The following is a 72,089-nucleotide window of genomic DNA, read 5'->3' on the forward strand; positions in this document are numbered from 1 at the left end:
CAAAGAATATATGAATGCAATTTTTGCATAGTCTCCAAGATGTATGCAAAATTTAATCTTTAACATATGTCAGATTCAATAATTTCCAACATTGCAAGTAATAACAATGTATAATAACATGACTAATACGAGGAATCTTTAAAAGTGATTGACTTCAATTCGTATCATTCTCTGCAGGGAATGATGAATAATAAATACTGCCTCATGTATTTAAATAACATTAGTCATGCTCATTGTTATTCTTATACTTTAATGTTTCAATGCAATTTTCTTAACATTCTTTTTGGGTATTCAAAACCCACTATAAAATTGCATCTATAATAATCATTTTTAATGATTCTTTAGTTGTATTCACATAAATACAATCATTTTTTTTTCACAAATATAAAACATTTACTTCAGGAAATGTTTGTCAAAATCTATATCGATATTAGATTACTTTTCATTGTCCTCAAAGAATACAAGAACATATATATATAAATATGTATTCATCTCTTTCATTATATATCCATCAACTATATAATGAATATTACGTTTGCATAATCTTCAGGATATATGCAAGATTTTATTGAGGACGCATAATCATCAGGATATATGCAATATTTTATCGAGGATGCATAATCTTCAGGATATATGCAATATTTTATCGATGATGCATAATCTTCAGGATATATGCAATATTTTATCGATGATGCATAATCTTCAGGATATATGCAATATTTTATCGATGATGCATAATCTTCAGGATATATGCAATATTTTATCGATGATGCATAATCTTCAGGATATATGCAATATTTTATCGATGATGCATAATCTTTAGGATATATGCAATATTTTATTGATGATGCATAATCTTTAGGATATATGCAATATTTTATCGATAATACATAATCTTTTGGATATATGTATAATTTATATAGATTTTCTCTATCATATCATAGGCACACATATATTGTAAATATTATGAATGATAAGACTATTATATATATATATATGAAATCAATAATAAATATATAAAAATATATACATACATATATAATATATAGATATATAGATAAAAAGAAAAAAGAAACCAAATGATTCTTGAAATTGTTTCAGTCAGAGGAGTATATATATAAATATATATTTAGTGTATTTTGACTTTGAAACAATTCAAGAACTTTTACAAGATACTTACATTGGGACTTGGGTAGAGACTCATGCTTGAAGCTTGGGCAGAGACTCGTGCTTGAAGCTTGGGCAGAGACTCGTGCTTGAAGCTTGGGCAGAGACTCGTGCTTGAAGCTTGGGCAGAGACTCGTGCTGACAACGTGTTATGAAATAATATAAAATAATATAAAATAGATGAGAAGAAAGAAGAAGAAGATGAAGAGAGAAAGAGAAAGTGAATGAGAATTTTTGAGTTGTTTATTCCAATGGGGTGAACCCCTATTTATACAAATATAAGAGTGAGATATTAAGAAACTAAGAAAAAGGAAAACTAAGGAGAAGAGGAATGTTGATTACAATTAATGACAATAAATAAAAGATTTGGACATCCACATAATTAATAATATTTAAAACAATTTTTAATATAATTATATTTTAAGGGTAGAAAAAAAAATTTATATAATTTTTGTCTTTTTTTTGAATTCCCCAATATTAAGAGGGATTAAAAATAATGTGTTTGGAGGGAGATCTTCTCCTTCTATCTCTCCTCTCCCTTCTTTTCTCCCTCTTGCCAAACAAGAAATTTTCCAATCGCTCCATCCCTCTCCCTCCACCCCTCCCCCTCCCTCCTTCTCTCCCCTCTACCAAACATAGTGTTAATCTTAAACTCTCTAAACCAAAACTCACAACATAAAATTTTTATGTCAAACCAAACACTAGATACAAAATAATTGGAATGACATTTAAGGTTACAAATTTAAATGCATACGTAGGCTACGAAGAACTACTTTAATATGGTTCTTCTTTATATAAATAATAAACTCTTTCTATTAATAACTCATCTCATATAAACCATTGATTCAATTCCTTACCATTTTTTTTTTCAGACCGGTCACTCACTTAATATAACTCATTTATTTAGTAAATTTAGATTTTTAGGAACTAACTTATATGTGTGTCGAGCAATATATTCACACAGTGAGTAATAATTTATATCCAGAGTAAATATTATATACTCACGTGCTAATATTTTATAGTTAAGTAAGACATCGTCTTTTATATACTATCACTACAATAAATTTTATCAATATCCGTAATATTATTAGCGATGGGCGAAATTCACCCTTAATAGTAGTAGCATTAGCGGTGGAACCAGAATTCGCCGCTAATTCTATTTATTTATTTTTTTAAAAAAAAAAAAATATTAGCGGTAGACTCCGCCGCTAATAGTATTAGCGGCGAGCCCCACCGCTAATAATATTAAAAAAAATAAAAAAAAATCGTTAGAATTATTAGCGGCAGGGGATTAACAGCGGTCCCGCTGCTAATAATTGTATATATACCCAACCCCGACTTTCGGTACCTATTTCAAAATTTATTTTAAAATTATAAAAATAAAAAATAAAATATTTAAAAAATATTATAAAATTTTGAAATAATTTTTTATAATTTCTAAATAATAATATTAGGTGTACCAATATAAATGTGCTACATGTACAAGAGTGTACACATAAGTAGTCTATGTTGGCAGTTAACTGTAATAAATAGATGACACCTTAAATTTACTAAGAGTTCAATTATTTGAAGAGTTTTATTTTACCACCAAAATTTAAGCTTTGAAAATTAAGTACAAATACAAATAGATTAATAACTGAAAATAGTATAAAAAAAAATACCTCTTTTAACTAACTCATCTCTTTCTTTCTTATTTTTTATTTTTTTTTTATGAAAAAATAACTAATTCATCTTAAAGAAAAATGACTATTAAGTTGGGCACAAAAAAATATTATATTTAGCTCAATCTCTCACCACTTAAAAAAAAAATACAGGACCAATCACGCATGTGTGACTACATCCGTGTCCTATATAGTAACACTTTTGTATAGAACGTTATTTTTTTAGTAATTCGTTCGAAGAAATAGTAACACTTTTTCAGAAGTGTTACCGTAAGTTATTTTTAATTTATTACTAAAATAATATTTTCAAAGATAATAGTATTTTAACAACACTTCTTTCTCAAGTGTTTTTTATTAAAAATTTATATAAAATAATAACATTTTTTTATGAAGTGTTATTATATGCGTGTTGCCAAATATTATTTTTGTAGTAGTGTATTACATACTTTTATGTATAACGATTGCTTTAATTGTAATATTATCGTCTTTCTCCTTAGATCCTTAGTTACATAATTAATGTTAGTTGGATTGGAATTGTTTTCATAATTCTGCTATAGACTAACTCAATAAAAAATTATCTAATTAACTCAAGTTTTAATAAAGTGATAATTACATAAGCTACTATTTTTTGTAAAAAAATTACATTTTTACATTTAAAGAATTTTTTTACATTTTTACAGTTTTCCATAGAAACAACAAAAAAACTACATAAAAGTAATATGAAAATAATATTTAAATAACATCAAAATAATAACAAAAAATAACATACAAATAACAAAAAATCAACAACAAATTAACAAGAGTACAACATAAAAAGATTGTATTTTCTGTAAATAAAATTAGAAAAATCGTAAAAAATTAAAATTCTGTGAAACTGTATTTTTGTAATTTTTTTATTATTTTGTGTATGTGTGAAATAATCCCTTTCATAAAACCAACCCAAATAAAAGTCTAATAGAATAAATACGCACACAAAGGTTTATTTTTTTTTTTATAAATCACATCAAATATAACATTTATTCAATTACCAAAAATGAGGACTAATTAGAACTTCCTATTACAACCATCATGACAGGATGTTTTTTTTTCAAAAAAAATTATATTCGTTATAGTTACAATATTAGTAAATTGTAAATTTTTAAAAAAATTCAAACAATTTACAGTACCAAAAACAAAATTTCTGATATTCCAGTTTACCACATGTTTAAAAAACTTTAAACGTATTTTCAACACTGTAAAATATACAAACTTTTTTAAAAAAAAATTACAAGAACAATGTTGTAAGCATAACAAACACTCTCATGAAACAAATTTTGAAAAAAAAAGTATTCAAATATGCATTTTTTAATACAGAATTTTTATAGGAGTTTGACGGTAACACTCCTCATTACTAAAACTAATTAAATTTTAGGGATATTGGCGGCTAAAACACCTAAATTTTACAGTTTGTAACAGTTAACCACAAAAATCGAAATTTTGGCAGCATTACTATCTAAACCCTGTTCTGTTTTTCTCTATACCCCTCTATCTAAAAATCACACATAAGTGCCACGGTGGACTGTCCACATGTACACACTTGTACATGTGGCAAATTTTTAGTGGTCCACGTAATATTAGTTTAAAATAATTATAAATATTTTAAAAAAATTTAAAAATCAGAAAAAAAAATTAATATAATTATTTTTTCCTTTTTTCTTTCTTTTTCTTCTTCTTGCTCTTCTTCTTCGTTTTTATTTCCAGAAATCAAACCCCCCAAAAATTGAACCCCAACCGTCCAGCCCAAGCCGTCCATCCCCGACTGTCCAACCCCAACCGTCCGAACTCTTCTCCGTCTCTCCTCCGCAAACGTCGAAAGGAAGTGTACAAAAAAAAAAAGAAAGCATTTTTCAAATTTTCAGATAGAAAATGAATCCAAGCACCTTAATAAACCATAAAAAATTACATATACAAGATTGAAGGAAAACCCAGTGCAAAGAGAGACCAAAATGCAAACGGTGAAGATTCATCAAGGGAAAACGCCCATTGCAGACCTTAAAAGATGAAAATTGAAAAGAGAAGAGAAAACCCAAAAGAAGTTTACCTGTTAATTTGAAAGAAGAGAAGCTTGAGCGTTGAGGGAGAAAGGCACCATTATAATCATTAATCAATGGCTTTAGAAGAAAGAGAGGACTTTAGTTTGATAAATTGGTGTATACATATTTCTTTCTTTTTAGGGTTTTGGATTTTCCCTTTTTTTTTTATTTGTTGAAAATGAATATTTTTTTAGGTTGAAGTATTAGAGGAGTTCTTGAGTCAACTTAGATGTGATGATACCCAAGTTGATGAAGATTTGGTTCTTTTGTCACCAAATCCCAAAACTTCTTGCAGAACCTCTACAAGAACCCGAAAACCAGTATTGCCAGAACTCGGAACCTTGCAGCCAGGGACTCAAACTCGACGGGGAACTGTTGCTACTCCTGCAGCTAGGAGTATTGTGGTTCGAGTTTCAGATTGGGGTTCGATTTTGCTCGTGAAAGTGAGAATGGTGGTGGTTTGATTTTTGTAAAAAAAAAGGAAGAAGAAGAAGGAAAGAAATATTTTTTTTTTATGTTTTTAAATATTTTAAATTATTTTTTTAATATATAAATTATTAAAAAAAATCTGATTTTTTAATTTTTTTTTTAATATTTATAATTATTTTTAAAAACAAATATTACGTGAACCACTAAAATTTTGTCATGTATACAAGTGTGTATACATGGACAGTCCAACGTGGCACTTAACTGTGATTTTTAGACGAAAGAGTACAAAGCAAAACGAAACTAGGGTTTAGATAGTTATGCAGCCAAAATTTCAATTTTTGTGGTTAACTGTTACAAACCGTAAAGTTCATGTGATTTAGCCGCCAGTATCCTTAAATTTTAAAGTTACTAAGTGTATTATAAACAACAAAAATTACTTCACACATGAGCAAGGCAATGGGCCATGATGCAAAATGGCCTTAAATCTAACAATTAAGTTAATAAATGTCCTTTTTTTAAAAAAATTAACAAAATGTCCTTTTAGTTAAAAATTTGATGATAAAATTACAATTATAACCTTGAATAATTAAGCGTTTGGTAAAGTTATTTTGCACAGTAGTATATCGTTTTTATGTGCAATAATATATTTAAAAAAACTGAAAGGTAGTATATATATATATTTTGAAATAACTAAAAGGTAGTATATTAGTTTAAGATTGTAGTATATTATTTTAATGTGCTATGGTATATAATGAACGAAAGACGGAAATTAAAAAATATGGAATATTAGTTTAAGTTTGAGGTATAGTTATATTTCACTAGGAAATATTGTCTTTATGTTCATTAGTATATCATGAAGGAAAAAAAACATGTGGAATATTAAATTAAGTTTTTAGTATATATATATATTCCACTATATTGGTGGTATATTAATTTTTCACTATAGTATTTATGCTCATGATTGCAAAATATAATTTTTATATGCTATTATATATTGTTGAAAAAAAATCATTTAATAGTATATTAGTTTAAGTTTATGGTATATTTATATTGATGTAAAGTATATCGTTTGTATGTGATATGTATATCGTGAAGGATATAAAGAAAAAAAAATATTAAATATTAATTTAAGTATGAGGTATAGTTATATTTGATTGAGGTATATTGATTTTATGTTCATTGGTATTTCATGAAGGAAAGAACAAGAAAAAAAAACTTGTGGAATATTAAATTAAGTTTTTTGTATAATTTTTTTTTCACTATGCTAATGGTATATTAATTTTTGACTATGGTATATTTGCTTATGATTTTAGTATATAGTTTTTGTATGCTACTGTATATTGTGAAAAACAATTCATTTAATAGTATATTAGTTTAAATTTGTCATATATGTATATTGGCTTAAGGTATATTGTTTGTATATCATACGATATATTAATAAAAAATTAATTATATGGCTAAATAACATATTAGACAACAGCAGCAGCAAAATCTAAAAGAATAAAATATATAATACCTTTTATATAATGAAAAAATAGTTGACAAAAATTCAGTAGAGAGGTTTTGATTTATTGTTTTACATAATTTCTATTAAAGTAATAAAACATATAATACATTTTATATAATGAAGGGTATTTTAGGTATTAAAAAATAAAAAAAAGACATTTACTTTATTATTTTAGAAAAGAGACATTAACTTAGAAATAGGGTCATTTACTTACATTTCTCCAAGACAATATCTGGCAAACACACCAAAAACATAAAATACTTTTTTATGTTAGAAGGAGAAAACATGATCAATTATTAAACAAAGGGAGACCATATCTATTTCCATTAAGGCAAAACAGTAATATCACTCATCATTCTATTCTAACAATATACCAGCTGAACCTAAATTTGTGAACAAAATTCCCCTGAGAAGTCAAAACTTGAGCATTATTGCCTCTTACATAAACAGTATACAAGAATGGCCAGAATGGATTCACAATTCAGATAATTAGATTTGGCAAGTTCTTCAACAATTTACTAAACTATGAATAAAATTAGTGAGTAAAACGCCCCCCAAGATGGTATGAAGTCACGGCTAACTTATCACTCTATTGCAATACAATCATTTACTTACAACATTTCTTTGAATCCAACTCTACCATTCCCTTACTCAATGAAAGAATTTGATATTCATTTGAACTTTATGTCCAGCTCAAAAGAAACCCGGGATTTCTCCAGGCATTGGAGCCAATTCATTCTTGCCAAACCTCTCCTCGTCGTAGAATGAGGCACGGACAGTTCTTCCCCCAAAGTACCGACCATCGAGGTCAATTAATGCTTTTGTAGTTTCCTCAGATCTCTCAAACTGCACGAAGATTCTTACTGCTTCATCAACTGGGAAATTTGGCTCTGTTATTTCGAATATAAGAACCCGAGTAACTGTTCCGTACTTTGCGCACTCTGATCCTACCTCGTCTTCTAGCTCATCGTCTACCTCACCAGGTCCCACCTGCAGAAAGAATGGTTTTTTTGTTAATTACAGTTGCAATAAGAGATAAATAGATACAAGCATGATGACAGCATAAAACACCTTTAAAGTGGTTCAAATATTTATTCTATGGAAATACAAGGAGAGAACGGCTGAGTTACAAGGTCGGACATCATCATTTTCTTTAAATATTTATAAAGAAAATGATGAATGTTCTAAACCCTGTGAATGTTCTAAACCTGGTGTTATGGATTTAACAAGAACATTTATTTTAAAATTAAATTTGACAAAAGGAGAGAACTGATGTAGGTGATATGATCAGTTCGAAAATAGAAGCTCTGAACTATCCACTAATAATTGATATTAGTTATTAGAAGAGCCACTCGGGTATAGATAAAGTGGTTGGGTGTGTGAGTGATCGGGGTGAGGGGAGGGGTTCAAATCCAACACTGTATCAAAAAAAGTTAATAAAAAAAAACTGATATTAGAGAGTGAAAAGAAGAAATGCATGGATAAAGAAATATGAAATTTTGCAGAGAATGCCATAGTCAGACTTAAATTCAAAAAGGATACTTAACAAACAATTATTTTCGTCTCCTTTTTTTTTGGCTTTTGAGAGAGGTGAAAGGGTGAAGGGGGTGATATAAAAGAGAATGAAAATACAACCATCTCTCCTGGTGATCAAATAGCCAATAAATTAGGATTAGAGTTCATTAAAAGAAAAGAAAGCTAGGCTTCTAACAAACCGTCTCTTGAAATTTTTCGTATTAAACTTTTTGTAATTTCGTGAAATGAAAACGTTTTATAAGAAAAGAATTTGACACAAAGAAGTGAGGAAATAGGAAGAAAACCAAAGAATTTAGCCCAACCTACAAGAAAGCAGAACATGAACTTGAACCACATTGTGTTTGTTTCAATTCCAAATATAACTCTTGGGTAAAAGAAATACAATTCAAAAACGGCACCCAAATGCACTGTTCAGATATTAAATAAAGGGGTAAACGGGTAATTGTAAGTGGTAAGGCTAAATGAATTGAGCAGTATATATAAGAGAGGAGATTGAATGAGTGGGGGATGGAAAAATGTATGGGAATTGAGCTTAGGCTCTTGGGAGAGTTGAGGTCTCTCGAATACCTCTGGTTACATTGCTATCTTTACCATTCTATTCAGCTAATACACAATATCAGATCTGCCTATTCCTATCTAGCTATTATTCTTCACTGTCTAGTCTATTTTCTAGTACCAATCTGTTCTAACTTGGCTGGACAGCAGTAAATTCCTATCATGCACTTACCCTAAACTAAAAAAAAAACTTCACCTACACCTTAACTTATTGACTTAAACATGTGAAGGAGGGCCCGGTGACCAGCTGGTCGTTCAGAAGATTGTGTGCTTACTTAACGAAAGGTTACAACTCTAATTTCAGGCATTATCCAATTCCAAATTTCCTAGTAGAAAAGTATCTAACACAATACACATCAACTATTGTTTAGATATGATAAGATGGAACTCAATTCAGTACCAACGCACGCTCAACCAATGAAAGAAAAGACCTTCCTGGGCATATAACCACTATGAAGATTCCCATTTTAACAAGGGTGGTATTCAATCAAAGAGCATGCCAACAAATGAAACAACTGAATGTATAAATAAAGGTCCAGGCAAGCATGAAAAACAGTCATACAATCTATTTCCTACAGTTCTTGTATGGTAATAGCATAGACAGCTTATACAGAATAGACATAACCCAAATCAAGCAATTTGTATGTATAACAAGATCTTTCTTAAAACCAAATATTGTTAACACTTCATACTTTGTATCATTGACACTATACAGATCAAAATTGAAATTTCTCTAACATTAAATGCAAGTAGTGAGAAAACAGAAAATATCCAAGGAAAAAGCATACCATATTTCTAAGCATAAGAACCCGAGTGGGTGGTCCATTAAGACTAGCACTCTTCACCTTCTTCTCCGACTTCTGTTCACTAGCATTTACAATGACCCCAGCTCGACGATCAGTTTTCTTGGCCATCAATGGAGTAGTAATCCCTTGTTCCTGCTTGCCAAGCCCTTGACCCTCCTTCCACCCCATTTTCGCCATCATTCTCTGTGCAGCAGTCATATGACCACCAGCACCCAATCCCAATCCACTGGTTTCCGACTTTCCAATGGCAAACCCATCTACATTATTCGGTGGAGATGGCGACCTAGGCACAGGCACTGCACTACTCATCGCCGCACGCCTTCTCCAAGCTTCCTCACCCGAAATGTTCAACCGCGAATCACCATGATCTCTATCCCTATCCCTATCCCTATCCTTCTCCCTCTCTTCTCTCTCCCTCTTCTCTCTCTTTTCCCTCTCCTCTTCCTCTTGCCGCCTTCTCTCGAGCTCTCTCCTAATCTCGGCATCCATCAATTTCTTCTTCTTCTCCCTCCTATACTCCTCGTAATCATTGGGCCTCGCCGGATCATACTCTTCAATCACCGTGGAAGTAACACCCACAAGAGCAGGCTGCGCAACAACCTCCGGAATTATCGAAGGCAGAGGCGCCACCGCCACCGCCGGCGACGTGATAGGTTTTGGCTGCACCGAAGTTAAAGGCTTGTTCTTGATTTGGGGCTTTAAAATCGTTTGTGGTGGGGCGAAAATTGACGAGGGTTTACGAAGTGTCGGCGGTGCCATTTTTGTGCTGCTTGACCAGACGGAGGAGTTGGTTGATTTCTCTTCATCGGCGGAAGAGGGCGGAGGGAGGTCACCGTACAATCCGCCTAACATCTTGGGCAAATTACTAAACCCCTTTTCTCCTCTTTCTTCTTCTTTTTCTTCTTCAAGTTCTGAAAACCCTAGAAGTTGAAATTGGGTGAAAGACGTTAGGGTTTAGATTTGGGAGTGAAATTTAAGGTGGAAGAAGGAAAGTACTGAATGTTTGGAGGTTGAAGTAGAATTGATTAGAGTTGCAGAAAAACGTAACGAGGTTTTACAACAACTTTTTTTTTTTTTTTTTGAGAAAAATACTTGTTATTATTAAACAATCAAAGTCTATAGGTGAAGGAATAACCTCCAACCAAGAACAAGTCTCATCCACCCCTAAAGCAAACTTAGCAAGGCCATAAGCCGCTTCATTTGCAGAACGTACGTTAGGGAAAAAGAATAAAAGACTAATTACATCAACTATTAAATCTGAAAAAGAGGAATTTGGATTGAAGGGAGCAGTCAAAGCATTTGTCACCATGAGGGCATCAGTCTCGACTTGTGTAACCGGTAACTGTTGTTGAATAGCCCAATTGAGACTGTGGAAGAGTGCTTTGCCTTCCATTTCATGAAATTTAAAATTACCAACAATTGGCATTGACATAGCCGCCACAACGTGTCCATTAGAATCTCGAATAACAGCCCCCACACCTGTTGTATTCATTGAAGGATTGACAGCTACATCAACGTTCAACTTAAAGCCGCCTGGAGTTGGAGGGGACCACGATTGAGACTGAGTTTGTGCACGTTGCTGGTGCGAAGCTGCTGGTGCAGAAGTTGAAGTTGTCGTCGCCTGTGGTTGCTGATGTGGCGCTGCTGATGTAGAAGCAGTTGAAGCATGGTGTTGTTGAGCTGCTCGATAATTCTGAAGCCAAACAGAGGCAAATGTGGCCAAATTCTGGGCTGATCGTGCAGTTGAACCATGCACTACCTTATTTCTCTCTGTCCAGATGGCCCACATAGTACAAAAAATTTGTTCCATCTCAAACTTAGTGTATGTGGTTGAAAGATGCAGCAAGTAATCACCACTTCGCATCGAGGTACAAGCATGCCAATTGAACGAAAAGTTCTGAGATCGCCAAACAGCCTTGGCATATTTACAACTGAAGAGTGCATGCCTCGTTGATTCCCAAGATTGTCTACAGATCGAGCAAGTCGAATCGGTTATGATCTTCCTCCTAACAAGTGAAGTAGCTACTGGTAATGCGTCATGGAGAACTCGCCAAGCAAAAATTTTGACATTTGCAGTATGTGTAGGGACCAAAAGAATTTCCACCATGACTTGAATTTACAACAACTATATGTATATGATTTCCTCAATTTTAAAAAATACTAGTAATGAATTATACTTACAAAATTAAAAAAAATATATGTGAAAAATAATATTTTTATTATATATATTATAAATAATTATATTGTATATTAAGTAATATATGATAAATAACTATATTATTATGATAATTAATACAAAAAAAATAAATTATTTTACTAATGTTCTTTCAGTGTTAATCAAGTTTATACTTAAAATATATGCATGCAAATAGTTTCTATTCCTCAATACAAATAGTTATGAAAATAATTTGCTTGGTGATTATTATTTAATATATAATTATTCATAAAGAGTGATTAAAATAATATATTATTATACTTATATAAGGGATTAGAATATTTTTAAAAAAATTTGTTGTTAATTATAATGTTTATAGATAAACTGTAATGTATGCATAGTGTTTCATAACAATAATTATTTATATTTATTTGTTATATGATTATTAGCTAAGATATGATTAAAAATTAAAAATATCACTCACAAAATTTCTCACTTGTAAAAGTATAATAGTTATTGTTGCCCTTAATTTTTCTCAAAATACGTGGACCTGGATAAGGCTGACATGTGGATCTGTAAAAACCAACACTTATGGAAATCGACTAAGTCTTAGATGAAAGAGGAGTATCTCAGGGAAGGTGTCTCGCGGAGAAGAGCATAAGAGGCATCTTTACTCTTCGGGAGGCCAGAGGCATGCTAAGGAAGTTCCGAGAGGTACAGCGATCCCTTGAACAGTCACTTCGCATTTAATGTCGGATGGGAGAAGACGTATTGAAATCTCCATAAACGATATGACAGATGGTGTAACCCTCATTTTTTTCGGCTATTACACTACAATCAATAAGGCTAGTGACGGCTACTTTATGAAGAATCACATCAGTCAAGAGGGGATAAAAGATTATATCCACCTAACTCCTAAGATACCTACGGTATAGATTCCATATCTATGATTAGCGCTCCCACTTAATTGTACTATCATGTTCCCAAAATGTACGTGTCACCCAGACCAAAAGGTAGGCTTAACTAACAAATCAAAGAACACAAATAACACTCTTGAGATCGAACCTAACCATGAAAGGATTGAGATCCATAGACTTAAGATCAACCATTGATATTGACTTAGAAAGATGTAACGGTAAATTTATGATATCTTATCTAAGATCAATATCGGTCCCTTCCAATGTATACTCCATACATCTGATACTAGTAAACTTTGCCAATGCCCTGGAAATGACATAACACTTATCCAAGGTGTAAGTATACCTATCGCTGATTATCACGCCAGTCTAAATCCAGTGAACTGACAAATCAGGGAATTAAACTTTTGAACATATAATCATGATTATATTCCACTGTGCTGACAACACTATAATCATGAACAACTACATATGTTCTGGACTTAATAAAATTAATACATTAAACATAATCATGAAATAAATCATGTGAACTATGCAACATAAAATGCGATTTCTTATCTTTATTAATTAGTAAATCTGATTATACTCAAATGGGTTTTATTTAGGGTACAAAACCCAACACGATTAAGCTCTCTACTCCCACTTCTAATCTAATTCATTACTCATGTTCTGTAACAGTTGCGTAATCTCTTCGTTCTTCATCTTGAAGACAGAAGAAAACAATGAAAGCACTAATGTTAGTGAAGTACCTCCTTCGAGACAAGGCCAATCTCCCAAAGTAAATCAAATGCCAATTTCATTCATGATGATCTCAATTAATTATAATTATCTATTTATATATTCTAGTAATTTTTGCTCAACTCTAACAGAATTTAGTTACAAGCATCTCACTCTCTCTTAGTGACCAAGCTTCAGCACATACTCCTTTAGCCAGCCAGGTTTCACTCGTCCACGCTTGATTCGAGTTGCTCTTCCCTCTATTTTGTTGAGCAAAGCTTCTTCTCCAATTTTTGGCTTGCACGTTTCTACAAGTAACCCTTCAGTAGCTGCTATGTTCTCTTCCTGCTGGGCTAACTTCTTCTCCAAGCCTTTCCTTTGTCATGGTTGCCTCTGAGTTGAGTTGTATTGGGCCTATCAAATGGGCTTCACTAACATTTTATCATCAAAAGAACATTCATATATTATAATTACTTTAAGAAAATAACATTTACTTTCAAAACGACTTCATTTCTTTTTTTTTTCTTTTTTATTTATCTCATCTCTATTTTATTTCATCAAACTTCTTTTACATTCTTCTCTATCAAAATATTGTGCTAATATATGGTTTCTCTAAATATTTCATATCGTCTACTATAGGATTTCTTGTTCTTAAATCATTAGCTACCAAAGATTGACTTTTTTCAAAAGCCAGGCCCACCAACCCTCCTTGGACTTAGGCATGGCTTGGTCAATTTCTGTAGTTTTGCTACTACGATTGAATTTTGCTACTGTGATTAGGTTTTTACTACTATGATTAGTCTTGTCTTTGTGACATAGTTTTGAGTATCTTTTATTTAGGCTACTATGATTAGTCTTATCTCTGTGAGATAATTTTGTTTTGTTTTGTTGTTGGTTCGTCTTCTTTATTCTTTGATGGCTCACCTCACTATTAGTGGTTAGTCTTCTTTATTCTTTGTGGTTGAAGGAATTTTTAATGGTGTAGTTGTTGGGATTTTATGCTTTAAATAAAACCCATTTCAATCTAATCTGATTTGTTATCAATGAAAGATTAGAAGTCGTTTATGTTTACATGTAGTTTTCATGTTTATGGTTTAATATATACAAAATCTGGTAAGTCCAGAACATATAGTCATTCACAATTACAATGATGTCAATACAGTGGAATGTGATTGTGATAATATGCTTCAAAAGACAAAGTCCCTGATTCATCAGTGCACTGGATTTACACTGGTGTGATAATCAGCGATGAAGTGTACTTACACCTTGGATAAGTGTTATGTTCTTTCCAGCACATTGGCAAAGTATGCTAGTTTCGGATGTATGGAGTATACATTGGACTGGGACCGATATTGATCTTGGTCAAGATATTATACTTATCGTTGTATCTTTCTAAGTCAATATCACTAGTTGATCTTAGATCAAAAGATCTTAATCCTGACATGCTTAGGCTCAATCTCAGGAGTGTTATTCATGTTTTTTGATTTTTTAGTTAAGCCTACTTTTTGGTCAGGGTGATACGTACATTTTGAGAATATAATAGTATAATTGAGTGGGAGCGCTAAACATAGATATGGAATCTATAGCTTCTATCAGGACATAGAAGTGAAACGATGATTTCCTTCGAGCTTGGCCATGGCTTAATATAGATAAATGGAAGAGCTCTTGTTTCAGTGATTATATTAGCTCACTAAAATATCATTTATAGGAAGTTAAGTGTTTTAAGGATAAAATACATTGAGGGGTGAAACGGTAAATTTATCCCTACTCGGTGTAAGTCATCTATAGAGGATCTTTGATTATTGAGATTAGAACGATTGTTAAATGTTTATAGCGTATCTATATCGTGGAACATATAGAGCGTTCTATATAACTGAGAGTACAATTACAAGTTCTATGGTGGATGCAATAAGGAATTAATAAGTTAGGGAATTTACTTGGTAAATTCTAGTTCTGCTTATTGGAAGCTCGGTTGTATAGGCCTATGGTCCCCATACTAGCTGAGACCATACTGCTTGTAAGACTCAGATGATTGATTTTAATTAATCAATTATAATTCTAAAATTAGACTATGTCTAGTTTATGAATTTTCACTAAGCAAGGGCTTAATTGTGAAGAAAAGAGATTCTAGGTCTTATTTATTAATTAAGAGACTTTATTAAGTCTAATTAATAAATATATTAAATGGCAATTTTATTTGATAATTAATTTTAATTATTAAATAAATAGTTTTGGCATTTAAATGGTTAGAATTGGAAAAATAGCATTTTTGAAAAAATAAGGAAATATTGTTGTAAAATGGAAAAACTCCAAGTGAGGCCCAAACATCCTATGGTCGGCCACTAGGGAAAGGAATTTCTATTTAATTTCTTCATTATTTTAATGCCTAATAAATTCTAACCTAAACTTAGGTGGTTGCCTATAAATAGATAGTGATGGCTCACACTTAAATATGATGAAAATTCACCTTCAGTAAAATTATCCTGAGCCTTCTTCTTCTATTGAATTCGAACCATCCCCTCTCTTTCCTTCTTCATATTTTCATACCTTGAGTGATAGAGTGAGTGCCCACACACATCAAGTGGTATCTCAATCATAGTGTGTAAGGCTGTGAAGAATCCAGAATCAAGAGAAGGACATTCTGGCTCAGATCTTGGTGATACTCTACTACAGACAGGATACAAGGGTTAGAGATCTGAGTGGAATGAGCCATTAATATTTCGCTGCACCCAGTATAAGGTTTCCTAAACTTTATATGTGTTTATTTACATTGTTTTAGAAATTCATATTTAGAATGTTAAATAACATACATGGTAGTAAATCTAGATCCTGGTAAAACATATTCCAACAGTAGTTACATATAGTTGAGTGCTCAAGCTAATGGTTTGAATGAACATGTTGCAACAGTTTCTAATGTTGTGTCTTTTGAACGGCAGGGAAAATTGAATGTAGGTTAAGATTAACTGTGACGCTGCAATCTTTATCATCTAATTTTATTATAGTTTCTTTAGTCAAACAATTTGAGAATCAAATGACCTATTGGTTGGCTCATTTTTTTGATTCTAATCTTGGTTGTATTTTCAACAAAGGAGATGTCCCAATCGAGTTGCAGACTATTATTTTAGTTAATTGCTTTTAATAAAATTACATGATTTCTTCAAAATAAAATAAAATATATATAGGACTCTTCTATGGGGATTTTTTAAAAAAAAACCTATAGGTGGGGCATTTAATTTTAGTGGACCCCATGTCATGTAATGATTGGTAAGTCAAATATATATTTGTTATTGTGAATGAGGACGGAGGAGATTAATGGGCTGTTTGGAATGAGTTAAGAGAAATGCTAAAGGGCACTCATGGTGCCTAACTGTTGGGTTTTATGCCCTAAATAAAACTCATTTCAATATAATCAGATTTACTTATTAATATAGATCAGAAATAACATTTAATGTTGCATGGTTCACATGATTTATTTCATGATTATATGTACATAATGTATAAATTCATCTGAAACCCTTTTCACATACTTGATCCTGTTTATTGTGTCGTCAACACATTGGAAAGTAAACATGACTATGTGAATAAAGTTTCCTAGATTTATCAGACATAGGGTTTTACTGATATGATAATCTACAACAGAGTTTACTTGCATTTGGAGAAGTGCTATGTTCTTTCCAGAGCATTGGTTAAAGTAAAGCTCAGGTTGGATGCATGGAGTATGCATCGGAAGGGACCGATATTGAACTTTGACTTAGATTTATTAAACTTACCGTAATATCTATTCAAGTCAATATCGCCTAGTTGATCCTAGATCAAATGTTCTTAATCCTGTTATGATTAGGCTCAATCTTGAAAGGCTATTCGTGTTCCTTGAATTGTTAGTTAAGCCTACCTTTTGGTCAGGGTGATACGTACTTTTTGGGAACACGGTAGTGCAATTGAGTGGGAGCGCTATCATAAACATGGAATCTATAGCTTCTATCTGGCGAATAGTAAGCAAAGGATGATCTCCTTCGAGCTTGACCAAACGAACATAAATGGTGGAGTACTCATTTCACATAAGCTGAAATATCATTTATACGGGGTCAAGTGTTTTAAGGAATAAATAATACATTGTAGGGTGTAACGGTAATTTAATCCCTTTACAGTGTAGATCATTCATATAGAGGATCATTGATCACATTAGGATTATAACAATGGATAACTAATGATGCGTCTATATGGTGGAACATATAGAGCATTCTATATACTGAGAGTGCAATTCTAAGTTCTATGCGTGGATTCAACGAAGAATTAATAAGTTAGTGAATTTTAGTGCTAAATTCTTGATCTACTTATTGGAAGCTCGGTTATATAGACCCATGGTCCCCCCACTAGTTGAGATAATATTGCTTGTAAGACTCATGTAATTGGTTTTGATTAATCAATTATAATTCTCAAATTAGACTATGTCTATTTGTGAATTTTTCACTAAGTAAGGGCGAAATTGTAAAGAAAGAGTTTATAGGGGCATATTTGTTAATTATGATACTTTGTATGGTTCAATTAATAAATATGATAAATGACAATATTATTTAATAATTATTTATAGTTATTAAATAGTTATAATTGGCATTTAAATGGTTGAATTAAGAAATTGGCATTTTTGAGAAAATCAGATACAAAAGGTGTTAAAATTGCAAAATTGCAAAACCCAAGGCCCAATCCACTAGTGTATGGCCGACCACCTTTGTAGCTATTTTAAATTGATTTTTTTCATTATTTTAATGTCATATAATTCAAACCTAGCCCTAGTGGAATGCTATAAATAGATAGTGAAGGCTTCAAAAAAAATGAGACTTTTCTTCTCACACTTTCTGAATCAGAAAAACTGAGCCTTCTCTCTCCCTATCTTTAGCTACCACTTCTTCTTTCTTCTTCCTTTGAATTTCGAAATCCTTAGTGATTAGAGTAGTGCCCACACACATCAAGTGATACCTCAATCATAGTGAGGAAGATCGTGAAGAAAGATCATCAACAAAGGAGTTTCAGCATCAAAGATTCAGAGAAAGAGATCCAGGTTCAGATATTGATAATGCTCTGCTACAGAAAGGAATCAAGGGCTAGATATCTGAACGGAAGGAGTCATTATATTCCGCTGCACCCAATGTAAGGTTTCTTAAACTTTATATGTGTTTAATTTCATCGTTTTAGAAAGTTCATATTTAGGATGTTAATAAACATACTTGTGAGTAGATCTAAGATCCTGGTAAAATAATTTCCAACAACTGGCCTCAGAGCCATGGTAATTGATTTACTTGCAAGAAATTTGGACTTTAAAACGATTGTTTGTATGTTCTTTGGATGGTATCATGTTGTATTGAGTGTTATTTGATGATTGATTGATGTTTGTGAAATTCTCGTGAAAAATAATTGCGATTTTATCTCTGGAATTATTTTTATTGCATAGTATGGAAAAAATTAAGCAAGTTAGCCTTTTACAGAACTTAATTTGGATTTTATTTGAATTAGTTATGATTTTTTGAAGATTTGGAAAAATCGGGAAATTTGTCTTTGAGTTTTTCCTGCGATCGCAAATCTGTCCGTACAGTTTCGAATTTTTTTGTTTTTCTTCGATTTTTCATGCTTTTTCATGGAATTAACTTCCAATTTTTTGTATAGTTTTGTATTTATACTATTACTATTCCTAATTCAATTCTAATTATCATTTTGAATTAATTTAATATTTTTTAAATTTAATTCAAGATATTAGTGAAATTTGAATTTGAATAGAGTTAGTATCTATCTTCTTGCTTAAAAATCTATCTTATTTTTAAATTTGATTATATCTTATTTTTTTTAAATTTAAGGTCAGATTTTATAAGATATTTATAAAATCTTTTAAGATATTTTTAAGATATCTTATCTTTTAAGATATTTTTAATTATATCTTATCTTTTAAGATTTTTTTTTTAAAATTAAATTTTTTTTTAGATATTTTGACCTTATTTAAATTTAAAATAAGATATTTATAATCATGTAATTTTAAATAGATGTAAGATATTTTGCTAACTTTTAAATTTTGTTATTTTATTTATTTAAATTAAATTTAAAATCTGAAAAGATATTTTATTTTTTTCTAATTTTTTATTTAATTTTTATTTATAAAATAACATTTAAAATTTAAAAGTAGTTAGCAAATTTTGAAATGATATTTAGGTTGGTTCAAACCTAATTTTTCAAAATTGTAGGTTTAATTTTAAATTTAAATATTTAATTAATTTTCGAAATTTTTTTTTTAATTTTTTTTTTCGAAAATCTTTTTTAATAATATTTCGAAATTAATTATTTAATTTAAAATTAAATAAATCCTACATCCAACTATCCAGCTAACCCTGTTGCAGGAGTATGTGTTTTAGCTTGTTTGTAAGTTTTCAAAACCTATTATTACTTGATTGCAAATAGCCATGGTTACTTTTTGCCAGATCTAATGATCTGATGGCTCCCTTGGTCAAGATAATAATTTGTAACAGGTATATTTACAATCTTCTTTCATCTGTGTATGACCTAGCAACATGATAGGACCCATCCAAAGTGTGCCTGTGTGAGCCTATGTGTTTAATTTGATTATAGATACATATAGGTTGTTGTTGCTAAAATAAATTATCATAGTTATTGATAGAATTTATTTAGGCCCATTTAGTTTTTGGGCATATTCAATTAATAACAGTTGTTCTTATTAAGGTTAAATTCCTCTCTTTTGGGCCTTGTGTGAGAGTTGGGAGCCATAGAAGTGGGTACGACATACTGAACACAGCACCCCCTCACACAAACCACCCCAATTGTGAAGGCCCATTTGCCTGATTTGAATGACTGTACTAGGTTAATTACACTAGTTTAACCTAATTAAAATTGATTAGCAACATAATTAATTTCATTTATTTTGAAATTAATTTAAGAAAATTATAGTTTAAAGAATTTTTTATTCTAAGCTAAACTATATGTATTTTCTTGTATTTAATTAAATATAGAATTATAACCATCTAGATTCAATCTGGAACTTAATTTAAATTTTTCATTAAATATTCTTATTTAAGTTGATATTTAGTTATCTACAACTAACCAACTTAAATCTGAATATCTTTTGAATTTCAAATTTCAAAATTAAGTTGAGGAATTTTTAGGCATTGGTTATTAAGATTCTTTAGATATTTTTTAAGTTAATATCTTTTCGAATATTAACTTAAAATGGAATATTTTCAAATTAAGTAGTTACAACTTAATTTTTGATATTTAATTAAATTTAAATTTGAAAAATATTTAAGTTCTAGATTTTTTCTAATACAACTTAAATTAGATATTTTTTCAAATTTTGTGGAAAAGATACTTAGTCAAATAAGATATTTTTTAGATAGTTATTTCTAGACTAATTATTATTTCTAATATTAAATAGGAAAATATTATAAATTGTGAAATTAAGCATTTAATTAATTTTGGTACAATTTATTTTAAGTATATTTTTCCTAGTATTAAACTAGAAATTAATAATTAAGCCTTCTCTACACTTAATTATTTATTTCTTGAATTTAATACATTTAATTAATTTGAAAATTAAATATCTAAGTTGATTTTTATCATCATACTTAAATATTTCTTTTTCATGACATTTAATTAAATAGAAAATTATTTTTAGTTGAAATTTAATTTTTCAACTAAATTTAAATAATTTTCAAAATATATTTTTTTTTCTTTATTTTATTAATCAATTTTCGAAATTGCATTTCTTAAATGCTAGAATTTCGAATTTTATCTTGAAAAATAGATTAAGTTGTAAATTAATTATTTTAATTAATTCTTGGATCAACTTAAATCAATGATTTTTTCATTTATTGATTAATTTAAAATAAATTGAATTAAAGTATATTATTAGAAATTGAATTAATTAGTCAAAGGAAAATCTAGATAGGTGATATTTTTGCTTGAAGTATTTTTCTAGTGTATTTAATTAAATAGAAAATTAATATTTAAGTTGATTTTCATCATCATACTTAAATATTTGTAATTTTTCTTATATATTTAATTAAATAGGAAAATTATATTTTTTGTTGTAAATTAATTTTATTAATTAATTTTGGGCCAACATTAAATTAGAATAATTTTTCCAGGATTTATTCTTTATTTTAATATGCATTTTTTTCGAAAATTGTATTCTTAAATACTTTAATTTTTTGAAATGCAATTTATATATTTATAGAAAATAAAATTTGAGTTGTAAATTAATTTAAATTAATTTTGTAACAACTTAAATTGGTATTTTTCTAAATATTTATTGGAAATTATTGCTAAGATGGAAATAATTCATGTTATTTTCATAACCATCTAAGTAAAATTTATAAATATTAAATTAAAATTTATATTTAGAATTTTTCATTCTAAATTGGAAATTTTAATTAAATAAATATATATATTCAAAATAAATAGAATAAATAAAGAGAATCAAAGAAAATACAACTCTCTTTAAATAATGAGCTCGATTATTATTAAGATATTCGATCTCCATTGTGGGTTTTACACCGCGTTTGTTTTAGTGAGTAATCCTCCCTAATGGAGGAACTTTCATTAGCAATTTCGCACCGTTTAACCTCGCATGATAAGTAGTTTGTAAGTGTTTTGTATGGTATGGATCACCCTAATGGTGGCGACCATACTTGACTTGCAAATTATGAAACAATGGTGGAAGCTCATAAGATAGAATTGCCTTGACTCTCGCCTAAACGGGACAACGCTGAATTCCAATCTTGATCGAATAAAAGGTTGCTAGAATGTTTAACATTTTAGACGAGCTGACAACTCTATTCAATGAATGGTAGCTTTGACTCTCGCCTAAACGGGACACTGGTATCAGTTTGTTGAAAAACCTTGGAAATTATTTAGGATTGTATGTTTTAGTATTTTCACTTATCATTCCTACTTGCTATATGCTTATAATTTCTGAATTGTGTATGAATTTATATTGAACCATGTTATTTTCTGTTATTAAGTTGTAGTTTAATTTCGAATCTTCATTGTTGGTCTAACTTGGCTTGTTTATCTAATGAGATAAATCCCTAGTGGATTTTCACCATTAGACATACATAATAGTGTTAGATCTCGAAAGATAAATATTGTATATGCGACATCTAGCTGTTCATCAATTGATGACACCTTAGACTAGTATTTTTACGATATGAAACAAGAAGATTGTATAAATAAGATTACTTTGTCTTTCGCTAATCGAAGCATCGTTGGATTCTTATTTATAAACGAAATTATCCTAATTCCTCTTAGCTTATTCATTTCGAATTAGCTTTAAAAATATATCATGGGATGAATGGTCTATAAATCATTTCATGTCATTATATTTTCTCTTAAGAAATTAAATGATGCATATGATTATAATCCCGAAATTCTATTCCCAATTGATATAAATCCTCAATCTTAGAAATCTCCTACTTGTATGGGCAAATCTGACTTAGAGTTTGTATTAGTAGTGGTGGTCCAAGAAAGAATTACTCATTATATTTGGTTGAATTTAAGTCTTTGACTTTAATTTTAGAATCCAAACAGAAATTTTCTTATATTTCTAATTCCAGATACAATACAGTTACACTTTCTCAAGTGTTTAATATCCATCCTTTATTAATGGATTCAAACTGTATGGAATATGAGTTAGGTATTCTGTGACCAGGATCCACTTGCACTATTCTAAGAATTCTTTTATAAACCTATGTCATCAAAAGACTCTACCACATTTTTTTTAATCTATGACATTTGTATCTTGTTCATAGTGGATTTGACAAGATCAATCTCTGCAAAGAGTTAATATGCCTATATCCACTGAAAGTAGTTCATCTCATTCGCAGATGGATGTACATTCAGGGGTGGATATGAGTTTTTCGTTGCATTCTTAAAACGATAACTCTAGATTATACCTTATGCAAAGAAATTTGAAATGTTTGAAAATTTTCATTAATTTCTAGCAATGGTTAAAACCATTAAGGTAAGTGGTTAAAGATCTTGCGAACTGATAGGGGTGGAGAAATAGTTAGTAGATATGCAGTTCAAAGATCATTAAATTAATTTTTGAATTATATCCAAACTTACCTCCCCAGAAATTTCGAGTTGCATGTTGATGATTAGTTACTAGTCGTTGCCTAATTCCTTCTATGGTAATGCAATTTCAGAATGATGTAATGGTTGTATACTTAATGTAAATCATTACTAGATTCATGGATGACCTAATCAAAATCTTAAGAAAAGCTAGAACTGTTAACCATGGTTTGTTAGCTGTTCTAAGTGATTAGGGGTGGACCATCCCATTGTCAATAGATAAGAAAGTGTTTGTTCAAACAAATACTACTTTTCTAAGATAATGACTAAGTCTGAAAACAAGTAGAAAATAAAGGAGATATTTAATTCTTGATTCCAAAAGTGTTCTATCATCTTATTTGACATATGATGATCCCACTGCCTCTGTTGTCTTGTCACAACCAAAGAGGTTAATACCATTTAGTTTTCTTCGACATAATTCACGGTACCTTGTCGTAGTGGGAGAGTTTCTAGGAACTCACCTTCTTATGACTTGGGAGACACTAGTGATTAAAATCCATTGTGAGTTTAAACAAGTAATGGATTGTCAAGATAAGAAACTAAGAAGAAAGCCAATAGAACTATGGTTTAATCCATTCACATGGGGTAACCTTAAGTTTTCTATTACAAGGACATAAAAGGAAATTTACGTTTATAAGTCTATTCAATGGACTTAACAAAACTTCCTGTTCCCAGTATTATAGGTTTGAGTTTATCTAAACCTATGGCTTGTGGTATACCTGGTAATTACTTACTCTAATGCAAGCAACTTACTTTAGTAAGATGCTGAAGCATTTTCTTTCTAATGGCAATCTATAGAAGCTTCACAACTTCTTAGGTATAGATTTTATCTAAGGAAAAGTCTTAACTATTCCAGAAAAGATAAAGCCATGAAAGAATTTCTTAAATCAACAGTGAGAGGTCTTAGATATGCTTTTGTATGCCTTAGACCAGACACCTGCTGTTGAGTGGGAGTAATGAGTAGGTATCAGATTAATCTAGGAAAAGAACATTGGAAGACAATCAAGTAAATCTTAAGATAAAGAAGAGGAACTATATGTTAGTCTATAAGGGTGTGTTTAAAACTCTTAGACTACACCATATCAGATTTCGAAATTTGCCTTTGTGCTAGTAAATCTTTCTGATAAGATGGTGATTACTCTGGGGGTGGAATAGTGATTTTGGAGAAGTGTAAAAACCTATCTGAAGTCTCTAGGTCTACCAGAGAGGGAATGAATGTTAAAGTTGCAGGAAAGGTACTTATTCAGTCTAAGGAAAGTTCTATACATCTTTGGCGCCATTCCAAATTGCCTTAAACTACTAGTGTTACTTTCCTGATTAACCAAAAGTAGTTGCCAAAGGTATAGAATCCAGTATCCCAAGAGAGTAGACATATAGAGAGGAATTTCACATTATCAATAATTTTGTGATTAAGGAAGAGTAATGGTGGAGAAAAGGTTGTGGTTAATTCAACCTTTCAGATCCTATTACGAGGAGTTTACTACTACTACACTTGATTTGTATATCAATGTGTTGAGATTATTTGAAACGCACTTTTTGTTTTATATTAGTGCAAGTGGGAGTTTGTTGGGTTTTATGCCCTAAATAAAACTCATTTCAATATAATCAGATTTACTTATTAATATAGATCAGAAATAACATTTAATGTTGCATGGTTCACATGATTTATTTCATGATTATATGTACATAATGTATAAATTCATCTGAAACCCTTTTCACATACTTGATCCTGTTTATTGTGCCGTCAACACATTGGAAAGTAAACATGACTATGTGAATAAAGTTTCCTAGATTTATCAGACATAGGGTTTTACTGATATGATAATCTACAACAGAGTTTACTTGCATTTGGAGAAGTGCTATGTTCTTTCCAGAGCATTGTTTAAAGTAAAGCTCAGGTTGGATGCATGGAGTATGCATCGGAAGGGACCGATATTGAACTTTGACTTAGATTTATTAAACTTACCGTAATATCTATTCAAGTCAATATCGCCTAGTTGATCCTAGATCAAATGTTCTTAATCCTGTTATGATTAGGCTCAATCTTGAAAGGCTATTCGTGTTCCTTGAATTGTTAGTTAAGCCTACCTTTTGGTCAGGGTGATACGTACTTTTTGGGAACACGGTAGTGCAATTGAGTGGGAGCGCTATCATAAACATGGAATCTATAGCTTCATACGGCGAATAGTAAGCAAAGGATGATCTCCTTCGAGCTTGACCAAACGAACATAAATGGTGGAGTACTCATTTCACATAAGCTGAAATATCATTTATACGGGGTCAAGTGTTTTAAGGAATAAATACATTGTAGGGTGTAACGGTAATTTAATCCCTTTACAGTGTAGATCATTCATATAGAGGATCATTGATCACATTAGGATTATAACAATGGATAACTAATGATGCGTCTATATGGTGGAACATATAGAGCATTCTATATACTGAGAGTGCAATTCTAAGTTCTATGCGTGGATTCAACGAAGAATTAATAAGTTAGTGAATTTTAGTGCTAAATTCTTGATCTACTTATTGGAAGCTCGGTTATATAGACCCATGGTCCCCCCACTAGTTGAGATAATATTGCTTGTAAGACTCATGTAATTGGTTTTGATTAATCAATTATAATTCTCAAATTAGACTATGTCTATTTGTGAATTTTTCACTAAGTAAGGGCGAAATTGTAAAGAAAGAGTTTATAGGGGCATATTTGTTAATTATGATACTTTGTATGGTTCAATTAATAAATATGATAAATGACAATATTATTTAATAATTATTTATAGTTATTAAATAGTTAGAATTGGCATTTAAATGGTTGAATTAAGAAATTGGCATTTTTGAGAAAATCAGATACAAAAGGTGTTAAAATTGCAAAATTGCAAAACCCAAGGCCCAATCCACTAGTGTATGGCCGACCACCTTTGTAGCTATTTTAAATTGATTTTTTTCATTATTTTAATGTCATATAATTCAAACCTAGCCCTAGTGGAATGCTATAAATAGATAGTGAAGGCTTCAAAAAAAATGAGACTTTTCTTCTCACACTTTCTGAATCAGAAAAACTGAGCCTTCTCTCTCCCTATCTTTAGCTACCACTTCTTCTTTCTTCTTCCTTTGAATTTCGAAATCCTTAGTGATTAGAGTAGTGCCCACACACATCAAGTGATACCTCAATCATAGTGAGGAAGATCGTGAAGAAAGATCATCAACAAAGGAGTTTCAGCATCAAAGATTCAGAGAAAGAGATCCAGGTTCAGATATTGATAATGCTCTGCTACAGAAAGGAATCAAGGGCTAGATATCTGAACGGAAGGAGTCATTATATTCCGCTGCACCCAATGTAAGGTTTCTTAAACTTTATATGTGTTTAATTTCATCGTTTTAGAAAGTTCATATTTAGGATGTTAATAAACATACTTGTGAGTAGATCTAAGATCCTGGTAAAATAATTTCCAACACTAACACCCTTATGAGGTGTAATATCGCTATTAGTGCAACTTAATATTAGATCTCACTTTTTTTGCTTTAATAAATATTATAAAAAATCACTAACCAATTATAGAGCAACATTTTATCGTGGTGCTAGGCACTATGAGTGCCTCATAGCAATGCTCATGGATTAATGTAAGCAAGAGAATAGTAATGTAAAATATTAACTTGTTTGTTTTGAGGGTTTAATCTTGAAATATTATTCCCTTAGTAATACAACTATACTTAAGGGGGTGATGTTGGCACCTTAAAATAGGTGGGTTTGAATGATTCCCTTTTATTATATTAATTTGAATATTATTTTTAAATTAATAAATAAATTTAAATAACATTAATTATGATTTATTATAAAAAAAATGGATAAATATTTGTACCCAAAATTTTAAATTTGTAAGTGGTATAAACTCAACGTTTATTTTTAGTGGTATAAGTACCAAATATTTGTAAACCAATTTCCTCTAGTTTTGTCAGTACAAACTCTGATTTGAATTTGTTAAAAGAACATTTGGAAGTAACTGATACTATATAACCTAATGATATAGAATTAGGGTCTTATATGTGCCATGTTAAAGATAATCGCAGAGTCTATATTGACGAAATTAGAGAAAAATTATAGTTTTATAAACGTTGGGTATTTATACAGTTAAAAATAAACATTGGGTTTATGCCACTTACAAACTTAAAACTTTGGGTACATATATTCATATATTCATTGGATGGTTTGAATTTTCATTGTATTTTTTGTCGATTTATTCGGTTTGGTTTAGGCGATTTTTTCAGGTTGAGCGGTTTGTAAATTTTGTTGAACACCTCTATCTGGTGGTAGGGATGCACACTGGGCAGAAAATTGGCGGAGAGTGCTCCTCCCATTCCCATTCCTGTTAAGGATTTTAATCCCCATTCTTACTTATTCCGCATCGGGGATGGGGCGGGAAATCCCCTAATGGGAGCGGGGACGGGGCGAGAAATTCCTTAATAAAAATATATAAAGTTTATAATAAAAATTTAAATATATAAAAATATTAAATTACTTAAAAATTAAAATATTATACATTAATTATTATTCAATAAATTAGTTATTATCCAGAACACAACTTAAAATTCATAAGAAATGATACAAATATACTAAAAAATGCAGACATAAATTATAAAATCTAAAATATTACTAAAAATATAAAATAAAATACTAAACGGGTCGCCATCGGGTCTGGGAGTGTGATCCTCGCCCCACTTAACATTTGATGACCAAAAGTAATCCTCGCCCCCGCCTTGTTTCCCATCTAGACGGAGAATTCCTGCCCTATTAAAAGCGGGTCCCCGACGGGTCCCATCCTATGAGAAAATATGCATCCCTATCTAGTGGTGTCGAAATGAAATCTAGTGGAACCAAAAAGTATAATTGAAAATTTATAAGTATGATGCCTAAAATAATACAAATGATAGATAGAGAGAATGCTTTCAAAATTAATCATAAATACAAGCAGCCCTTTAATAAGATAATGTTGCATATTATAGCATCTCCAAGGAAACACCAAATTTGGTGTAACACTATCACCAAATTTAGCGTCAAAAAGTATTTCTACTCCAACCACAACACTACAAATTACACTAAAAAAATATTCCTTATTATTATATTAATTTTTCAATAAAATAAAAAAATAATATCATATTAATTAACAAAAATTACCACAATTGTTATATTTAATTAATAATTTAAATAAACTTACTAATTAGATTAAAGATAATAATATTGTAAAATCGACAAAATTCGATAAATTAACATATCATATTGCAATAACATAAATATTATAAGGTACTTTTATAATGTATCCCTCTAAATAAAAGAGTCACGCGATAGAAAGTTTGAATTTTATTTTCGGCATGTTAAATTTTTTTAAAATTTTTCAAAATTTTGCAAGATGTATTAAACAACTATAATGTACACGACCATTAAAAAAAAAAACTAAACAAGTCTCCTGAATGTCGAAAAAGGTAGGAGTATATCAATAGGGGTGAGCAAAAAATCTAAAAAACCAACCAAACCGAATACACCGACCGTTGGAACACCGAAAAAATCGACACCGAAAAACCGAAAACTGAATTAACCGCCTTAACATGGTCGGTTTTAGTGTCAGTGACTAACCAACCGATTAAACCGAGAACCGACCGAACATATATATTATATATTATTTTTCTACATATTTAATATGCAATTTTATTAAACTAGTTTGACTTATATCTTTTTTATTTAAAGTCTTAATTATTCATTGCTTTATTTTATTATAGTTTGATGCATTTACATATTATATATACACATTCATAAAATAATACAAGTTTTTTAATATAACTCATTACCATATTAGTAGCACAAATAATTTGAACAAATTTAAAAAAGTTTATTTTACATTATTTATTTAACTAAGAAAGTTTTATTCTCAAATTATATGATATTTGATACAATACTCTAATTTTTTTAGTTTTCAAATAATTATAAAAACTTAAAAACTTATTTTTTATAAAATTAAAACGGTCGGTTTTTTTACATTTGTATAATGGTCGGTCGGTTTTCGGATTATAACTATGGAAACCGAAAACCAAATTTCGATTTTTTTTTTGTGTAAAAAACGACCAAACCGACCGTTGCTCACCCCTATATATCAGTGCGCCACTTTTAAAGAAGTGTATAATTTTTTCTAAGTTTTATAGGATGTCTTAAATAATTATAATATACACTATTATATAAAAAAATAGACTAAAAAAATATGTCGGGTGCCGAAACAAATATAAGTAATTCGTACATCACTTTTATAAATGTGCATTGTAAAATTTCTCAAAGAATAATTCTTAATTTTACAAATACAATAATATAAATATATATAAAATTAACTATATTATATATATAAAAATATTATCAGGACTACCGTGCACTGTAAATAAAACTACAAAATGCTATAAGAAATGCAACTTTCTTGGAAGATATATACATGGCATATATTGTTTTTGCAGTCTCATAACTCTCATTCGAGCTGCTCTTAGGATGTAATTGGAGAGATTAGCAATATACTGATTTAATTCACCAAAAAAAGAAATTTTAGGTGGCGTTTGATAAGTTTTCTATTTTTAAAATTGAAAAAGTGAAAATATTTTTTAAAAACATGTTTTATAAAACTGTTTTTTTTTTTAATTTTTTAATTAAGAATCAAAATTTTAAAAACAAAAAATGTCTTTCAATATTTTTTTAAACAACTTTTTTTCTTAATCAATATTTTAGACTCCGACGAGACCCGAACTCAAATCCTCCCCCCACGGCCCTGGCGCTGAACCCGGCCTCTGACCCGAACCCGAATATGACCTCAAACCTAGACCCGACTTAAATAAAATCAAAAAATAAAAATAAAAATGAACTTTACAAAACACACTTTTGTTTTTTGTTTTTAAAATTGAAAAACAAAAGTGGTTACAGAATGCATTTTTGTTTTTCAAAAACAAAATTTTTAAAAACAAAAATTTACATTCATTTGATTAAAAAATTAAAAAACAAAAGTGTTACCAAACGCCATTTTAATTAAAAAACATGCATTGCATTATTACCTAGTATTATTAAGTATTTAAGAATAGTTCATTTTTTTTTTTCTTTTGGTGGGACCAAGTTGAAAAATATAAGTTGGAATTTTCTTTTTAAATTTATAGTTTATTGTCTAGTTTTTTTTTTTTTTGAGGGGAATCACTTTTCACATAAGTCACTATTTTAATGTTAATATACTTTTAAAATAGACAATAAACTTCTTACAGACAAGAAATTCATCCTCACTTTTGTTATTTTAACCGTTAGATTTTTATATTTCCAGCCAATTATTCAATTTATTTTTTTTTGGCCAAACATAACTTTTAGAAAGGAAAAAAATGTTTTTGCAGGAAGAGAATAACAAAAAGGGCCAAACATATCATTCTTACAACAAATTAATTTTTTTTTTTTAACAATAAATTATTTGAATAAATTATTATTATTATTTGAATAAATTAGAAAGGAAATATATCTAAAAGAAATGGGAATGAAATTATATTTTGATATCAACCGTACACTCATCTCCATAGGCACTCTCTCATATCTCTCCCGCGATTGCAGCTCTTCTTCTTCTTCTTCTCTCTCTCTTTCTCTGAACCCCTTTTACTCGATCCCAATTCAATCTAGGGTTTTCGCTTTTCTCCTTGGATCTTTCTTTTGTGGCGGAACTGTACGGTGATTTTGTGGAATCGAGGAATTGGTGAGCGTGTGCTAGGGTTTCACGGAGTGGTGTTTCTGTAGATCTGACTACTGTTAGCCTCTCGGAGCCCATTTCTATTGCCTAATTCAACATGTTTTGGCGTATGGCGGGCTTGTCCACTGCGTCTCCTGTGCGTTACCCGCTTTCTTTTTCTTTTTCTTACCTTTCTTTATTTGCTTATATGTAACAGTGATCGATGTTCGCTGTGGATTGTTTTCTACGCTGGTTGAATTTCTGGGTTTTTTGTTGATTCGATTTGATTTTCTGTTTTGTTGCTGTGGAAAATGAGGGATCGGATTAGAATTTCGTGAGTTTTGATTCAACATTGCTTTTTGGGGAATTTTGTAAATCGTATGTTATTAGGATTTTCATTGGTGCTCATGTTGAGTATTTTATAGGCATTTAGTTTTTCCATTTTGGCTAAATAGGAATTAATTGCTAACATGTTGGTGGTATGCTGGATTCTTATCTGAGAAAAAGAAGACCACCACATGTTCTCAATCTGGACGAGTTTATAGAGAAATAGAGTGAAGTAAGGTATAGATAGAGAAATTACTTTTCTTGTTTTGTAGACAGAGCAAATTGGAGATACGTGGTATGAAAATGTTAGACGCTGCAGTGTTGCTGCACATTAAAATTTCGCCTAGGAATTGTAGAAACAACCGTTTCCTGATGCTTGTTATAATATTTACCATTTTGTTGTGTCACATTTGGTGCCATTTATTTGTTTATTTTGAAATATTATGTACAGCGACTTAGTTGATCTCCTTCTTGAATTGAAATAGACTCTGCTGTTCTGAATTTTAGGCTTTTCCAAGTATCCAAATGTGAGTAGAGACTAGAAAGTAGTCTTCTGTGTACTATAATATTTTAAGCACATTCTAGAACTGGTACTTAAAATTATGTAAATTACTTCTTTCATTCAAGCAGTTTTATGATTTAGAAATTTCTTGGTCTGTAGTCTTTTTAAATTATGAATGGTTGCAAAGTTCAGCTAAATTTCTTTTTTATAAAGAAACATGCCTGGACATGAGTAAAATATGTAATAGTAATTAAGTGGTTTAAACTTTGGCAAGGTTCAGTTGAGTTGAGCAATCAAGCCTCTGCTTACCTTTCGTGTTGTAGATGTGTCCTATCTGTAAATTGTAGATCTAGATTGTCACTTATGAGGTATTTAAGTTTGAGAGATAAGTGTTCGATTGTGAATTGGTAGATTGTTCAAGATTATTTGACCATTATAGGCAACACCCTTGCAATGCCACCTTAGCTTATTAAGGAATTGAAACACAAATGAGGCAGTACTAAAATCAAATGTGTTTGCCAGAAGAATTAATAGTTAGGCTATAGAAAAAAAAAAGGCTTGACGATGCTTAAATCTTGGTTGCGGCAAGATATATAATTGTTCTGTGTTAAGAATTTAGGATTGTATTCCAACTATCATGGACACATTTGGAAATAAGGACTGTTCAGGAATTAAATGGAGGGTGTGTATTCCAACTATTATGGACACATCAGGAAATGAGGACTGTTAGGTTTTAAATGGAGGATGTGTACTCCAACTATTATGGACACATCTAGAAATAAGGACTGTTGTGGAATTAGGATTTTAGTTCAATTTTTTCTTGAGGTTAGATGTTTTGTGTTCCTTTTAAGGCCATAAACAATTTTCTGTTTTGATTATTTCCACTATTTCTTATTTCCTTCACATTTACCCACTCAAGTGGAATAATTTTTCTTCTTTTGGGATGTTTTGTTATTTAATCAAGTCAAATGATTTTCTCTTGTTTCTTGTCACATTGTAGGTGGAGACAATTTTGGACAAGGATAATTTCACATTAGAGGAACTTCTAGATGAAGACGAAATCATTCAAGAGTGCAAAGCTCTTAATGGACGACTGATTAACTTGTAAAGCTTTTTGTTGTTGTTGTTGTTTTAAATTTATAAATAAATGTATATACACTTTTATTTTAACTTGCTTCATCTTTTCCTCATTTAAGCTTTGTCTCTGTGTACTATGATGTATCTATTTAATTCTTAGTGCAATTGGAGGATGGTCCTTCAAGAATTTTTATAGAAAAGGAAGTTCTTAGTTAATGCATGTGGATGGAATGCATAAACTGCAATATTCTACAATTATTTTTAAGTTCTGACCTTGGAAGCTTCTTTCTACTCCTTCGTTGATATTTAAGAAATCATAATTTAATTTTCAAGGCACACCTATTATATTATGAAATGTGTGTACATTTTTAAGCTGTAGTCTCCTATTTTCTAAAGTCCAAATAACTGTATAGTTTTTATTTTATTTTTATTTCTGCAGAAGTTAAGCACAAATTGGATAATCCTACTGGTTGTTTAGTGTTATTTCAGTCACTTTCATGTGTCATTTTTTCTTAAGAACACTATGTCTTTATGAATACATCTATTCAGTTTGTCTCCCCACTATTTTGTTTTGTAGTTTGAGAGAAAGAACCCAGGTTGAACAACTTATCAGATACATTGTTGAAGAAGCTCCTGAAGATGCTGATAGAAGTCGAAGTGTGAAGTAGGTTTTTCTTTTTTTTTTTTGAAAGTGATTACAAGTTTTACATGTGAAGATTGCTTTAATGCATTTTCTGATCTTGCAAATATATTTTTCCTCAGGTTTCCTTTCATTGCCTGTGAGATTTTTACTTGTGAAGTTGATATTATCCTCAAGACATTGGTAGAGGATGAAGAGGTCAGAAGTTTTACTGTTTAGTCCCATTTTTTCTTCACTTAATGGAAAATGTCTAGTGTTTGACGAAGTTATCTTTTGGCAGTTGATGGGTTTGTTATTTTCCTTTTTGGAACCAAAACATACTCACAGTCCGTTTCTGGCTGGGTATTTCAGCAAGGTACCTTTTTTGTAAAATTTCAGACTTAGTTATTTCTGGATTTTGGTACGAAACATTTTATGTACATAATTTGAAAATACCATTTCATATTTGCCATTTTTAGTTCCATTCCCATGATTCTTGTGTGTTTTCAGGTTGTCATATGCTTGTTGTTGCGGAAGACAGCTCCCTTTTTGAGCTATATTCAAGTTAGTACCTTGATTCTTATCTTTTTCTTTTTTTTTTTGAGCAATTGATTCTTGTCTTTTCATTTCATGTAAATTTGTACAAATATCTTTCTTTTCCTCTTTTCTTATTTTTTCTTGTCCCAGTGATGTTTTTTGAGTGAATCGCACCAAAATGAGTTGGAGAATATGCTCACCAAAATCAGTATCTTTATGCTTTTTGGTGTGATTCACTCACACCTTTCTTGTATTAGTTTCTCATTAATACAAATTGATTTTTCTTTTAAAATATATGCTGTACAATGATACGTGCTTGTGGACATGCAATCAATGTTGTGGGAACTGTAACTAATTAGAGAATAAGTTAATGATTTTTTCTCTTCTTTTGAATATAAAATTTATTGGAACCAATTAAGGAAGTTTTGGCCTTCAGACCCTTCTTTTCCTACATCCTAGTGAAATCAATACTACCATCAAATGTTAAAAGAAAAAAAGTTTGTTACGACTGAACTGAAAAATCCCCTGGTAATTTCTGCATGCAGGGTGAGAACTGAGATGTTTAAATTAAATCTATGTCTGTACCAGCTGTGTGTTTTAATTTGTAAATATGAAATAGAAGATGTCGGCTATTTGTCATTATATTTCACATTGAGCTTTTTTTTTTAAAAAAAAACTAGGCTTCACACCTAACCCTTGTGATTTTGGAACCAAGAAATTATAGCAATTGCAATATAGGTACCCGGGAGGTTTTCTTGATGTCACTTTGACTTATTTTTGGTTTGAACTCATGTCATTGTCCAGGCTCATCGGGAAATTATGCAGAAGCTTGTTGACCTGATTGGAATCACATCCATTATGGAGGTATAACTTCATTTTTTGTCCTCTGTTTTCAATTTACCCAACTGTAGAGAACCTTTGGGACTTCTTATTGCCACTACTCTCTATTGAAGGAAAATTATTGTTTTCCTGACCCCATGCACTTGGTGTGCTAGAATACACATTTGTTATAATGAAAAATAATATTTCTTGTTGAATAGGTCTTAATAAGGTTGATCGGGGCTGATGAACATATGTACGCAAATTATACTGACGCAGTGCAGTGGATACAAGATACAAATGTGCTGGAGATGATTGTGGACAAGTTCAGCTCTTCAGTAAGTACTTTGAAGTGTACACGAGGGCTATGTTTAGTGAGCTTGCATATTTTTCGTCATTCAGCTCTTCTCAGTTTTTCTTCTTTCTGTAGTTGTGCTTCATAGCTGATTCTCATGTCAGTTGAGCTATATCATTTTATATTTAACTATATTAGATAAATAGAAGATCCAGTTCTCTCTTATGATGCTTGGTTTTATGTTGAAGTCTGTGAAGAAAATGACAATGTAAATATAACACCTAGAGAGTGATAAGGTCTTCCAATGCTCAACATTACATGATGAATCTTTTTAAAATGAATTTTACAGGATTCTCCTGAAGTTCATGCTAACGCAGCCGAAACACTTTGTGCAATTACGCGTTTTGCACCTGCTGGACTTTCGGCCAAAATTTCAAGCCCAAGGTAGTATTTATACATCATGTTTTATACTGTTATAGTGTTATGCTCTAGCTTTCATATTAGAATTAATTTAATTTTTCTATTGCCAGTTTTGTTGGAAGATTGTTTCGTCATGCCTTGGAGGAATCACGTCCAAAATCTGTTCTAAATAACTCGCTGACAATATGCATAACTTTGTTAGACCCTAAGAGGTTAAATATGGGAGCATATCATATGTTTGGCCGTCAAATGACTCTTGGGTCCACTGTAACTGCTAATCCGGAGACAGTTGAGGGCATGCTAGAGAGCTTAGGTGAAAATTTGTTTCTTTCATTGCCGATCTATTTTAGCTCATGTTTCCATGTCTCGGTGTAAATTGGTAGCTGTGTTTTAATACAATTAGAGGTTTGTATAAACTATTTTGTTCTCAAAACTTGTTTTGTCCATTGGCACTGCCTCAAGCATTCAAACAAACGGTAATTCAAGTAAGGCATTGCATCCAAGCTTGCTTAATGGATTGCCTTAGTATTGCATTTTATGTGAGCTATATTATATAATTTTATTACCTAAGAGGGGTGTTCAAAGAGTCAAGCTTGTGGTATATTCCAAGTTCTTTATACGTGTCACATTGGTTTCCCTTTAATCTTTATGTCTCTTATGCTTGATCAATGTGTGCTCTTGTTTCTTATCCTCAAACATGATCAGCTAATGAAGCTTTTTTGCTAGTTTTAAAATTATGGCTTGACTATTTATCTCTTTTTGTCGCGCCAGGTGATTTGCTCAAGCTTTTAGATGTTTCATCTTCTGACAACATCTTGTTAACTACATATGGAAAGTTACAGCCCCCGCTAGGAAAGCATCGTTTAAAGGTATATTCATGGGCCATATTATCTGGTCTAGATCAGTTTTTGCCTTCTTTTTTTGGTTTGTTTCTATTTGCCCCTTGTAGGGACTTTTTATGTTTCTTACGTAAATGTTTTTGTTTTTTTTTTGTTTGATGTCTGCTTGAATTGTGTAATAATATCATCAATGTAAGCTTATGAGCTAACATGGTGTCTGAACTCTGTGCTGGATTGTGCTGAATTGGGAAATTTTTCAGATTGTAGAGTTTATTTCAGTGTTACTGGCAGTTGGTAGTGAAGCTGCTGAGAAGGAATTGATCCGTCTTGGAGCTCTACAAAGGATTTCAGACTTGTTCTTTGAGTAAGTCTTTAAGATCTTTTCCAAGCTGAAAAAAAAAAGAAAAAGAGAAGGCTGTAACACATGTTTTGTGATGGATTGTTTATTCTCTTATTTCTTGGTTTGTTGATTCTTTAGGTACCCTTATAATAACTTTCTGCATCACCACGTAGAGAACATTATAAATTCATGCTTGGAGAGCAAGAATGCTCCACTTGTTGAACATATTCTCCGTGACTGTAATCTTGTTGGGAAAATTCTTGAAGCTGAAAAGAATACCACATTGACAGCTGATTCAAACAAGGTGGTCCACTTCTTCATAATTGGTGATTATACATTAAATTTATCAGGATTTGTGTATTCTGTGTGAGCTTGTGTTGCATTTTGTTATAGTTTCTCCTTTTAGTGCAGATGTTAGATGTGTGATGTAACATGTTCATTCTTGTTGTGCAGCCAACAGTCCCTGCTGAGGGCAGATCGCTACCCAGGATAGGGAATATTGGACATATCACTCGTTTATCCAACAAAATTAATCAACTTGGGAATACAAATAGTGACGTTCAGGCTCTTCTGCAGGTTTTCTTTTCTTTATTTTCTTAGAAGTGTTTGCAGGCATAATTCATTTAGCTGAAAATTTTGTTCACTGTTTTATCAAGTTTTAGGTTGCGAGCAGTTTTTTCCTTATTAAGTTACTTCTATATCTTTTACCTCTGCATGTAAAATGCGTGTATTAATAGAAGCTAATTCCAGAAATTAGAGTATTCTATACTATTTTCATTAATATTGTTCTATATTTACTTATCTTCTTATAGGCAAACAGTGAATGGTCTGATCATACAAATGTCCTAGCAAAGCGTAATGCTCTGGAGAATGTTTATCAGTGGGCTTGTGGGTATGTTCTTTTGCTTAAAATTGTTTCTTCAAGTATGTATCTATAGTTTTGTTGTTTCAAGTGCTTCTTTTCAAAAATTTCCTACCATGGCCACAAATATATTTAATCTGGGTTAAAATTATTGCTTTTTTGCATGTATTTATGTAACACCTCTCTCTTCCCCCTATAACAGGCGACCGACCGCATTACAGGATCGGACAAGGGACAGTGACGATGATGATTATCAAGATAGAGATTATGATGTTGCTGCTCTAGCAAACAACTTGAGTCAGGCTTTCCGCTACGGCATGTATAGCAATGATATGGATGAGGTGCATAATAAAAAATATGATATGATGAAAATTTTCACAGTAAAATTTGTATAGAATGCAATCTGATTATCTAATTCTTGTCTTGTGAGTCTGATTGTTATAAGATCTATTGATAATTTTTCTTGTATATATCTATTGCTACAGCTTGAATTCATAACATTGATAGTGTTCCTAAATGCTATTTCAACTGTGTTCCGATTATCTCTTTATAACTGGAAAATCTTTATGCATTCAGGGCCACGGATCGCTTGAACGCGGAGATGACGAGGTATGAGACTTTTTTTATTTGCTTTTTATTGGGAATCTACTCTTGTGTAATATATAAGGTATTTTTTGGCGCTGATAAATACTCGATTGAGCCATGTATTTTATACAAGTTAAAGTTGCTATACAGAAGTCAATGCTGATCTAAATAGTTGTTCTATGTACTGATTGAGGTTACTATATGTATGTCTTCTCAAACATGCACCACTTTGCTTCACCTCGCAACTATAAATCTTGGACCCTATAAGCTGCATTGCTTTATCTTCCTGTATTACTAGCAGGATCTGTAGCCTGTTATTTTATTTTCTGTTGCTAATATTCAATCTCATCTTTTTTTTTTTTGCTGCATGGATGGTTTGCCATAAAATCTGTAGAACTTGTATTAGGGTGCTTGACAATATATAGAAATGTAGCAGTTGATCATTCTTTTCTCTAAATAGTAATTATAATAAGCAAAAAACTTTTTGTGATTGTGAGCCATAGACAGAATATAAAGAGTCTTAGAGGCGTGTTTACTAACTTTAGCTTGAGCATCAGTTTTTTCTTGCGCGTGTATATTGAAGTAGAGAATTTGTGGTAATGAGAAGTTTTTTGCATGACACTTGGACAGGATGTCTATTTCGATGACGAATCTGCTGAAGTTGTCATATCTTCGCTGCGGTTGGGAGATGACCAGGATAGGTAGGTCGATTTTATTTTGCCTCCATCCTGTCTATTGAGCCTGTCTCAAAGGTTTCTTAATGTGATACTTTTGTTCTTGCAGTGGTTCTCTCTTTACAAATTCCAACTGGTTTGCTTTCGAAGAAGACAACAGTGATCCCAATGAGCGTTCAACTGGGCCACTTGCTTCCCCATCACCTAATGCTGAAGGAACCAGTGCTCTCAGTGGTGGTGAGGATGTCGTAAATGTTGGTAAAGACATTACAGTTGAAGTCGAAACTGTTTCAGAACACGATAAAGCTAATGAGGATGATGAATTGATCGACACTGCAACACCTTCTGTTGAACCAGAAGCAAAATCAGAAGATAATGTGTTGCAGGAATCTAACACTTTAAGAGAAGCGGAATCAAAGGAAACCGATAAACCTCCTGAGTGGGTTGAATGGAGGGAGACTTCGGACTCTGGTGACCCATCTAGTATCCTGCCAAATGGTGAGCTTCCTTTGGAATCCCCAGATGCTGCAAAACCTTTGGAATCTTCTGATGCTGCTGAACCTTCTCCATCGTCTCCTGATAAAGTAGTAGACAAAGAAGCTGCCAGTGGACCTCCAGCAGCATCAGAGGACAAGAACCCACCATCAAAATCGGATGATGAGATTGCAGTCTCAGACCCTGCCACTACTGGCATTGCTGAGACAGCAGTTGACAAAGATGCCAGCGCTTCCATAGCCACTACTGAAGATAAAAAAGAAAACGAAGTAGAAGGGAACTGATGTAAATTCTCAAATTCAGTTTTAACTGGGGCTAACTCGGAATTTAAGCAACACATTGATGATGATGATGATCATCATCAGGTGGGAAAGTTGGATTTTAGACATTTCGGATGGTTGGCTAGGCAACTGTATTATATAGAAGCCTTGTGTGTGCATTGGTGCAGTGTATTAAAAAGCAAGGCTGCTGATTTTTTGTCCTATACCTGAGAATTTGCTCTCCCCTTCTTCGCCTCAACTTCAAGAAAAAGCAAATTTTAAGGAAAAGAAAAAACAAAAACCAATTGTGGGGAGGTTCTGATTTGCGAACAACTCTCTAGCCATTAGTTGTAGTAGTATTTAGTAGTACAATGTTTTTTATCAACTATTTTGGTATTTTCTCTCACGTGTTGCATACATTTTTTTTTTATCAAGGATCTGTCAATACATAATTTCCTTTCTCTTCATTATTCTTAAGTACATCCATGTATGTCCAAATGATTTCAGAAGATAATCTGAATATATATTGATTGCTATTATTGTTATTCTTTCTTGAAACGATATTGTTGACATTTTCCTTTTCTATTTATTTGTAAATCTATCTTTATTTATGATTTCAACACATTAATTTATTACAGTAGTAATGTAATAATTTATTTATTATTTTTGCTGGAAAACTATTAAGTAATGTAATTATTCAAGTTTAACAGCTCTGTCTGGGGATATAATATGCTTGCTCATTTTGAGCTCACTCAGTTAAAAAGGAAGAGGAAGAAGATAACTGATAATGAGCAGAATCATATATATTAAGGTTAACCAGGAAAAGAAAAATGTTTTCATTTATATTATCAACTCACTGTATAATAAAAATTGGGAAGCTACAAAATTGTTTTTTGTTTTTGCCATCTTAAGAAAGCAACTTGAGTGGATGAATTGCTACTCCATTTTGAGCTGCCGGGACGCGTCCCCACCTTCCCAATCGAGGTTCCTGTAAAATCAAGGATCTCGTAAGAAACCAGAAATCAGGACGGACCAAGAATCATTCGGTATGACGGAGAATCATTTGGGACTTTTTAAACATATTCTCAAACATGACCCCCTAAGAGTAGCATCTCAAGTCAATTCTTTCTTCACATCTTATCTACCCCACCCTTTTCAAATGTTGTCAAATGATGAAATAACTAAACATGCTTAATGCTAGCGGCTAGCCTCTACTAATTCACTATGCCAAAGTTGTGTACTATATGCTTCCACTGACTATTTTTATGATTCAACTTCACTAAAACCAAATATAAGTTAAATTTTCCTTCGACACGTGCAAATACAAGAAAAAGAACACATAAAGGAAAACATAAATCATAAAGAGGGATGTTAACAAGGGAAAGAAAATTGCCTGCCCCACTCCAGCAACAATGAACTTTCCAGATTTTGCAAAAGCCAAGGAATTCACAAACCCAACCTGCAATTTGCACAAAAGATAAAAAGAATGATTCAAAATTTGGTGATGAAAGGTAATATCATTCCTCTTTCATCTCCCACCTCTCCTCATTCATATCTTTTTCCATCCTTTTGGAGTAATAAAAGAAATTTTTTACTTCTTTTTCACTTACCACAGGTAGATTGTATAAGGGTTTAATGTCTTTGGTTTCACTCCCAATACTCCACAAACGAACAGAACCATTACCGGCTCCTGATGCAGCAAGGTCACTACTTCTACAGACGGCCACAGAACTGACCCAGGAATATACAGATGAAGAATCATATTTTTCAGAAGTGTGGTGACCATTTTCTGCATTTTAGGATCCAACGAAAATAGAGGTAAACAAGCCAGCACAAGAAATTGTAAATAAATTGCAAGAACATCCAAAGTTGGTATCTTTCATCTTTCATGGTAAGTAGAATGAAAATAAACATACAAAAGCAATGTGGTGAAAGAAGCTTCAGGTTTCAACAAAGGCAAGAAAAAAGAGGGGCAAAAAGGGAAATAAATCACTATCCTTACCTATATGGCCATTAGGAATCATTGGGCAATCCTTCTGTTCTATGTTCTTGTTTGCAGCCAACAAAGAGTGTGCATTCTTGACAATGTAAGCCGGCTTCTTTCGCAGTAGGCTCCACAGCTCAACACTTCCATCATCGGTTCCAGATAAGAATTCATCATTACTAATAAAGCAACAACATTCTAGAGAGGAAGCAGGGGCACGGAACACTAATCGAGACTCCTCAGGTACCTAATTAGGCAAGAGACTGATATCAGAACCAAATGTGCTAGAGTGGATAATAGACAACTCTCTCACTCGTGTGAAAAAAAATTCTGTTGAAAGAAGTCATTTTACCCTACCTTAAATAACTGCATACTCCTATCACGCCCAACCGTCAAAACCCTCTCTTTTCGTAGGCAATCAATGGTCAACACTTCACTTTGATGACCAAATAAAGAGCTTATGTAGGCTCTGTCCTCTGCATTCCATATCTTGACAGTTCGATCATAAGAACCAGAAAAAAGTTCAGAAGTCCCTTGCCTAAATGTTAAGCATGAAACAGGTCCTCTGTGTCCTGGAAAAGCCTGTCAAACACATACATTGACTTCACATGAGCGAAATACGACCCGCATTCTCAATTAGGAATTTCTCTCAGATTATAATTTACAATAATATATATCAGCATATTCGCCCAAATAAGAGTTATCTAGACAGAAAATATTGTCAGGCAATCATGAAAACATATATCTAACCCTCATCTCTTAACCCATTTAAAGGAAGTTTCATAATTTTAGAGTTCAGCAGGACTTTGTTAATAGATCCCTCTAGAAAGTTTAAATTGCTCAAAGGAATCCTCCATGTTTAGGAATGGTGATTTCATTCCAACTCCATTCAAGTCTAAGAAACATGTTGTTAATTATATTCAATGACAATCTTAGTAGCTGAAAAACGAAAAAATATTTACCTGAATATGTTCTCTTGTACGAGTATCCCACAAATGAACATGACGGTCAGAACCTCCACTTGCCAAATACCGTCCATCTGAGCTAACAGCCAACGAGAAAACAAGTTTACTGTGCTTACTAGCCCGGCCTTGTGGATCCTTGGCACCATGGGACTTTAGTACTGCATCACTAGGCCATCTATATTTTTCACCCCTCCCACTTTCTACATCCCAATGCAAAATAGTACCGTCTTTAGCCGCGGAAAAGCCCTTCGAATCATCCTCTGATAGAACCACAGCTGTAACAGGTTGCCGATGCTTCACTAATAACTGAAATTGATCAGAAGCTTCTGGCTTTTGCACCCTAAATATTGAGAAAAAATGTCAAAAAAAAAAAACATATTCATTAACATAAGTTAAAACTATAGTTATACACTCCTACGCATGATTATCACGATTTAGATTACCCTTTACAAAGTTCAAATCAGCTAAGAACTGTCTTCAACATTGTTACAAATAAAACCTCCTAATGAATTTCGATTTGATAATAAGTTGGGTCACTAAATTTGAAGAGATTCACTCAGAAAACTTCGCCTTTTATTGGGATTAGTCTTTAATAGCAAATCTCACAATGCTAATAGGTGATTCAACTTGAACCATGAACGAAAAACACTTCAATGAGTGGATGAAAAATCAACATTGGCATTTTTGTGAAGAGATTACCTCGATGCAACTAATCTCCGAAGCCTGCCACTCTCCTCGAGCTGCTTCTGCTGCAAAAGCTGAGCAACCAAAGAGTCTCTCTCACCTTCCTCAATTTCCTTATCACTATCACCTCCCTCATCATCGTCATCACCTTCTTCCTTAGCCGACTTCCTCATTTTTTCCAAAAGCTCAGTCGCCAACCTCTTCCTAGTTTCGTCCACAGTCTCTTCCACCAAATCCCCATTAGCTCCGTCATCTCCATCGGAACCGCCGAAAAAATCGTCATCGGAATCGCTGCTCTCAATAAAGTCGTCATTTTTGGTCTTCTTCCGCCGCTTCTTGGGATCGTTGCCGAAGAATGCTTCATCGGAGATGGAAGAAGCCTTGCCCTTCTTTGATCCCTTAGGGCCGGAGCCTCTCTTGTTGTTCATGGTGGAGAGCTCAGCAGAGCAGAGCAATGAGAGGAAGAAGAAGATTGGGTGTCAGAAATGGCGTTGAAGGTTTTGTTGCAGAAAGAGAAAAGGTTAGGGTTTAAGGTTTTAGGGTTTCTCAGAAGAAAGAGAAAGAGAAGAGAGACAACAAAGGTTTAGGTGTCACTTCACTTGTTAGAACATTCGGTCATGGGTCTCGGATTCGGATCCGGATATCGGGTCGACAACAACACATTATTTATTATTTTCTTAAGAAAATTATTAAGGATTTACAATTAGCATTTTTACCCATAAATTTTAATATGTATCAAATTATACTCTTTAAATTTTTCTGGCCGTTTAAATTTCTCCTAAAATATTAAAGTGTTAAATTTAAGAACTTTTGTCTAATTTTATTCAATTTTACTATTTGATTATTTATGTACTAAATCATACTCCCTAGACTTTGATATCTATCAAGTCATGCCCCTCGAACTTTGACATGTACTAAATCATGCCCCTGAACTTTCATCCATGTTAGATTTTTTTACTAAAATTAGACAAAAATCCTTAAATCCAATAATTTCAATAGTTCAGGGAGCATTTTTAACGACATTAAAAGTTCAAGGGACATGATTTAGTAGATATCAAAATTCGAAGGGTAAAAATTTTAATTAGCCTAAAAAAATTATTAAGGAAACTTTTATAGTAAATATCATTTTATACTTTGTGTTTTCAAAAAATTATTAATTTGATATTTTTTTTTTGTTAAATGATGAATTAGAACCTAGTAAAAAATAATACCTAAACTCAACTATCATTATTTTTTTTAAGAAAATATAATCAATCTAAAGTGAGTTTCCAACACAAACAGATATATATATATATATAACATGTAATTAATTTGGTCTTTACACATCTAAATATGATTATTATTAAGTTTTGTTTTGACTCAATATTAATTTAGGCCACTAATGCTAGCTTAGTAGTGAGAGAGGTGTGGGAAAAAGGGAGAGGTCATGGGTTCGAACTTAGAACCTTAAAGCTATTAAGCTATTAACGGATGGGTCCCTGTGTTTTATTAAAATGTCAGTTTGATACCTTCTATTATTAATAATACTCAGTTTGTATCCTCTATTATTAAAAACAGTAAGAAATGGTACCTTTTGTTAAAATTTAATGAATAATTTTTATATTAGGACTAGATTGCCCTTTTATGAATCATTGTTTTCTTTTTCTTTTTATTAAATGTCATTTATCAAAAGAAAAATATAAAATTAATAAATTAAATTTATTAAAATATAAGACTATATATAAAGGAAGTGGTATCGTTTTCTACAAGCCAAGAGAATATGAAAGATTGTCTTCAACATAGAAGAGAAAACATGAGAAGATGATAGGGAAAATTTCATTAGTATACGTAATAGATATTTTAATAACATAATTGACGTCCATTAATTTAATATCCTTTTATTAACGTGACACATCAGTATCCTTACCGTAAATCAAAATAAGCTTATATCATTATCAGTATCCTAAACACAAAACATGCACCACATTCTTCCTCTAATTAAGGGACTAATTAATGGGTCCTTTGATAAACACATTAACTGTTGACCGAGATTTTCGGCAACTATTAAAATATGATTATAATAAAGAGCTGTAAGAAAGTGAGATGAAGATTTTTACGTGGTTGGGGTGTTAATGAGCCTTAGTCCACGAGTCTTTGTTATTAATGGATGTATTTAATACAGATTCCACACTTGAGAGAATGTCTTTCTCATAAATACAGAGAATGTTCTTGGTGAGTATTTTCTCTTCTTGCTCTTTTGCAAACCAAGATTCTCTACCCCATTAAATGAGCTTTGAGGGGGTATTTATAGTGTTTTGGTGGGGTAATCCCTAGAATTGTTCTTACACATGTATCTGTAAGTATCCATAAAGTTGGGCATTTCCAATGAACATACCATGGGTGATGCATGGTCAAATCCCTAGGTGCCGTAGGGTTTTTATGAAGAATATCCTTTTTGCCTTGTGATTGACGTGACTCTTCGCAGAGTAGCAGTCGCTAGACTTAAATGATCATTACTGTAGCGCTGCTGTTTGGGGGTTGTGCCGTCAGACTTTATTGCGTGTTACAGTCCCAACACGCTTCCTCCCATGCGGCATTAAATGCGACTTGATTGCTCGAGAGAGATCCGACACATCCCGGAGAGGCTTCACGTCATGCGAGCTTCCCGGAGTACCTTGTACTCCGGGTGCCTCCTCCGGGACCCACGCTAACTGCGCTTCCTTGTGGCGCACAAAGACTTATCAAATGTTTACAGGTTATCTGATCCACGTGTCCTAATTCGACTAGTCCACGTATTTTGGGCGAATTCAGGGGCAACATTTACCCCCCAAGCCTTGTTTACTTAGTAAAAATAAACCAAGGCTTGCTTAAGTGCCTCCGGTCGACTCCTCGTTTTCCTGGCTCCAGCCTTGAGCGCGTGGGGGCACATTTAATGATGACATTTAATGCAGCGATTCGCCTTTTGCAGGAATGTCTCTAGCCGCCTCCTCGGTCTTCTGACACGAGCTTGGGGCGCGTGAAGGCGTGTCTAATGATGGCATTAAATGCAGCGATCCGCTTTTGCAGAGGTCGATTTGTTTCACGCCCTTTGATTGATGCGGCGCATTAATGGTGTCAGACGGATACTCAAACGTTTCCACCGCCTTTATGGCAGATTGATCTGATCCGTTGATTTCCGAGAATTCAAATCGTGCATCTCCCCCACCGTGCGATTGGTAGGTGATGATGCCTGTTCCTCATGCGTTTTTGCCTATAAAAGCCACCACCTTTCCTTCATTTCGGTTACTTTCCATTCCTTGCCATTTCTGCTCGAATTTCCCAGAGAGAAAATTCCTCAAAGTAGCACGAACTGTCTTAACACTTAGACACTTCTTTCAGTTTTCCAGTGTTTGACTTCGCCAGTTCTTCTCAACTTTCACTTTACCACATCCAGTACCCCCAGTTCAACGATCTACTGTAAGTTTCTTGCATCCTTAGATAACATGCTTATATTTACTTCGTTCGTTTTCTGGGTTCGTACTTAGAGATTTCTGGGTGTGTGAGTGTTTAAGTTCTTCGAGTTCTGTTTTATGTTTACTGCGTTAGTTGTAGAATCGCCATTATCATGCCTCTGTTGTAATCATACAGCTTTGTTGAAGAGAGCCATGCGTTCTTCGTTCAACGGTTGCTTAGGGCATAGAATGGTTTTTCTTCTGTTTTTTTGTTTTTGTTTTTTTTTTGTTACTCCGTAAAACCTCTTTCTCGCGATTTCACCGCACCCGACACTTGTTCAGGGACTCTCTCTAGGGTTTCCCATGTGACACGTGTCCGGAGGGGGCCTCTTTCCGGCGGTTAGGGGACCCCCACTCCCTTTCTTGACTTAGGGTTTGGTATGGGACCTAACTGCTGGAATTTTCTTTTCCCTTTTTGTTTTTCTCAGAACACAAAATGTCTGCTTCTGGCTCAAAATCTTCGAAGAAGAAGGGAAAAGACATGGCCACGCTGGAGGAGGTTTCCGTGGGACCTGTTGCCCAGGAGGGGTATAAATCCCGCGCGACTGGGTGGGAAGCGGCTGAGCTTCGATCCACCTTGACTTGTCCTCACCAGCTGGAGAATATTATAGAAGTCGCTGGGATCAAACCCTCCACCTCAGGGACCTATCACCGGCCTCCTCGTGACTCGAAGACGCCTAATCATAACTATGATGGCTTCGGGGCTTGGAGTCAGACTCATTTGATGGCCGGTGCCATGCTCCCGCTCCAAGATTACTTTGTTAATTTCCTTGTATTTGTCGGCCTTGCGCCATACCAACTCATTCCTCAAGCTTACCGCCTGCTCTCAGGCTTATTCATTTTTTACACCGCCCGCGGCTGGGGGTCTCCCAGCCCGGCGGAAATTTTATATTTTTATGAACTTGTATCCGTCCCCAAGAAAGGGGACAAACTTAAGGATGGTTTTTATGGGTTCCGGATCCACCCTGCTAACGAGGGGGTGGTTCCGTATAATAGGCAGACTCACGTTAAGGAGTACCGCCACCGCTTTTTCTTCTCTTCCGGGTTCAGGGCCGTGGACCATGTGGAGCTTCTCACGGAGTGGGTGCGGATCCCACCTTACCAGCGGACGCTTCCCACTCAGGCTTTCCTTCGAAGGGCCCAAGCCTTTGCCTCCTATGACCGCGCCGATCTTGATGTCGGGGGCCTAGTCACCACGGAAAATTGTAGGAAGGCCAAACTTATCCTTTCTCACCAATCCGTGGATGACTCCAACCTCTCACGGGTCATCTGCCCCAATGTGAGGGCGCCAGTTGCGGAGAAGGCCTTCCGGGACGAGCTTATTGCCACGGCAGAGAAGAAGTACCAAGATTATCTCTACTAGAAGGCCCAGGAGAAAGCATACTCTCAGGCTCAGGCTGCCTCTGGGAGAGGACTCCGCGTGGGGAGTCCGGTGGTGCGAAGGAGCCAAGCCATTGCCAGGAAGTCCGAGGCAAAATTTTTTGACAAGATTCTTCAAGAAGAGATTGGGGATCGTCCTGCCAGGAGGCCCCTTCGTATTGAAGATTCTTCCGAGAAACAAACTTCCCGGCCACAGCCTCCGGTCCCCGAACCAAACTCGGGGGCTCCCGGTGCTAGCACCTCCGGTGCCGGCGGTAAGTCTCCCTTGGTAGTTCGTTATGTTCCTTCCGTTGATGAGTACACCAGTCGTAGGCCCGTAGGGTTCGACGAGCGTCTTCGTAGATTTAGGATGCCGTCGACCCGGTGGGGGGATCGCTTGAAGGAGTTTTATTTTTCGAACTTAGGAGATTACCTAGGTCGGTCCCGGATGGGCTCCGGCCCTCCGGAACCTATTCCCTTAGGTCCCTCTGCTTACATAATGTCCAGCTGGTTCCGGCCCTCGGACAGTTATCTTGGAGATGACGCTGCCAGCATTAAAGTTTAGGACTTTGCTAGGGCCGAATTAGGGAGTTCGGGTAGGAGTAGTTTATTTGCTGTATCTTGTATAAGCGGTTCCTCCCGGACTTCTAACACTTGCTTATTTTTTGAAACAGATATCTCCATGGATGCCATCCTGGAACAGCTTGCCGGGGTTCATACTCCCGTGGCTCCTCCGGCCTTCACCTCTTCTCCCCCGGCCCCTTCCTTGAAGGTTTCTTCCAGCGCTCCCCCCGACACTATTGACTTAGTGGATGACGAGGAGGTGCTTCCGGGAGAAGGCCAAGGGAAGGGATGGGACTTCTCGGAGGAAGCCGCCGAGGGTGCGGGAGAGCCTCGAGCCCTTCCGGAGGAAGCAGAGGAGGGCGAGGAGGAGCCTGAGGTGGCTCTGATTCGTAAGCGCAAGGGCAAGATGATTGCCCAGGATGAGCCAAAGAGGCCTCGGAGAGCCGACACTCCTGCTCATGGTTTGGACGGCGGGGTCTCCCCGATGGAGGAAAATCCTGCTCCTCCCAACATCGTTCTTACCCCGATTCCGGGGGACGAGGTGAGGCAGGAGCTTCGCATAGCCAAACACAACTATGCTATGGACGAGTACTCCCGGGGGTATGCCGAAGTGGAGGCCCTTAGGAGGATTCTGCGAGCCGAGGTTGAGGCGAGCATCAACCACCCGGAATACCAGGATCCGTGGGACCTTAATTTGGACCCCTTATCGGACTGGTTCCGTCGCTTCCTAGGGCCTACCTTGGCTCCTTTTGCCGCGGAGATGACCGGCGAGTTCGCTTCTCAGCTCACCCGTTGTGCGCCTAAGCGGTTTTCCACTTGCGCTTCCCTGAACTCCATCTTCCAGGTCCAGGACCTTAGCCATTCTCTCACGGTGGTAAGTACTTTGCAATTTTTGCGTTTCCTTTTATTGTTTGTATTTTGCTTTCTCCTTTGAGAAATTCCTCCTTCTTATCCTTTCATTATGGTTCAGCTTGCTGCTGAGGCTGGCCGCCTCTCCAAGAACATCATAAACCATGGCTTCACTCTGTCCGACTTTGGGGACATGAATGATGTCAGGAAGGTCCTCCAAGACCTCACAGCGGAGAGGCAGATCTACCAGGAGGCTGCCGAGCGCCAGGAGGCCGCGGCCAAGGCCAAGGAAGAGGAGGCCAAACGGAGGGAGGCTCAGGCGGAGGCCATGATCCGGGACGAGGCTCAGCGGAGGAACAGGATGGAGGCCCATCATCAGGAGGAACTAAGGGCTCAAACCGAGGCTGCTGACAAGGCCAGGCGGGATCTCCGGGAGGCCAGGGAGGCTTTGGATGAAATGGTCGCCAAGGTGAGATCTTTAGAGGAAACTCACCAGTCGGACATTGAGTCCAAGGCCGCTCTAGGCCGCGGAGTTGAAGGAGCTTAGGGATTTCAAAGAACAATCCACTGTGAAGGCCAAAAGGGCCGAGCTCCTTTCTCCCGTTTCTGCGCCGTGCCCGAAGCGCTTCGATGATGGTGTCTACATGGCTTGGGCCACCAATGATCAAAATATCAAGCTTACTTTTTATCCCAAACCCGAGGAAATGATTGCCAGATTCCGAGAAAAGAAGAAGAAGCTTGATGCCGCGCTAGAGGCGCGTATTGGACCTCGCCTTCCTCCGCGGGCTGATTGAGCTGCCGTACTATTGACCCAAATTCCACCCATTTCTTTTATAACTCTCTTTTTTTGTTTGTACATATTTGCTGCTGCCTTAGAACAATTTACATATAGGTAGCAGCTTTCATTTGAAGGGGAGACAATTATATTTTAAGGCCTGTCCCCGGGCCGTTTATATGTATATGACACCGCCCTTTGGGCTAGGATATTTTTTTATGCGATCTTTATTTGTCACACTTATATTTTTTAACCTGTCCTTTGGCTCAGGGTTTTTATACTTATGCTTTTTATTTTTGTGCATACTTTTTGACCTGCCCTTTGGGTCAGGATATTTTACTTAGTTTGTTTTTTTTTTGTCCGTGCGGTATACCCTAGTACCCCCCTGAGTGGCATAGAAACTTTGTTTTTAAGGCACTCAGTTTTATTTAATATAGAGGAGGTATACATTTGGACGGTACAAACCCTTTGAACAAAATCTAAGTTTTAATTCGCTACTGGTAATATTTTCTGAGGTGATCGGCATTCCAGGCTCTTGGGACGGTGGTTCCGTCCATTCTTTTTAGTTTGTAAGTGCCAGAACCGATCTCGTCCTCGATCTCATATGGTCCCTCCCAATTTGGTCCAAGTATCCCCACTCCGGGTTCTTGGGTGGCTGGGAAAACCCTTCTTAGGACCATATCCCCAATAGCGAATTTTCTGTTTTTAACCTTGGAGTTAAAATACTTGGTCACCTTCTTTTGATAAGCAGCCATCCGTATTTGAGACTCATCCCGGAGTTCTTCGACTTGATCCAAAGCCTCTTGGAGCAAAGGCTCGATTGGTGGCGGATCATAAGTCGTCCTCCTGTGGGATGGGAATAATGTTTCCACCGGGACCATTGCTTCACAACCGTACGCCATTGAGAACGGCGAGTGACCGGTTGTGGTTCTGGGGGTCGTCCGGTAGGCCCACAATACCCTTGGCAATTCTTCAGGCCAGTTATTTTTACAGGCCGGCATCTTCTTTTTCAAAGTGACCTTTAGGATTTTATTGACTGCTTCCGCCTGGCCGTTTGTTTGAGGCCGGGCTACCGCGGAGAAGCTTTTTACCACTCCGTGTTGGTTGCAAAAGTCAGTAAATTCCTCGCAATCGAATTGCTTTCCATTGTCTGAGACTATCTTGTGAGGCAAGCCGTATCGACACACTATGTTTTTGATAACAAAGTCCAATGCCTTCTTAGCAGTTATTGTCTTCATAGGCTCAGCCTCTGTCCACTTGGTGAAGTAGTCCACTGCTACTATTGCATACTTTACCCCTCCTTTTCCCGTAGGTAGAGACCCGATAAGATCTATTCCCCAGACCGCGAAGGGCCAGGGGCTGGTCATCAAAGTGATCTCATTTGGAGGAGCTCTCGGTATGTTCGCGTACCTTTGGCACGAGTCACACTTTTGGACATAGTCTATACAATCTTTTTTCATTGTTGGCCAGAAATACCCTTGCCTCAGTATTTTCTTTGAGAGGCTAGGTCCTCCCGTATGATCTCCACAGAACCCTTCATGGACCTCCAGCATGATTTGTCTAGCTTCAGGGTCCGATACACACCTTAAATAAGGCATGCTGAGTCCTCTCCGGTAGAGAATTTGGTCCATCATTACATAACGATGAGCCTGATATTGAATCTTTCGAGACAGTGCCCTCTCTTGGGGCAACTCACCTGTGGTTATGTATTTTATGATGGGGACCATCCAGCTGGGTTCTTGCCCAACCGTTAGTGTGGTCTCTTTTATTTTGATGCTTGGCTCTGCCAAGCGTTCCACTGGTACTACCCCCAGCTCTTCGATTTCACTGTCCGAGGCTAACTTAGCCAGACAGTCCGCATGAGCGTTCTTCTCTCGGGGGATTCTTTCTATTTTATAGTCCGTGAACTCGTGGAGCAGTTCTCGGACTATTGCTACGTATGCGACTGATAACTCTAAGATTTAGAGTTATTATCATATCTTTAAGCTTGAATTTAATGTGAATTGTGGATCAATTAATGTTTATATTGTGTAATTGTGTCTAGTTTGTTGTGTCTTTGTAATAAATGAAAGTGTGTGTGTTAGTAAGTGTTAAATAGACTTATGTTATTGTTTTTATGTGTTTTAAGCAGAAAAAATACAAGAATAGGTATTTGAAAATTTTTGGGACAAGGGGAAAAAGGAGCAGGAAAATGATTATTGCTGACTGGCATTGCTGTATCAACTGGGACATACAAGTGGAAATTAATCACCCAAGTCTATTTTCCTAATCTGAAATTACCACCACTTTATTCACTTTTAGTTTCTTATTTTTAGTTTATTTAGTTTAAAAAGTTAGTTCTCAAGTTTAGAATCAAGGCTATAAATTTTTCTCGTGAATTAATGTGTGACTTTATTTTATTTTTATTTGAAATTCTTGGAATTACTTTTAGTTGATTTGACATTATTTAGTAAAAAGTCCCTGTGGAGACGAACTTTGATTACTTATCATTGTATTACTTGTTTGTGATTGTGTACACTTGCGCAATTATAAAGCAATATAATTTTCACAACAAGTTTTTGGCGCCGTTGCCGGGGACTTTAAGTTCTAAATTTTGTTTTATCAACTAATTGACATTCTAAGAATTTTTGTGCTTTTAATCTTGCTGGTTTTTCTTTGAAATCTCAGGTATCTATAGTGTATGAACCAACAAGAAGACTTTGAACTTGCTCCTATTGATCCCGAGATTGAACGTACATTCCGAAGAAGAAGAAGGGTTCAAAAGGCTAAGGGTCGAGACATCATGGCTGAAAATTTTGATGATGATGGGGTTGCTCCACAAATTGCTAATCCCGTCATGTTGGCAGATGATCGAGCAAGGGCTATAAGGGAGTATGCAGCCCCCATGTTTAATGAGCTCAATCCGGGCATTGTGAGGCCTGAAATACAAGCACCGCACTTTGAGCTCAAGCCAGTGATGTTTCAAATGCTCCAAACCGTGGGGCAATTCAGCGGGGTGCCAACTGAGGATCCTCACCTCCATCTCCGTTCATTTTTGGAGGTGAGTGATTCTTTCAAGATCCAAGGAGTAAGTGAAGAGGTGTTAAGGTTGAAGCTATTCCCATTCTCACTACGAGACCGAGCTAGATCATGGCTCAACACTTTGCCGCCTGATTCTGTGACCAATTGGAATGACCTTGCTGAGAAGTTTCTGAGGAAATACTTTCCTCCTACTAGAAATGCAAAATTCAGAAGTGAGATCATGTCTTTTCAGCAAATTGAAGATGAGTCCACAAGTGATGCGTGGGAGAGGTTTAAGGAACTTTTGCGAAAGTGTCCACATCATGGCATTCCACATTGTATTCAGATGGAGACTTTTTATAATGGGTTGAATGCAGCTTCTCGAATGGTGTTAGATGCATCGGCCAATGGTGCTATTTTGTCGAAATCTTACAATGAAGCATTTGAGATTTTGGAGACCATTGCAAGTAACAACTACCAATGGTCCAACACAAGAGCTCCAACAAGTAGAAAAGTGGCGGGAGTCCTTGAGGTAGATGCAATAACAGCTTTGACAGCTCAAATGGCTTCCATGACGAATGTTTTGAAGAATTTGAGTATTGGGAATGCTAAAAATATTCAACCAGCTGCTGCCATTCAAAGTGAAGATGTCTCATGTGTGTTTTGTGGAGAAGGGCATGTGTTTGAGAAATGTCCATCTAATCCGGAGTCCGTTTGTTACATGGGAAATCAGAATTTTAGCAGAAACAATGGGGCATTCTCAAACTCTTACAATCAATCTTGGAAGAATCATCCTAATTTTTCTTGGGGGGGTCAAGGAGCAAGCTCAAGTACCGCACCAGCCCAAGGAAGACAAGCATATCCACCGGGTTTTTCACAACAACCCCGACATTCACAACATGCTCAAAATGCCCAACCAAGTTCTTTGGAAAGTCTAATGCGGGATTATATGGCCAAAAATGATGCGGTGATACAAAGTCAAGCTGCCTCTCTTCGAAACTTAGAGTTGCAACTTGGACATTTGGCCAATGAATTGAAAGCTAGGCCGCAAGGTTCTTTGCCTAGTGATACGGAGAATCCAAGGAGGGATGGGAAGGAGCAATGCAAATCCATTCACTTGAGGAGTGGCAAGCATCTGAAAAATTCCGAGGAGGAAATAAAGGGTAGTGGGGAGCCCACTTCAATCCAAAATGACGAAAAGTTGAGTAAAAAATCGCCCGGAAAATTGCCGATACTGCGGACCGGTTGATACGGCATCGGGTCGGCAATGCGACGATCGGCAATCCGCACCGGTATGTACTAAACCACCCCTTCCATTTCCTCAAAGATTTCGGAAACAGGCTAGAAGATGGGCAATTCAAGAAGTTTTTAGATGTGTTGAAACAGCTCCATATCAATATTCCCTTGGTGGAAGCATTGGAGCAAATGCCGAACTATGTCAAGTTCTTAAAAGACATTTTGACGAAGAAAAGGAGGTTGGGGGAGTTTGAAACTGTAGCTTTTACCGAAGGATGCAGCGCCATGTTGAAAAGTAAGATTCCACCGAAGTTGAAGGATCCGGGTAGTTTTACAATCCCTTGTTCTATTGGGGGGCGGGATGTTGGAAGAGCCTTATGTGATTTGGGTGCAAGCATCAACCTCATGCCTATGTCGATCTTTAAGAAGTTGGGTATTGGTGAAGCACGTCCTACAACTGTTACATTGCAACTTGCTGATAGGTCCATGGCCCATCCGGAAGGAAAAATAGAAGATGTTCTAGTACAGGTTGACAAGTTCATTTTTCCAGCTGATTTCATCATCCTAGACTATGAAGCTGATCGAGATGTGCCTATTATCTTGGGTCGACCATTCCTTGCTACCGGGAGAACTCTGATTGATGTGCAAAATGGGGAGCTCACAATGAGGGTGAATGATCAAAAAGTCACCTTTAATGTGTTCAATGCTATGAGATTTCCGGATGAGATAGAAGAGTGTTCCCGCATAAGTGTAATTGACTCGCTGTTGGCTGAAAAATTTCACAAGGAAGCTTGGAGGGATGAGAAATTTATAAGTTCTTTTGATGAGCTTGAAGACTTGAGTGAAGATGAAGACAACCAAGTTGCTTGGGTGGAGCCATTGCAACCTATTCCTAACTTCAAGAAGCCCTTTGAATCTTTGGAGTTGAAGGAAAGTAATTTTAAGCCTCCAAAACCCTCCATCCAAGAACCACCGAAGTTGGAGTTGAAACCCTTGCCAAGCCATTTGAAGTATGCCTATTTGGGGGAGAATGACACGCTGCCCGTTATTATAGCATCAAACTTGGTAGTTAAAAATGAAGGTGCTTTGCTAGAGGTGTTGAAAAAGCATAAGAGAGCAATCGGGTGGACTATGGCAGACATAAAGGGTATTAGTCCAACGATTTGCACACACAAGATACTTTTAGAAGCTGGTTGTAGTAATTCTGTTGAGCATCAGCGAAGATTGAATCCCGTCATGAAAGAAGTGGTGCGAAAAGAAGTGATCAAGTGGCTAGATTATGGTATTGTGTACCCAATTTCGGATAGCTCATGGGTTAGTCCTGTTCAATGTGTGCCCAAGAAAGGAGGAGTCACGGTGGTGGCCAATGCAAACAATGAGTTGATTCCTACTCGAACCGTGACCGGTTGGAGGGTGTGTATGGACTACCGGAAGTTAAACAATGCTACTCGGAAGGATCATTTCCCGCTGCCATTTATTGACCAAATGTTGGATCGTTTGGCGGGAAAAGAGTTTTATTGCTTTCTTGACGGATATTCGGGTTACAATCAGATTTCTATAGCACCGGAAGATCAAGAGAAAACCACCTTCACTTGTCCATATGGTACCTTTGCCTTTAGGAGGATGCCATTTGGATTGTGCAATGCTCCCGCAACTTTCCAAAGGTGTATGATGGCTATTTTCTCGGATATGGCTGAAAGTATTTTGGAGATATTCATGGATGACTTCTCTATCTATGGGGATTCATTTGGGGTGTGTTTGGAGAATTTGGAAAGAGTGTTAGCAAGATGTGAAGAAACCAACTTGGTGCTTAATTGGGAGAAATGTCACTTCATGGTTCAAGAGGGTATTGTGTTGGGTCACAAAGTGTCTAGCAAGGGGATAGAAGTTGACAAGGCAAAGCTAGAAGTGATTGAGAAGCTACCAGCCCCTACCACGGCGAAAGGCATTAGAAGCTTCCTTGGACACGCGGGTTTCTATAGGCGCTTCATTAAAGACTTTTCTAAGGTGTCCAAACCCTTGTGTAACTTGCTAGAACAAAATAGACCATTTGAGTTTACCGCTGAATGTAATGAAGCATTTTTGAAGTTGAAGACAGCTCTTGTTACGGCTCCCGTGATTGTAGCACCCGATTGGTCATTGCCCTTTGAACTCATGTGTGATGCAAGTGATTTTGCCGTTGGGGCTGTTCTTGGGCAGCGGAAGAATAAGATCTTTCATTCTATTTATTATGCAAGCAAAACTCTTGTTGATGCCCAAATTAACTACACCACTACTGAGAAAGAGTTGCTAGCGGTGGTTTTTGCCTTTGAGAAATTCAGATCGTATCTTGTGGGAACCAAGGTGGTTGTGTATACTGATCATTCGGCAATCAAGTATTTGATAACCAAGAAAGATTCTAAACCGAGGCTTATTCGTTGGGTTTTGTTGCTACAAGAGTTTGACTTGGAAATTCGAGACGAAAGGGACAGAAAACAAAGTGGCGGATCATCTCTCTAGGTTGGAAACTAACAATCACAGCAGCCACTTAGAGGGAGAATTCCAAATTCAAGACTCATTCCCAGATGAGCAACTGCTATTGGTAGAGCAAACACGGGTGCCATGGTATGCAGACATTGTCAATTACTTAGTTGGAGGTGCCCATCCACCTGATTTCACCAAGCGACGGCTCAAAAGTTCCTTCATGATAGCAAGTTTTATTTTTGGGATGAGCCATACTTGTACAAGCAAAGGCTCCCGATCGTATTATGCGGAGATGTGTGCCAATGGGTGAAGTTAGAAGCATCTTGGAGCATTGTCATTCAGCTCCTTATGGTGGCCATTTTGGTGGACAACGCACGGCGGCCAAGGTTTTTCAATCCGGGTATTATTGGCCTTCTATTTTTAAAGATGCTCATGCTTTTGTTCAACAATGTGATCGCTGCCAGAGAGTTGGAAATATCTCCGCCAGGAATGAAATGCCTCTTAATTGTATCTTGGAGGTGGAGTTGTTTGACGTGTGGGGTATCGACTTCATGGGACCTTTCCCACAATCCTTTGGGAATCTCTACATTCTAGTGGCGGTGGATTATGTGTCAAAGTGGGTGGAGGCAATTGCTAGTCCCAAGAATGATGCTCGAGTGGTTATGAAGTTCCTTCATAAGCATGTTTTTACAAGGTTTGGGACTCCTAGAGCTTTGATAAGTGATGAGGGAACACACTTTGTGAACAAAGTGTTGGCTGCCCTCTTGGCAAAATATAGTGTAAAACACAAAATTGCTACTGCATACCACCCACAGACCAACGGGCAAGCTGAAATATCTAATCGGGAAATTAAAGGCATATTGGAGAAGGTTGTAAATCCCAACAGAAAAGATTGGTCCCAACGCCTCGATGATGCACTTTGGGCGTATAGGACAGCATATAAAACTCCTCTAGGCATGTCTCCATATCGCCTAGTTTATGGGAAAGCATGCCATCTTCCCGTGGAGTTAGAACACAAGGCGTTTTGGGCACTAAAACATCTCAATATGGATATTTCAGCAGCTGGAGAAGCAAGAAAGTTACAGCTGAACGAGTTGGATGAATTGCGTTTGTTTTCCTATGAGAATGCTAAATTGTACAAGGAGAAGACAAAGAGATGGCATGATGAGAGAATCAAGGAAAGAGTTTTTGCAAAAGGACAAGAAGTGTTACTTTTTAATTCAAGACTCAAACTCTTTCCGGGAAAATTAAAGTCCCGTTGGTCTGGCCCGTTTACTGTGCAAGAAGTGACTCCTTTTGGTGCGATTACAGTGAAAGATCAACAATCCGGAAGGGAATTTAAAGTGAACGGGCAGCGGTTGAAACACTATTGGAGAGGCGAGGTCAACCGAGAGAAGACCTCAATTTCTTTGAAAGATGCTTGATCATTGTAAATTGGGGTGCCTAAAGAAAAAAAAAAAAAAAAATTTGAAAGAGAATGAAAAGAAAAAAAAAAAAAAAAAATTCGGTGAAAGGCACCCCTTGAAAAAAAAAAAAAAAAAAAAGAAAAGCTCAAGAAAAAAAAAAAAAAGAAATTTTATCTTTATATATTATAATTAGTTTAAATAATTGTCATGGTGAAATTGAAAATTTTCTTTTCTTTGTGCAGAGACTCAAGTGACAAAGGTTGTGGAAGTGAAGAAATTTTACATTGGGCACAAACACTAAGTTTGGGGTGTCAGGTTGCTGTTCAGTTGCTATAGCAACAGCTTAGCAAGAAGTGTTTTGGGTTTTAGGCAGATCAAACGAATTGGGGTTTGCAAAAATAAAGTGAATGGGCTGTCAGAAAAAAAAAACATGGGATTGTCCTATTGTTCATGATTCAATCATTGGATAGCTCTATTATTGTTCAGACCAATTATTTGACACTGTACTTTAGTGTTGAATTAAGTGAGCCCAAGTCATTTTTAGTTGATACAAGGACCCCATTTCACATTATTTAACTCAGTTTGGGCCTATTTCCTTGGTCAACTGGGCCCCAGCTCGTTTGACCAGCCCAATACTTTCCTAGCCCTACCACACTCTTCATCATCATCAATTTCATTTCCAATTCAAACTCAGCCGCTTCCTCCATTTGACCAGCAGCTCGACAAAACTTCACACTTCACTCCACCTTCGAACCACGCAGCCACTCAACCCGCTCCATTGAACCTGAGTTTCCACCCCATCACCTTCGAACCACCTGAACCAGCACCATCCATCAAATCACCAACCACGCCATCTCCTTCGAACCACACCATCACACCACCAAATCGCATCCCAGCTCCAAGCCCGTAACCTCCACCGTGACCACCTGAACCAGCACCATCATCGATAATCACCCAGTAGCCACCCACGACTTCACCAGAACACACCTCCGAGCATCACGGTCCCTACACATCCACGGATTCAGCAACTTGCACGAACCAGCTCCAATTGCTACTTTCAAGTTCATCTTTGTTCAAGCACTCAACGGATCCACCTGAAGTCAAAGCACCCAGAAACTGCGACTCCACCTCCATTCACTCCTCTCAGAACCACGACCCAGCCGTCCCTTCAGCTACTTCACCGTGAACCAACCTTCGAACTACACCGCTCACAACCAGGCGCAGTCACCTCATATCAGAACCACCAAGTGCAACAACCCAGCAGACTCAACTCTGTCAAGCCAAATTTTTCAGCCAATCCAAGCTAAGTTCTGATTTGGTGATTTCATTTGAAATTTATTTTGGATTACAGTGCTTAATTAGTGGCTGTGGTTGACCTGCTAGTGTTATAGTCAATGGTGCTTGAGTTTGTCATTATGATTTAAATGTGGTAGCAGTAGTGTGATACAGTTGGTTTGGACGATTTGAATTGGAATTTGGTGGGATTTTTGCACATTGGGCTGAGAAAGATTGGTAAATCTGAGAACAATATTGATTGTGAACTTGGGGTTGTCATTTGGAATTGTTGTTTTTTCAGTGTGGTTTTGAATTCGTTACTGTTCCCTACCGTGTTTGTCTGAGGTTGAATTGGCAGTGGTTTTGAATTCTTTACTGTTCTCTACCGTGTTAGACATAGTGCAAGTGTGAACTTTGTTGTAGTGTTGGACAGATTGGGTGCTAAGGATTGATTGTTGGAAATATTGCAAATTGAACAGAGTAGTGGTGTTGGCTAAAAAAAAAAAAAGTGGCTGCACTTGAATAGGGTACGAAATATACAGCAGAGAAAAGAAAGTTTCTAAGTACTAAGAAGGAAGAAGAGTACAAAGAAGAAGAAGATTGAGAAGAAGGAGAAGAAGGCAACATTCAAAGAAGGATTTGAGCTCAACACTCATCTCTCTTGCTCTCCACTTCGTTTTGTATCATTTTCTTCACTTTAAGCTTTTCTTTAACTTCATGAACAACATACTTTCTGGTTTTGAGTTTCAAATTTCAGCTATGAACTAAACTTGTTTGAGATTTGGGTGGTTACAAACCCTTGTATGGACTAGTGTTTTGATTTTGCAATGATGAAGTAATCTTGGCTTAGTTCAATTAGTTGTGATGAAATGTTGAATGAATGTTAATTTTTGGCCATCTTTAACATTTAGCAAGCTAGATCTTACTTGGAAAAGTAAGACCTAGTTGAACCCTTCTAATTGATGCATGATTTTTACCTTTATTTTTAGGTATTAATTAGTAGTGAAATAGGAATATTTTGCTACCATGTATAACTAAGGATTTGATGCTTTATTGGGCTATTTGTGATCTAAACCGATGTAGGAATGCATTGTGAGATTATGAATGGTTATTTGCAAGTTTTGGAAAAAGCTTGCTGGTTTTTTTTGAAATTTGTTAACTCTGCCAGGATTGCTGAGTCATTGCTGGGTCATTGCTGTATCAACTGGGACATACAAGTGGAAATTAATCACCCAAGTCTATTTTCCTAATCTGAAATTACCACCACTTTATTCACTTTTAGTTTCTTATTTTTAGTTTATTTAGTTTAAAAAGTTAGTTCTCAAGTTTAGAATCAAGGCTATAAATTTTTCTCGTGAATTAATGTGTGACTTTATTTTATTTTTATTTGAAATTCTTGGAATTACTTTTAGTTGATTTGACATTATTTAGTAAAAAGTCCCTGTGGAGACGAACTTTGATTACTTATCATTGTATTACTTGTTTGTGATTGTGTACACTTGCGCAATTATAATGCCATCCGTTCGCCGCGAGTTTGGTATTCTCCGGAGACCTGGTTTACGACCAGCTGAGAGTCACTGTAGACTTCCACTCTCTTGGCTCCTACAGCTTTAGCCAATTTTAGTCCTGCTATCAGGGCCTCATATTCGGCTTCATTGTTTGAAGCTGTGAAGTTGAATCGGAGTGCTGCCTGGAGCTGCAATCCAGTAGGTGATATCATAGCCACTCCGGCTCCCGAACCGTCCTCATTAGAAGCTCCGTCTACAAATACCCTCCAAGTGGGGATTGGTGGTACCGGTGTATTGGCTGTTGCCTCGGCTTCATTACATTCGGTGATGAAGTCTGCCAAGGCTTGGCCTTTTATGGAAATCCGGGGCACGTAATGTAAGTCGAATTGACTCAGCTCCATCGCCCACTTGAGGAGTCTTCCGGATGCTTCAGGCTTCTGGAGAACTTGCCGGAGCGGATGATTGGTCAAGATTTTGATCGGATGGGCTTGGAAGTACGGCCTCAGCTTCCTTGATGCCATCAGGAGGCAGAATACTAATTTTTCAATGACCGGGTACCTTGTCTCGGCCCCTATCATGCGCTTACTGACATAGTACACGGGGTGCTGAGTTTTTTCTTCCTCCCGGACCAGGGCAGCGCTGACCGCGTGCTCGGAGACGGCCAAATAAAGGAACAAGTCTTCTCCAAGGACGGGTTTCGATAGGATAGGGGGTTTGGCCATGTGGTCTTTCAACCTCTTGAATGCCTCCTCGCATTCATCCGACCATTCGAACTTTTGGCATTTCTTCAGTATGTTGAAGAAGGGTATGCACTTGTCCGTGGAGCGTGAGATAAAGCGGCTCAGTGCAGCTACCTTTCCGGTCAAGCTCTGCACGTCCTTATGCTTCTTGGGGGATGGCATGTCCAGGAGAGCTTGGACTTTCTCCGGGTTTGCTTCGATTCCCCTTTGGCTGACTATGAAGCCCAGGAATTTTCCTGACTTGACCCCAAAAGTGCACTTTTTCGGGTTGAGCTTCATACCGTATCTCCGGACGACTTCGAAACATTCTTCTAGGTCACTTGCATGGCTGTTGCATGCTTTGGATTTGACGAGCATGTCGTCTACATATACCTCCATGTTTCGTCCCAGGAGGCTTTTAAACATCCGGTTAACCATTCTTTGATAGGTTGCTCCGGCGTTTTTCAGTCCGAAAGGCATGACTAGGTAGCAGTATACCCCCTTATCGGTCCTGAAGCTAGTACACTCCTGGTCTGCCGTATGCATTTTTATTTGGTTGTACCCAGCATAGGCATCCATGAAAGACAGCAGCTTAAATCCGGACGTGGCGTCTACCATCTGGTCGATCCTAGGTAGCGGGAAGCAGTCCTTTGGGCAGGCTTTGTTTAGATCTGTGAAATCTATACAAACTCGCCAAGTCCCGTTCGGCTTGGGTACCAGGACTGGATTGGCCAGCCATTCCGGATAGTATACGTCGCGGATCATGCCATTGGACAAAAGTTTGTCCACCTCTTTCTCTAAGGCCTCGGCTTTCACCGATTCGAGCGGGCGTCTCTTTTGCTGTACAGGGGGCATGTCCGGGTTGACATTGAGTACATGGGTGATGACATGAGGGCTTATGCCGGTCATGTCTTCTTGGCGCCATGCAAAGATGTCTATGGCACCCTTCAGTGTTTTTATTATTTTTTCTTTTTCCTCCGGATCCAGGCTCTTCCCTATTCGGAGTACTTTAGTGGAGTCGTCGTCGCACACTGGTATTTCTTCGACGTCCTCCATTGGTTCCACGACCCTTTCGGATGCTATGCGAGGATCCAACTCATCCTCTTCAGCCTTCTCTATTCCAGGGGATTCCCAGAGCGTGAATACAGGTAGGTGAGTGGCAACATTGTAACATTGCCTAGGATTGAAGTACCAGGTAGGGAATTTCAGGCACAGGTGTCGGATTGAAGTAATCGCACCAAAGTCCACTAGGGTCGGTCGGCCTAGGATCGCGTTGTAGGCTGTTGGACAGTCTACCACCACGAAGGTGCAATACTTAAATGTGCTATGGGGGGTATCCGGGCACAGGGTAACCGGGAGCCTTACTTTTCCCATCGGGATTAGCGTCGTCCCGTTAAATCCCGTTAGCTATGACCCACTAGGCGAGAGGTCTCGGTCGGTCAACCCTATCGCAGTGAAGGCTTCTTTGAAGAGCAAGTTCACGGAACTCCCATTGTCAATCAAGACCCTAGCCACCACTTTATTTGCGATGGGGGTCTCTATGACCAGCAGGTCGTGGTGAGGAAAACGCACCGTCTTGGCGTCTTCTTCTGTGAACGTTATGGGTTGGTCCATTAGCCGAGGCCTTTGGGCTGGGAGTTGAGTAACCTCCCACACCTCACTGTGTTTCGCGGCCTCGGCATATCTTTTTCGCTCCTTGCGAGTGTTTCCTCCGATATGGGGACCTCCGGAGATCATGGCTACCCGTCCATTAGGCCGGGGCGGTAGTCCGGGAATATGCTAGGTGTCACCTGCGGGAGCAGCTGGAGGCAATGCTCCTGCTGTACCCCCTGGCGTTCCCGGAGGCATACCCCCGGCCACCTGCCCTGGATTAAGGTGGGGCAACCTATTTTTGATCCACTCATAGAGGTGGCCCAAGCGGATCAGATTCTCAATCTCGTCTTTGAGATTCTTACACTCATTGGTGCTATGACCAATGTCGTTGTGATACTCGCATCTTTTACTCGGATCTCTCCGGGAGCTATCTTTGTACAACGACTGGGGTCTCCGGTAGTGCGTATTTTGCCTAGTGGCGAAGTACACACGTTCCTGAGAGTCCGTGAGCTCTGTGTACTGAGTGTATTGGGGTGTGTACCCCTTTTTCTGGCGCTTCTCTCCCGTTCGGGTGCTGCCCTTGGAGGACCTTTTGCTCCTCGACCCCTGGGTAGGGCCTGTCAAGCTAACAGTCGGGGCCGCTTGTGAAGGAGCTCGTCCCTTCACCCCGGACGGGTTGCCGTAATGGGAAGATGCCGGTGCCAAAGCTTGGCCTTGGCTGTATCCGGGAGTAGCAGAGAATTGTATGCCACTTACTTGTGGAGTCGCGGTCGGGACAGTGCCCGAGGACGACACTCCGGGCATGTACCCTGCTATCCCGGCGGGATAGTAGCCTCCGTAAGCCACGATCTGGGCTTCTTCGAGGTTAATATATTTTTGGACTCTCTTCTGGAAGTCCTGAAGGCTGGCAGCGCCTTCTTGCTGCAACTCGTTCCAGAAGGGAGTCCCAGTGCGGATTCCTGCTTGGAGAAGCGCAAGCTGTTGTCCGTCATCGACCTTCTTGGTCTTCGAGGCTTCCTCTCGGAACCTCTTGATGTAATTCTTCAAGGTCTCGGTGGGCAGTTGCTTGATGTTGGTCAAGGCACTAACCTCCAAGTTAACCTTCCTGGCGGCGACAAACTGTCTCCGGAAGTTGGTTTGGAGTTTGTTCCAACAACCCACGGATCCTGGTTCCAGCTTTTTGAACCATTCCTCCGCTGATCCGCTCAGAGTGAGGGGGAAACACAAGCATTTGGCGTCATTGCTGACCCGCATGACTGTCATGACACGGTTGAACCGTGACAAGTGATCACTGGGGTCGGAGTTCCCAGTATATGCTGCCATTTCGGGCATCTTGAAGTTTTTAGGGAGCTCCGCCTCCAGGATATGCTTGGCACATGGCTCCCGATCCTCACTGTCCGAGTCGGAGTCGTCTCCCTTCTGCCTCCGAGAGACTCGAGCAATATCTTTTCGAAGTATGGCAAGTTCCGCCATAATCCCTTCGTTTACGATGCCGAAGAGACCACGGGCTCGTATCTTTTTTGGTCAAGGTGATCCGGAGGTCGCCTTGATTCCCATTGATTTGATTTCTCAGATCTATGGGAGGACATCTCTGTCCTCTTCTTCCTCTACCCCACAGTTCTGGTGCACGAAACGCTTTTCGGTCCCTCGATCCTGAGGGCCAAGACTCCCTCTTTGGGGCTTGCCCCTCTGCGGACCTTTCCCTTTAGGGAAATGCGAGCGGACCCTTCGCGGATCTGCACCTTTTTCTTTCGCCCGGGGGTAGAAGTAGGGTTTTTTGTTTGATTTTCCTCGGCGGGGTGCCTTATAGGGCTAGGTTCCCTAGGTCTTTCTTTGTTGGGAATTAGGCGAGGACGTCGCCGGTTTCCCGTCGAGCCCGGCGGCCATTGCCTTGGGATGCACGTGAATACCGGCAGGCCTCCATGGCTTTCTGCATGGCTAGCATCACTTCCTGCATTTTTTGATTTTGCGCTTTCTGAGCTTCGATCTCAGCTTCATGATCGATAGCTTTTTGTCTAAGGAGCACCAACTCTGAGTAACTTCCTCCATCGTAGGCATACTCGTCGAGGTTTTCCTCGTAGTTCTCGTCGGGAACTATTTCTTCTTCTTCTTCCTCGGACTCCTCTGCTGCTCTTGAGGCTACATCTTCCTCATTTGGATCTTGAGCATCTTCCAGAGGGCGAGGGTGACGTGTACTTCTTGTCTCCACCATTGTTGTGAAGTCAAATGCTTGTTATGTAGTAGCTTTCCTCAGCTCTCAATGAAAGCACCAAAATGTTGACCGAGATTTTCGGCAACTATTAAAATATGATTATAATAAAGAGCTGTAAGAAAGTGAGATGAAGATTTTTACGTGGTTGGGGCGTTAATGAGCCTTAGTCCACGAGTCTTTGTTATTAATGGATGTATTTAATACAGATTCCACACTTGAGAGAATGTCTTTCTCATAAATACAGAGAATGTTCTTGGTGAGTATTTTCTCTTCTTGCTCTTTTGCAAACCAAGATTCTCTACCCCATTAAATGAGCTTTGAGGGGGTATTTATAGTGTTTTGGTGGGGTAATCCCTAGAATTGTTCTTACACATGTATCTGTAAGTATCCATAAAGTTGGGCATTTCCAATGAACATACCATGGGTGATGCATGGTCAAATCCCTAGGTGCCGTAGGGTTTTTATGAAGAATGTCCTTTTTGCCTTGTGATTGACGTGACTCTTCGCAGAGTAGCAGTCGCTAGACTTAAATGATCATTACTGTAGCGCTGTTGTTTGGGGGTTGTGCCGTCAGACTTTATTGCGTGTTACAGTCCCAACACGCTTCCTCCCATGCGACATTAAATGCGACTTGATTGCTCGAGAGAGATCTGACACATCCCGGAGAGGCTTCATGTCATGCGAGCTTCCCGGAGTACCTTGTACTCCGGGTGCCTCCTCCGGGACCCACGCTAACTGCGCTTCCTTGTGGCACACAAAGACTTATAAAATGTTTACAGGTTATCTAATCCACGTGTCCTAATTCGACTAGTCCACGTATTTTGGGCGAATTCAGGGGCAACATTAACCATAATACTGAGAACAAAATCTTTAAATTTATAACAAAAAAAGAATATCAAAATCTCAACTTGAATCATTCTTACAAAAAAAAAAAAAAAAAACTCCATTAACGAACAAAAAAGCTTTGTTCACAAATAACACAACATCAATCAATCCTTTATAACCAAAATCATTTTTCAGACTACCGACAAGATCTACAAAATCGTCTTACTGCGATCATATATAAGATCAAAGTCACAATTTGAAACCATTCTCACCAACAAAAACTCCATTAACGAACAAAAAAAGCTTCGATTATGGTCGCCACAAGATCGATCATGAGTTCAATACCGAAACTGTTCCTCAAACTACCAAAAATACCTAAAAATTGGAGACGGAATCATTGTTGGACATAGGAACAACTCAATCGATACTTTTAAAAAAATTGATCCAAAACTTGCTCTCTTTTGTTCTGGTTTTTCTAAAAATAATTCATGCATTTCAAAAGTAACTTTTTAGTTACTTATACTGCATAAGAAACCAATTAGTTACTTTTGAGTAAAAAAAATTGTTGTTATTATTGTTTCATCTTTTCATGATATCTTTTTTAATATACTATAAATAACATCAATCAACTAACGTGCATCTATAATATAATGAACTTTTTCATTCTGAATTCTATTTTTTATTTAATTTTTCTGCATCTTCAAAAAGAATATTTTGGTTACTTATAATGTCGATAAAAAACTAATTAGTTACTTTTACATAAAAAAATAATTTTATATCATATACTTTGAGATACAATTTGGTTACCTCCAAAACTTATTTGTAAACATCTTAATAATCAAATAGTTATTTTGAAGTTATATTATGATATATCATTTAAAATATACTTGGGCAACCTTATAGTTTATTTTTAAAACTAATAAATTGTCATATAATATAATAAGCTACCATTTTTATATACCAATTATTCTATATAAATTTTTCTTACTTTGAACCTACGTGTTTATTTTTAGATTATATTACATTATTTTGTTGCTTTAAATACTTTTACGTTACTTTTTTTATTTCTCTTTTGTAACAATATTTATGTTACAATATTGTTCAAAAAAAATATTTATGTTACAATAAACTAAAAAAAAACTCACATAACAAATAAACTAATAGAATTTGTAAATAAATTAATAAACTTATAAGTTACAACAAGTTATGGTAACGTTTAGTAACACTTTTGTTTTTAAATTTTTTAATCAAAAAAATAAAATTAAAATTTTTGTTTTTAAAATTTTGATTTTAAAAAACAAAATGTGTTCTATAACAACTTTTAGTTTTTAATTTTAAAAATAAAAAATAAAAGTGTGTTCTGTGTAAATTTTATTTTTATTTTCATTTGTTGATTTTATTTAAGTTGGGTTCGGGTCTGAAACCGTGATCGGGGACCGGGTCGGGTCGACAGTCGAGGCCAGGGTCCAGGTCCGGGTTTCAAGGTCTAGGTTAGAGTCAGAGTCGAAAATATTCATTAAGAAAAAAAGTTGTTTAAAAAAATTTAGAAAGCTATTTTTTTTTTTCAAATTTCTTAAAATTTTGATTCTCAACTAAAAAATTGAAAAGTGAAAATATTTTTATTGAGCATGATTTTAGAAAATATTTTTACTTTTCTAATTTTAAAAATAAAAAATTGATTAAAAAAGTTTACCAAACGCACCTTATATTTAATAAACTAATAAGGTACAATAAAGTTAATAAAAGTTTTAAAATGGTACTAATCAGTATATATTTGAGATACATTTTTGGTTTCCTCCAAAACTTATTTGTATACATCTTAATAATGAATTAGTTGTTTTAGGTTATATTATAGTATCTTGTTATTTAAAATACATTCGATTAACTTTCAAGATTATTTTTGAAATTAATGGCTTGTCATATAGTTAGTTATGATATCGATAAGATACTAATTAGTTACTTTTAAAACTACATGTTTATTTTTAAATTATATTATGTTGTTTAAAATACTTTTACGTTACTTTATTACAATAAATAAAATAAATTACATAGTTTACTAGTAAATGTTTTAGATATCTAAATTAAGCACCGTTATTTTAAAGTTATATTACAATATCTTAATATTATTAAAGATACATTTTTGATAATCTTAATTTATTGTAAAAATTAATTAATTATCATAATATAACATAATTTAATTAACTAAATTGTAAAATAAATGTTAATTAAGAGTAAAAAAAAAATAAAGAAAGGTAACTAATTAGTATTTGATTAGTATTATGAGTAACCTAATGGTTTCTTTGATTCTCAAAATAGCAGAAAAATATATGCTTTCCATATTTTTAAATGTTCACATTGAAGAGTAAATCACAATACTATTTTTTTAAGCTTAAACGAGTAACGATGTAGCTAAAAATTCTTGTTAAAGTTAAAGATGTGAGAGAGAAATAGGAAAGAGAAAATGATTTAAGAGAGGGAAAGATATCTAGCAAGTAAATGTTAATTCTTAAAAAATAAACTTAAAATAAATAAAAATAAATAAATTTTTTATTTTAATAAGATAAAATCTTATAAAATTAAATATTTATTTGAAAAATAAAAAAGTGAGTGTGTGAGACACAGTAATTGATATATATATATATATATATTGAGATAATGTACATTAAAAAAAAAAATAAAGTACTGGGCATGTAGATTTCAAAAACGTAACATGTGAGCAAAAAAAATAAAACTAAAAAACGGTATGAAAAGAACGGTAATTTTGATAATTTTAAAAATCACATTATTTATATAAATAAAATATATTGTAAGGCTCTAAATGTAAATTTTCCAAGATGATACAAGGTTATTTTACTTGATCCAAAAACCCACCTCTTTTAGATATCATCAAGAGAAAGCAAAAGTATTAAAAAAGTTGAAGGTAATTGAAAAATTTTATTATATTTTTTTTTTCTTGTAACAATAATAATATTGTTATTCGGGTTTGTAAAACTAGCATTCTATTTAACTTTGACTTAATAATATGTATATATATATAAATATGTATGGAAGATGTTTCGATGGTTACATTTTTATTGTAACCATCATGATTACATTTTTTTAAGCCATTGGATTACTATTAAATGGTTGTGATTAATTTGGAAATTAAATAAAAATAAATAATAAATAACTTGTAACCTGAAAGTAACTTTATCATTTATTTCCTTATAAAACTTTAATTAAGATTAATTATATTTTAAAATTAAATTAATTATAATTATTAATTTGTTATAAAATAATATAAAATAATATAAAGTAGATGAGAAGAAAGAAGAAGAAGATGAAGAGAGAAAGAGAAAGAGAAAGTGAATGAGAATTTCTGAGTTGTTTATTTCAATGGGGTGAACCCCTATTTATACAAATACAAGAGTGAGATATTAAGAAACTAAGAAAAAGGGAAACTAAGGAAAAGAAGAATGTTGATTACAATTCATGGTAATAAATAAAAGATTTGGACATCCACATAATTATTAATATTTATAACACTCCCCCTTGGATGTCCATAATAACTGCCTTATTAAAAATCTTGCTGAAAACTTGATCAAAGGAAAAAGAGTATAGTGTAAACTAACTCCCCCTCAATTAGGCATTTGTGGAGATCTTCTAATCGACGAATTTCGATCTTGTCTGCCGTCTTCTCAAATGTTGATGTTGGTAATAACTTTGTGAATAAGTTTGTAAGATTGACACTTGATTGAATATGTTGAACACCAATATGCATTTTCTTGAAGCGTATAAAGAAGAATTTCGTGAAATGTGTTCTAACTCTATCTCCTTCAATGTACCTCCTTTTAGTTGAACGATGCAAGCAGTATTATCCATAGAGAATTGCTTGGGTTGATACTTCTTTATTGAGTGCAATCCATATGTTTCCCGAATATGCTATGCCAATGATCTCACTCACACACATTCTCTACTTGCTTCATAAAATGCAAGTATGTTAACATGATTTATAGTTGCCTTGTTAAAAACCTTGCCTGAAAAACCCAGTGGGACAAAATCTGAGCTAAGGGAAAAAATAGTACAATATATATTTCATATTCATAACTATTTGCAAGTTGCCTCGTTAAAAACCTTGCCAGGAAAACCCAGTGGGACAAAACCTGAGCTAAGGGAAAAAGAGTGCAACATGAATATGTCTCCCCCTCATGCACATATGATCCATAATTCTTTTGGTGATAATATATCTCATAAGATTATTGTTATCACTTTTAAAATATCACCATATATAATCTTTGATCATATATTTTCTATAACTCTTCCAGAGTATGTATGGACTTCTAAATTATAGATGAGGGGTTCGTGGAACATTAGTCTTTATCCAACTAATTGTATCATTCATGTGTGTACACAACTTTGTTCATACGAAAATTTAAAATTTCAAGTAGATATGAACATAACACATTAATGGTACTATAAATTTTCATTTGTAACAATGATGGTACTCAAAGACCATATATTTATTCCATCTTGTTTTATGATCTTAATTTCCATATCAAATGATCATATATCTATAATTCTTGATACATATGAAGTACTTCAGGACTTCAATACTAATGAACAAACTTTATACATTAATATTTCTCGAAATACAAAAGAAATAAAAGTTTGTTCTTCAATTAATCAAAAACTCTTCAAGAGTCTATCACAACGTATAATTTACGTATTTATATTGCATAGACAACCATAGGTATTTTTCAAATAATAATTTACTTACATGTCTTTATTTCATACAAAGATCTTTGTCATATAGTGCGCGCGACTTTGAATTTATATCACTTAAGACATGTATTAAATTCTTCTAGAATTTTTAGATAAGGCTTATTTCAAATTCTCACTATATTAGGAGCTCCAAATAAATAACCTTTTGTTGCAACATTTATGTGACGCTTACAAATCCTCATAAAATATATTTCAGGCTATAATCAAATCATGATTATATTTTCTCAATATTTAAGCCTTACTTCAATCAATCTCATGTCTATGCAAACTTTGTACAACAATTCATTATGTACAAATACATATATGCAAATTTCTCATTAGAAATATTTATTTGCACACCCTACAGGTCTTACTTCACTTTATGTGAGTAAATTTGTCTGGATTGCGTCATAATATTTTGGCCAAAAATCAAA

The 72,089-nt window shown here is 35.4% G+C and overlaps 4 protein-coding genes and 1 non-coding gene across 5 annotated transcripts; 1 reads left to right on the forward strand and 4 right to left on the reverse strand.

Annotated features, from left to right (window-relative positions):
* Positions 1–7,237: 7,237 nt before the first annotated feature.
* On the reverse strand, positions 7,238–12,330 carry LOC115697708 (DNA-damage-repair/toleration protein DRT111, chloroplastic). The gene is made up of 2 exons (XM_030624804.2): positions 9,716–12,330; positions 7,238–7,826 (listed from the first exon to the last, which is right to left on the reverse strand). Exons 1-2 carry the CDS (start codon positions 10,583–10,585, stop codon positions 7,530–7,532), a joined length of 1,167 nt encoding a protein of 388 aa, XP_030480664.1. The 5' UTR covers positions 10,586–12,330; the 3' UTR covers positions 7,238–7,529.
* LOC133039759 (uncharacterized) lies at positions 10,681–11,840 on the reverse strand. The gene is made up of 2 exons (XM_061118704.1): positions 10,869–11,840; positions 10,681–10,728 (listed from the first exon to the last, which is right to left on the reverse strand). The coding sequence occupies exons 1-2, from the start codon at positions 11,838–11,840 to the stop codon at positions 10,681–10,683; spliced, it is 1,020 nt and encodes a 339-aa protein (XP_060974687.1).
* Positions 12,331–31,062: 18,732 nt separating the features above from the next.
* On the forward strand, positions 31,063–40,586 carry LOC115697203 (uncharacterized). Its single transcript, XM_030624118.2, has 19 exons — positions 31,063–31,534; positions 33,207–33,310; positions 33,861–33,947; positions 34,046–34,121; positions 34,204–34,278; positions 34,413–34,466; positions 35,244–35,303; positions 35,480–35,596; positions 35,903–35,997; positions 36,084–36,286; positions 36,745–36,842; positions 37,073–37,176; positions 37,291–37,456; positions 37,606–37,728; positions 37,965–38,044; positions 38,217–38,355; positions 38,591–38,623; positions 39,230–39,300; positions 39,383–40,586. The coding sequence occupies exons 1-19, from the start codon at positions 31,496–31,498 to the stop codon at positions 40,050–40,052; spliced, it is 2,394 nt and encodes a 797-aa protein (XP_030479978.2). The 5' UTR covers positions 31,063–31,495; the 3' UTR covers positions 40,053–40,586.
* A 220-nt stretch (positions 40,587–40,806) lies between these two features.
* On the reverse strand, positions 40,807–44,235 carry LOC115697210 (U3 snoRNP-associated protein-like EMB2271). Its single transcript, XM_030624129.2, has 7 exons — positions 43,677–44,235; positions 42,975–43,317; positions 42,370–42,594; positions 42,031–42,259; positions 41,639–41,817; positions 41,422–41,487; positions 40,807–41,016 (listed from the first exon to the last, which is right to left on the reverse strand). The coding sequence occupies exons 1-7, from the start codon at positions 44,087–44,089 to the stop codon at positions 40,936–40,938; spliced, it is 1,536 nt and encodes a 511-aa protein (XP_030479989.2). The 5' UTR covers positions 44,090–44,235; the 3' UTR covers positions 40,807–40,935.
* A 9,666-nt stretch (positions 44,236–53,901) lies between these two features.
* Positions 53,902–54,008, reverse strand: LOC133029389 (small nucleolar RNA R71). Its single transcript, XR_009683513.1, has one exon. It is a non-coding gene; the product is annotated as a small nucleolar RNA R71 (small nucleolar RNA).
* Between the last annotated feature and the right edge of the window lie 18,081 nt (positions 54,009–72,089).

Source organism: Cannabis sativa, chromosome 7, assembly GCF_029168945.1.
Source record: "Cannabis sativa cultivar Pink pepper isolate KNU-18-1 chromosome 7, ASM2916894v1, whole genome shotgun sequence".
NCBI lineage: Eukaryota > Viridiplantae > Streptophyta > Magnoliopsida > Rosales > Cannabaceae > Cannabis > Cannabis sativa.

Bases quoted from the DNA above. Each gene is read 5' to 3' on its own strand.
- LOC115697708 (XM_030624804.2), bottom strand. From the start codon at position 10,585: ATGTTAGGCGGATTGTACGGTGACCTCCCTCCGCCCTCTTCCGCCGAT. The intron at 7,827-9,715 runs GTATGCTTTTTC...TTCTTTCTGCAG, and splicing joins TTCTTATGCTTAGAAATATG to GTGGGACCTGGTGAGGTAGA.
- LOC133039759 (XM_061118704.1), bottom strand. From the start codon at position 11,840: ATGGTGGAAATTCTTTTGGTCCCTACACATACTGCAAATGTCAAAATT. The intron at 10,729-10,868 runs GTTATTCCTTCA...CCAAACATTCAG, and splicing joins AGACTTGTTCTTGGTTGGAG to TACTTTCCTTCTTCCACCTT.
- LOC115697203 (XM_030624118.2), top strand. From the start codon at position 31,496: ATGTTTTGGCGTATGGCGGGCTTGTCCACTGCGTCTCCT. The intron at 33,948-34,045 runs GTAGGTTTTTCT...ATTTTTCCTCAG, and splicing joins GATAGAAGTCGAAGTGTGAA to GTTTCCTTTCATTGCCTGTG. The intron at 34,467-35,243 runs GTTAGTACCTTG...GTCATTGTCCAG, and splicing joins CCTTTTTGAGCTATATTCAA to GCTCATCGGGAAATTATGCA.
- LOC115697210 (XM_030624129.2), bottom strand. From the start codon at position 44,089: ATGAACAACAAGAGAGGCTCCGGCCCTAAGGGATCAAAGAAGGGCAAG. The intron at 43,318-43,676 runs GTAATCTCTTCA...CTCAATATTTAG, and splicing joins CGGAGATTAGTTGCATCGAG to GGTGCAAAAGCCAGAAGCTT. The intron at 42,595-42,974 runs GTAAATATTTTT...TGTGTTTGACAG, and splicing joins GTACAAGAGAACATATTCAG to GCTTTTCCAGGACACAGAGG.